The sequence below is a fragment of the Octopus sinensis genome, linkage group LG10 (assembly GCF_006345805.1).
Source record: "Octopus sinensis linkage group LG10, ASM634580v1, whole genome shotgun sequence".
NCBI lineage: Eukaryota > Metazoa > Mollusca > Cephalopoda > Octopoda > Octopodidae > Octopus > Octopus sinensis.
Window position 1 is genome coordinate 72,124,279 of NC_043006.1, and position 72,089 is coordinate 72,196,367.

Sequence of the window (72,089 nt, forward strand, 5' to 3'; positions counted from 1 at the left end):
TTTTCAATTTCTGTCTATAAAATTCAGTCACACGCTTTTGGTCTGCACAGAGCCATAAAAGACACTTGCCCAAGAGCTGCACAGTGAGACTAACCTCAAAATCTTGTGCTTGCAAAACAAACTTCTTAACCATACAACAATGCCTATATATATATATATATATATATATATATGTATATATATTCTTTTACTTGTTTCAGTCATTTGACTGCAGCCATGCTGGAGCACCACCTTTAGTCAAGCAAATGGACATCAGGACTTATTCTTTGTAAGCCTAGTACTTATTCTATCGCTAAGTTATGGGGATGTAAACACACCACCATCGGTTGTAAAGCGATGTTGGGGGGACAAACATAGACACACATATATACATATATATGACGGGCTTTCAGTTTCCGTCTACCAAATCCACTCACAAGGCTTTGGTCAGCCCGAGGCTATAGTAGAAGACACTTGACCAAGGTGTCATGCACCTTGTGGTTGGCAAACAAGCTACTTACCACACAGCCACTCATGCGCATAATTTGACATATTTCACATATATGTATGGGGGTGTTTCAAAGCAATTAGCTAATTGGATACAAGTGAGTAATTTTGTATATTTATGAAATGAGAATATAGACATTTGTATTTGTTGTAACTTATAATAAAGAATGTTATGCATAATAGTTATATTCTACATCTAAAAATGCTTATCTGATAGCAACAGATACAAAATATTTGCCTCTACACAGCAGTACAATTAAATAGTGTGGTCTCCAACAGTTGAAGAAACTCCTCCACTTGCATCAACTTTTGTAAGACCACTACCCATAAAGCAAAAGATACTTTAATGTGTTGTACACCTCAGCCACATCCAGAATTGTGGTTGGTCTTTTTTTGTTTTTTTGTCCCTGTGTCAAGATGATTTCTACCAACTTTGTAGAAATCTCAACAACCAATAAAGAGTACTCCTATGGAAACAGATTCCATATTTGTTGCCTGTTTGCTTCCAACTTCACTCCCATCTCCATGTGCACATCTTTGCCAGATGTTAAAAACATTTCCAGTCACTTTATGTCAACAAGGTCGCTGCCCTTCCAACAATTGTTTTATCACCCTCAAACAGTGGACCCCAGAGTTAATCTTTATCTTTGTCAAACTCTTCAATTCTTATTTCTCTTTAGGGGATCTAGCTTACTCTGAGAAACATGCCAGTGTATCTCATCCTCAAGAAATGCAATCTCTCTGTTCTTGCCGACTACCAAACTATCAGTCTCACCTTTGACATATCAAAGACAATAGAAACAATCATGAGCAATCACCTCCAACATGTTCTGTCTTTCTCTCTTCTCTGTGACCAGTTTGTCTTCAATAGTGGATGTTCCCTCACTTTGAGAATTTCAACAAAAGCAAAGTTGTTGCATTTGGTATCAGTAAAGCGTTTAACTGTATTTGACATGAGAACTTTCCAGCTAAACTTGCCATCTCTGTGCTCTTTCCATCTCTTCTGTCTTCAATTGGAAGCTTCTTATTTCTTTATTGCCCACAAGGGACTAAACATAGAGGGGACAAACAAGGACAGACAAATGGATTAAGTTGATTACATCGACCCCAGTGTGTAACTGGTACTTAATTTATCGACCCCGAAAAGATGAAAGGCGAAGTCGACCTCGGCGGAATTTGAACTCAGAATGTAAAGACAGACGAAATACCGCTAAGCATTTTTCCCGTTGTGCTAACGTTTCTGCCAGTTCGCCAATTGGAAGCTTCTTGTCAGACCATATTTCATTGCAACATGTGCTCATGGTTCTCTTTAACCCACACAGTATCAACTCTGGTATGCTTCATGGTTTGACTCTGTTATCACCTCCAACAATGCACTACTGTACAGATGTTTCCATTCTTATTCATTAAATGTTCCACACACAAACATAATCCATATGCAACAATCTAAAAATATCTGGGATTATGCTGCAACTACCACAAACATATGCATACTAGATCAGATCACTAAAACTATTTGATTGAATGGAGAAGACTCACTATTAAAATATAACCCCTGGTCTACTCCACCTTTTCTACCACTACTGAAATGGGTTCTGCTCCTATGAAATAGCTCACAACCCAGCATGATATCTGTCTCTCCTTCAATCACTATCTATATAGTGTCTTATCTTTAAGGCCCTCTATTAATCACATTACCCAACCCACCCTCCTCAAAGTGTTAACTCTACACCCAACTCTACATGTTCTTCATAAACCAGATTGACCTGACTAATCTTACAAGATCTACAAAGGTCATGGACATAGCTCCACTTCTTCATTAACCAATTAAAGTTGTCTATAATCTTTTCTTTTTTTTTGAAATCTTTATTTGGGAATTGGACGTTTTCGGCATTACAATAACCCTAATCCTAACCCTCTTGACATACTAACCCTAAACACCGGGTGTACGTATTCTTTACTTCCGCCGGGAATTGTGGAAATTGACTTTAATTAAAATAGTTTTGACAACACTCAACAAGTGGAAAGTACTTGGGTCAGTCTCAAGCGACGGATCAATCGGTGCTGTGGCACAATGCTTCGTTCTTTTTGTTTTTTGGACGTTATCGTGTAGTTTAAGGATTTGGCTGCTATTTCCAGCATGTCAAGAGACCATGTAAAGGTTTCGTGTATGCCGATCTCCATGGCAATGGAAATCAGCGAACACGATACGTCAACAATGGAGATTTTCGATTGGCTAAAATGACATAACTTTAAATGCTTGTAATTTCTTTATTATTAATTTCTAGGAAAAAAAACCGGAAAAAATATTAACGCGATTTTTGTCATCAGCACGCCAAACAACATGGGAACAACATTTTCTGAAAATTTGTAAAATTTCAAGTGGTCGGAAGAAATTTAACAAAACTCTCTCTTTCTATATATGTGGATAGATAGATAGATAGATAGATAGAGAGAGAGAGGGGAGAGAGAGAGAGACAGACAGAGAGGAGACAGACGCACACACAGTTTAGCCCAAGGTTGCCGCATGCCGAAAGCAGTGGTACAAACTGCAGTTTGACAAAGTTTATGAGCGGAGATTCTTAGATTCAAGGATCACCAACTGACCCATAGGAAACTTGTAATAAACGTGAGTATTGTTCACCAGTTAAGATATAAATAAAGAAAAAACTAAAGACGAAGCTCAAGAATAAAAGAAAGTTATGAACGGTTCTGCCGTTTTACAGTTTCCTCTTTCGGCAAACTCCTGAACTAATTCTGACAAGGTTAGATAACTCTAGATATTTACATATCAAAACAGTTTGACAGGTTAAATTAGCAGTAAGCATCATGATTCGCTGTTTATTCCATCAACACGTTGCCATTAGTCGTTCCAGTTGGAAACCCCTTTTATTCAGTACCCCACTTTATTCCAGGCTAACTAAGTTGTCTAAAGCTTGTTACGCAGATTTCTCTAACTTTTCATTCGCCACGTATGTATGTTTATTAATCGTTTCTAACACTTATTTCTTTATTTTCCTTAGATACTGCTTGTCCTTTTCACATTCTTAGGCACCTGCATCTTTTCTCTCATCTATACACGTTCATGTTGACCTATTCATATATTATCCGGTGCTTCTCTGAAATCGACACAATCACCTGTATATCTTCAACATACATTTGCTTTTTATAAATGTTTACTCTTTTATATTATAATCGCCACTTCAAAATTCATAGAATCGCAGTGTATAAAAATTAAGGCTGCTTTTGATAAACTTTGTTATTCAATTTGGTCATGGTCACACTAAAGAAAGTTATTTTTATTAATGTAACTAGTCCAGAACTTAAAGTTAAATAGGAACGTTAAATTATACAAACTCCCCGGTAGTTTTTACTCAGTTTCTGCCCCATTCAAAGTGCTGTTGTTTTTTTAGATCAGCTTTAATCTTATACAGTCGTGGACAACCTGCGGCCGGCTGAACCTTTTGAATGACACGCCTAATGAAAAATTATATTATAGTGCAACCCATCAGATGATGAGCCTTATCATGCGGCCCGCTTCTCGAAAAAAGTTGCCCATGCCTAATCTAGTACGTATCAGTGGTCAAAGATGTTCCAACCGTGACCGTTTAGTCTTTCTTTTCGAATATACTGTATCTTGGACTAGCAGTATCTAATGCATCTCTGTTGTTTTAAATTTTATTAGGGTGTAATTTGAAGGGGATTTGGTTGCTATTTCTAGCAGTTCAATTGGCAGCTCTGCAGTTCTCTCGCAGATAAGTGGGTGTTTCTGTTTACATGAATGAGTAGATCTATGAATGCAGGTATTTCTGTCGTGATCATATCTCTTTCTTTTCTTTCTTACTAAAGTAAGGCATTATGTACATTCCGGACTACGTGTCGCCTTTTTTTTTAAAATAGATAACGGGATGTGATTTTAGAGAAATTTGGCTGATCCCATGCGACTACGTGTACGCTCCCTTTTTGACTCACCTTTTGTTTGGGCGGAAGCCTTTCCGTTTTATGTGATACTTCTTGACACCAAACAAAACTTGTATACTAAAGGATTCAGTAAAATCGATTTATTTGGGGTGGACGTCTTAACCTAGATGAAATTCCTCGTGGTGTATCTTCTGGCTCTTTACGTACTGAGTTCAAATTCCGCTGTGGTCAACTTTACTTTTCATCGTTTTAGGGTTGATAAAATAAAGTACTGGTGAAATAATAGTTTTTATTTTAGGCACAATGCTAGCAATTTTTAAGCGAGTTGTGTAGTCGATTACAATTGATTGTTACTTTAACTTAACCCTTCAGCGAGATTTGAACTCAAGACATAAAGAAATATTGCCAAATATTTATTTTAACGCGGTAACTATTCTGCCAGCCTGCCAAGTATAACAATAATTCTTTCTAATTTTGGCACAAGGCCAGCACTTTTAAATGGAAGGGAAAAGTCAGTTACATCGGCTCAGTACTTGACTGGTACCTTATTTCATCGACCCTAAAAGCATGAAAAGCAAAGTTGGTTTCGGCGGGATTTGAACTCAGAACGTAAAGAACTGGAAGAAATATTACGAAGTGTTTTGTTAGACGCACTAACGATTCTGCTAACTCGCTGCTTTACCATTTATAATAACAATCTTTTCTACTATAGGCACAAAGTCTGAAATTTTAGGGAAGGAGTCTAGTCGATTGCATCGACCTCAGTGCTTGATTGGTATTTATATTAAAGACTCCGGAAAGATAAAAGACAGAGTCTGCTTCGGCAGAATCTGAACTCAGAACGTAAAGGTGGAAGAAATGCCACAAAACAGTTTGTCCAGCGTGCTAGCGATTCTGGTAGCTCGCTACCTTTATAATTATAATGCGTTCAATTTTTGGCACATGGCTCGGCATCTTAATAATAATAATAATAGTAATCCTTTCTTCTATAAGCACAAGACTTGAATTTTGTGGGGAGGGGCAAGTTGATTACATCAACTCCAGTACTCAACTGGTACATAATTTATCGACCTCGGCGGAATTTGAACTCAGAACGTAGCGGCAGACGAAATACCTATTCTTTACTTCCCACAAGGGGCTAAACACAGAGGGGACAAACAAGGACAGACAAACGGATTAAGTCGATTACATCGACCCCAGTGCGTAATTGGTACTTAATTTATCGACCCCGAAAGGATGAAAGGCAAAGTCGACCTCGGCGGAATTTGAACTCAGAACGTAACGGCAGACGAAATACCGCTAAGCATTTCGCCCGGCGTACTAACGATTCTCCCTGCTCGTCGCCTTCGTAATAATAATAACTATTTCTTTTATTTGCCACCGGGGCGAAGGAGGAAGGTGACAACACAAAGATAGACATAAAGGGGTTTACTTATAATGAAATCATTAATGATAACGTATATATATATATATATATATATATATGCGAGGCAGAAGTAATCGTATTTATAAGAGTGCTTTAAGTTTTGATTAGTATTGTTTCTTCCATCCTGTATAATTTTTTTTTCGATTAGCTTTTGACATTCCTTGTACTAAAGTTTGCAACTAGACTAGGGTCGCCATTCGTCTGCATTGTCCAGGCCATGTCCTGGATTCAGTTGTCAAAATTTGCGTCCCTGAATAATTAAAAAAAATTTGTAATTTTACAAAATTATGTGTAATTTTTTTATTTACCATGTCCCCCAGAATCTGTAGTTTATAATAAGAAAAAAGCCAAAGGCTCAAAGTGTGTGTTGGGCTGGATCACGGAGGGTCATGGTGATTGTTAGTGGAGATGTCCTGGATTCTGACTGTTGAAGTATGGTAACCCTACCCTAACTTAATTAAAATAATCATAACCTAGTATCAGGAGTGTGGACTTGACAAATCAAAAGCTTACCATGTAATACTTCCTTTGTCAATAATTCATCATCATTGATTAACGTCTGTTTTCCATGCTGGCATGGGTTGGACGGTTTGACAGGAACTGACCAGCCAGAGAGCTGTCCAAGCTTTGTTTATCTGTTTTGGCATGGTTTCTATGGCCGAATGCCTTTCCTAATGCCAACCACTTTACAGAGTGTGCTGGGTGCTTTTGACTCAAGGCAGTAGCCATAGCCTTTTGTAAGCCTTTACAATGTAAAGGAGGGATAAATATTTGATTAAAATTGCCATTGAAGATAGACTGGATGCAGGCGTATTTCTTGTTATAAAATTCACCTTGCAACCATATGGTTTCGTGTTCAATCCCACTGCACAGCACCATGAACAAGTGTCTTCTACCTTCACTTTGGGTTGATACAATACATTGAGTGTGGAAGCCTGTTGTATGTGTATATATGTATTTCTATGTCTTTTGCTGATGTATATCAATGAAGTAAACACCAGCTAGGAAGTCAAAAACTGGTGTTCTTTAAGCAAAGTCTTTTGTGATATTTGTTTTGAAACTAGTTTTAAACATTGTCTTGTGATTCTTGACCTTCTTTCCCTGACTATGTTGTGAGAAAAATAAAGTTTCAATAACTTGCCCTTGTGTAAAGTGTATGTATGTGTGTGTGTAGTGGGATGAGGAAAAGTAGGTGAATTCTATAATGTTGTTGACAATTTTGAGGAAACCGAGACGACAGTGCTTTCATGACTGAAAAATTTAACAAAATTATGTAAAACATCTGTAAACATTACATTCCATGTGTTAGTTGAGAATTACCAAACTAACAATGGGCAGAGTAAAACATATTTGAAAATGTTTGTGCTAAAAATATGAAATATTTTATGTGAGAAACAATTTCAACGTTTTGAAATGATGTCCACTGCTGACTTTTTACTGAAGAAGCTAAAACTATTTTTATCGCACAAAAAGAGGAAGAAGTATTTTTCATCATCATCATCATCCTCGTCCTTTGACATCCATTTTCCATGCTGGCATAAGTTGGATGGTTTGACAAGAGCTGGGAAGCTGCACCAGGTTCCAGTCTGATTTGGTTTGGTTTTTATGGCTGGATGGCCTTCCTAACACAAACCATATTGCATTGTGTACTGGATGTGTTTAACAGAGCACCAGCACAAGTGCTTATCACATGGCATCAGCACAAGTGTTTATTACATGGCACCAACACAAGTGTTTATTATGTGGTACATAGCACCGGCACAAGTGCTTATTACGCGGCACCGGCACAAGTGCTTATTATGCGGCGCCGGCACAAGTGCTTATTATGCGGCGCCGGCACAAGTGCTTATTATGCGGCGCCGGCACAAGTGCTTATTACGCGGCGCCAGCACAAGTGCTTATTATGCAGTGCCGGCACAAGTGCTTATTATGCGGCGCCGGCACAAGTGCTTATTACGCGGAGCCGGCACAAGTGCTTATTACGTGGCGCCGGCACAAGTGCTTATTACGCGGCACCGGCACAAGTGCTTATTACGCAGCGCTGGCACAAGTGCTTATTACGCGGCACCGGCACAAGTGCTTATTACGTGGCACCGGCACAAGTGCTTATTACGCGGTACCGGCACAAGTGCTTATTACGCAGCGCCAGCACAAGTGCTTTTTATGTGGCACTGGCACAGCACCCTTGCAAGCCAACCCTCTTCACCAGGGGATGTGACCTTGTTAAGGTTTAAGAATCAACATCTTTTATCTTTCTAGCATTAAGATAAAAGACTGATAAATTAACCCATTTGTCTTCAACAACTTGAATCAGACCTTTCATATTTGATAGTTGTATGCAATGAGACTGGACTCCTAAAATATGATTATTTCACTATTTTATTTCATCATTTAATGTCCATAATTCATGCTTGTATGGATCAAATGGTTTGACAGGATTTGATGGGCCCAAGGACTGCATTATGTACCAGTGCCTGCTTTGGTATGGTTTCTTTGACTTGATGCTTTTCCTAACATCAACCACTTTATAGCATGGACTTGTGCTTTTTTTTTTGTATCCCTGCATTATTTGAGTTGCTGTGCAATATGCAAGACTATGAACTCTTGGGCAGGTGGTGGGGACAGCTACATACTAGAGGATGGTAGTGGGGGTGGGATTACTATGAGAAGCTGGGGTGCAGAGCAGGTTCTAGAAGAAGGATCTGCATAGCTACTCACATCTAGTAGGTGAAGAGGAGAAAGAGAAAATGATCAGTAGGAGCTGCAAGAGATAGATGATGGTGTGAAGTGCCCTGGTAGCTCCCACAAGGCACAAGGTGGGGAAAAGTGGATGGGTGGGTGAGTGGTTTGCAAGATTGTAGGGGAAGGAGAATATGAGGTTACAATGTGTGGGAGCTAATACTAGTTTTCCATATGTTAAGTAATTGAGACATTTTTATTAATGTCTTAGCCAGCGGAGGAAGGAAAGTGTTTATAACTCTGTTTTAGGCCTTTCAGACTGGTGAGAGGATGTTGTTTTTGGACTAAAAACTGGAAAACTTCAGATAAATATTTAGTTGTTAAAATCTGTGATAATTCCACATCTTTACTCTCATCTTCATCTTTAGCACAGTGCTACTCCATCTCTATGAGGTCCTCATTAGATATTTTTTTGTTGTGTGATTCAAGTATCTCTGCTGGATCATCTGTATTTATTTCATTAAATCTAGTGTTCCAATCCAATAACCTCTTGATTAGTATTTTATATTGCTTCCTCAAAACCAAGGAAGTCTGTAAGGCAGTTTGGATAGGTTTTACTCCAGACAAAATTAATTGTAATTGTTTTTACTTCTCACGCTGACTTGATCAAATTTTCAGTAGCATTCATGATATGGTAACTAACCATGCTGTAATTCTTTACAATCGATGAATTTAGATCTTGTAAGAACTTAATGATGTGCGATAAAAAAGTGGTCTTTGAATTTAGTAATAATTCTCTAGTCCATAGTTTGAGTAATGTTGGTTGTGTTTGGAAGCAAAAGCTATTTGAACATAATCTGTCATGTCAGTAGGTTAAGATAGCAATCTTGGAATAAAAGAAATTGAACAATTAGCATCATTTATTCATTATTTTAAAAAATATTTTACTGAACTGAAAAAATGCCATATACTACAAAAGAAAGCCAAACTAAGATGAAACAAAAATTTTGTATGAGAGCCACTTTTCTGTAGTACTTAGTTTTATTTTCTCATCAATGTTATTCAATTGAGGACAGCTTGAATATGCTGTTAGATTTTATTTATTGACCAGGTTATTGAGGTCTCCTAGACAGTAAAATACTTATCTGCTTTATTAAATCATTCTTATCATTAGTTTCTTTAACAAGTGTTATATACAAGTAGAACGTACTTTATCTCTTAGAGTTTGCAGGTGACAGTGTAACTACAATCTGTTGCCACTCACAGAACTATCTAATGGTCCCCATTTAACTGATATCACATTTCAACAGTTTCTCACCTCTATCAATGTTGACAGCTATGGAAAACAGAATTTTATTCGTCTAGATTACTACCTTTGACCTGTAATAGAGCTTGAGAATAAACCAAAAGCTACAGCATCTCCCCATACTACCACCACCACCACTACTGCTGCTGCTGCTATCCTCCCATCTCTGTTTGTACCATACTATTAAATGATGAGTTTTCTGGCAGTTTGGCAAATTTCATGGCAATTCAGCATATTGTCACATAGTAAAATATTTAAGAAACAAAAGCTATGTAATAATAAAATTAAAATAATTTGCATAAGGTACTTATTGTTTATAAAAATATAAGAAATATAAATATTTATAGTTTATAATATGAACAATAGGCGTAGGAGTGGCTGTGTGGTAAGTAGCTTTATTACCAATCATATGGTTCTGGGTTCAGTCCCACTGTGTGGCACCTTGGGCAAATGTCTTCTACTATAGCCTCGGGCCGACCAAATCTTTGTGAGTGAATTTGGTAGACGGAAGCTGAAAGAAGCCCATCGTGTATGTGTATATATATATATATATATATATATATATATATATGTATGTATGTGTGTTATATATTTGTATGTCTGTGTTTGTCCCCCCAACACTGCTTAGTGGTCCCTGTAACTTAGCGGTTCGGCAAAAGAGACCAATAGAATAAGTACTAGGCTTACAAAGAATAAGTCCTGGGGTCGATTTGCTCGACTAAAGGCAGTGCTCCAGCGTGGCCACAATCACATGACTGAAACCAGTAAAAGAGTGTAAATGAGAATGTAGACATGTATATATTGCTGATAATTATGGTTTCAAATATTAGCACAAGGCCAGCAATTTTGGGTGGAGAGGTAAATCAATTACATCGAACCCCCCCCCCCCCCAGTGCTCAACAGGTACTTATTTTATTGATCCCCAAAGGATGAAAGGAAAAGTCGACCTCAGTGGAATTTGAACTCAGAACATAAAGGTGGATGAAATACTGCTAAGCATTTTGCCTGGTATGCTAACGAGTGTGCCAGCTTGCCACCTTGTGTATTGTTTATAATAATGATTTCAAATTTTGGCACAAGGCCAGCAATTTCGGGGCATTATATTGACCCCAGCGCTCAACTGGTATTTATTTTATCAACCCTGAAAGGACGAAAGGCAAAGTTGGCCCCAGTGGCATTTGAACTCAGAACGTAGAGATATGAAATGCCACCAAGCATTTTACCCAGGGTGCTAATGATTTTTCCAGCACACCACTTTAACTTGAGTTCATATTAAAAACAGATAAAGGAAAACAGTTATCTTGGATATCACATTGATTTATCACATATAGGTTTCCTGGAGCCATTTATTCATGACAGATAAGTCAAATGAGGTAATGAAGAATTCAACCCTTTCTTTACTGTATTTATTTTGAGATGCTCTGTGTTTCTTTCAATTAATTTTAAATATAACAAATAAATTAGTAAAATAATTTAGTTATAATTAAACTAGTGTTAGAAACATAAATTGTGACTAAGGTTTGGTGGAAGATTTTAATTCAAAACTTAGGAAAATAAGACATTTGTACTACAAAGCCAGGGGCGATTGCAGCTGAGTTGGTTTTGAAAGGGTTAATATTCTGTCCATGAAACACTATTGCCATAAGTTACATAGGTCTGGCATATCACCAATCACTTCAATCTTTGATCACAATCTAGTAACCTGAGGTTTGTCTTCACAACTTCTTCCTAAGTTTTTCTCACCCATTCTCTTGATATCAGCAGTATATTACTGTGTTATACCCAATGCAGTAATATTCTGTTAATAATATTATCTACTACTACTACTACTACTACTACTGCTGCTGCTGCTGCTACTGCTACTACTACTACTACTTAGCTGTTCTTCAACAACTCATCCCCTTTCTGCACTGTCATTTATCTTTCCCCACCTTATCACCCCCCCAACTCATGTATCAATAGTCATCCTTCAGCCTAAACCTCAACCCTACCCAATTTTTACTGTTGTCACCTACTCTTCCCACCTCCCTGATTCCCCTTACTTATCACCCCTCAACATTTGTTCTTCATTATATTCACCCACTCATTCATTCCTTATCTTTAACCATCTCTCATTCTCCCACGTCTCATTCTCATCACATGTTTACCATATCAGTACACTCACCACACGTGAACACTTCATTTCATGTCTTTTATCTCCACCATTTCACCTATAATGTCCAGCTTTTCTCAGCTTTCCTGTGATCCACCATTTGTGTGTGTTAATATAAATCCTACCTAACATTATGTACATTTGACGGATAATTGTCCTCATCTTGTTTGTTGTTAACACAATGTTTCGGTTGATATACCCTCCAGCCTTCATCAGGTGTCTTGAGGAAATTTCAAACCTAGGTTCTCATTCCTAAAGTATTTTTCGATGTTGTTATCATTATTATCATTCAGGTCACTGCCTGGAATCGAACTCGGAATCTTGGGGTTAGTAGCCTGTGCTCTTAAACACTATGCCATAAGATTCCGAGTTTGATTCCAGGCAGTGACCTGAATAATGATAATAATAATAACATCGAAAAATACCTTAGGAATGAGAACCCAGGTTCGAAATTTCCCCAAGACACCTGATGAAGGCTGGAGGGTATATCAGCCGAAACGTTGTGTTAACAACAAACAAGATGAGGACAAATATCCGTCGAATGTAAATAATTCCTCATCTGTTAAATATAGAACTGTAGAATCCTGCCTAAGGTAGCAAGCTGGCGGAATCTTTAACACACCGAGCAGAATGCTTAGTGGCATTTTGTCCGTCTTTAGATTCTGTGTTTAAATTCTGCCAGGGTTGACTTTGCCTTTCATTCTTTCAGGAACGATAAAATAAGTAGCAGTTGAACACTGGGGTTAATGTAATCCACTTACCCCTTCCCTTGAAATTGCTGGCTTTGTGCCAAAATTTGAGACCAGTATTCAATATTTGGCATTTCTATAGTTCAACAGACTACATGCATCATTTCTCTTGTTATCCAAACAGATCTTAGTTTCTTTGTTAGAAAGCAACTTCTTCCTTATAGGAAGAATTCCTATATTAAAGATATGTGCATGTATCATCATCATCATCATTTAATGTCCATTTTTCCATGCCGGCATGGCTTAGAAGGTTTGACTAGATATGGTAAGCTGGAGAACTGCACCAGGCTTGGTTTCTATGGCTGGATGCGCTTCCCAACACCAACCACAGCACAGAGTGTACTGGGTTTCTTTTATGTGTCACAAGTATGGGTGCTATTTATGTGTCACTGGCATGGGTGCCTTTTACACAGCACTGGCCATGACCACATTTTCACTTAGCTTGATGTGTCTTCTCAAGCACAGCAATTCACCTGAAGTTATGGTCTATATATATAACATACACACACATACAAGCATATACACATGCACACATACGCACAAATACATATAAGCATACACACCTATATATAAGTATATACGCAAACATGCATACACATATGCCAAGTTCACATTCACCCATTTATTGAACACAATCTCAGACAGAAGAGGAAAGAGACTAGTGTAACTTTTTCTGATACTGTTTATAAATACAGCCACTCATCATCATCATCGTTTAACGTCCGTTTTCCGCGCTAGCACGGGTTGGTATATTATTATATTATGAGCAATACAAGATAGTGAATAGTAGATCTGGTTGATGGTTGACAAATTCCTACCATATTTTGTTATGTCCCTGTACATTCCGAGTTCAAATCATGCAGGGGTCAATGAAATATGTCCTAGTCAAGTGGGTCCCATTTGCAAGGTTATGTGCTTTATTTTGATATGAAGTCACTATGTTGTGCCCATATGGTTGTGATACATGTACCTGGTGTACCCTTATCAGACTGGTAGTCATGACAGGTATATTGAGCTTTGTATATTCGTACCCCTTTGTCACTGTAATGGCATGTGCTACTCTCTCACTCAATAATAATAATAATAATAGTAATAATAATAATAATAATAATAATACTAATAATAATAATACTAATAATAATAATCATCATCATCATCGTTTAACGTCCGCTTTCCATGCTAGCATGGGTTGGATGATTTGACTGAGGACTGGTGAACCAGATGGCTGCACCAGGCTCCAATCTGATCTGGCAGAGTTTCTACAGCTGGATGCCCTTCCTAATGCCAACCACTCTGAGAGTGTAGTGGGTGCTTTTATGTGCCACCGGCACGAAGGCCAGTCAGGCTGTACTGGCAACGGCCATGCTCAAGTGGTGTTTTTTACGTGCCTCCTGCACAGGAGCCAGTCCAGCAGCACTGGCAACGACCTTGCTTGAATGTTTTTTAGATGCCACTGGCACAAGTGCCAGTAAGGCGACGCTGGTAACAATTATGCTCGAATGGTGCTTTTTACGTGCCACCGGCATGGAAGCCAGTTAGCTATTCTGGGCAACGATCATGCTTGGATGGTGCTCTTAGCGCTCCACTAGCACGGATGCCAATCATCGAATTTTATTTCGCTTTCACTTGCCTCAAAAGTTATTTGAAAGCAGAGTTTAGTGTCCAATGAAGGAAAGGTATGTATAAGTGGGCTGGTTACACCCCTGGCATATGCCTATGCCAGGGGTGTAATAATAATAATCATAATAATAATAATAATCATGATATTTCTATTTTTCAGAGTCCCTGCTTCCAGAATGCATTCAGCAGTGTTGGCCAATTTAGACCCAACCCAGGCCAAACTTATGTCAGAGGAGTGCATTCTTGTGGATGAGATGGACCGAGTTCTGGATAAAGCCACAAAACAAGAGTGCCATCTTATGGCAAATATTAACAAAGGTAAATTCTGCAGTTGAAGGGTAGATGGTTCATCATGTTTCTTTGTTATTAAGATCATATAAATAAATAATGTTAACTTTATTGATGATAAATTGGAAACTCAAACAGGTTTGGCTTTCTATGTTCTTGTATGATTATTGTATGTCAGAAAAGCCATTATGAGTGGTGGGGTTGGCAAAAAAGGTTAAGAAGTTTGTTGAAATAGATGTCATGTGTATCACTTGATAAAATAGCCATTATTTTGACTATGAAGAAAAAACGGATAAAATACTACAGCTCTATGTTTACTAATAGTAAACATAGAGCTGTAGTATTTAGCAAATATAAATACCAGTAAATTTGAGTTTAATATGAGTATATAGTCCTTAATATAAGCTGTGTGGAGGTTCATGGCTTGGTTAAGGTGTCAGCATCATGATCATAAGATTGTGGTTTTGATTCCTGGACTGGGCGACACGTTATGTTCTTGAGCAAAACACTTCATTTCACATTGCTCCAGTCCACTCAGCTGGCAAAAATGAGTAACACTGCAATGGACTGGTGTCCCATCCAGCTGGGGAACACATACATCATAGAAACTGGGAAACCGGGCCCATGAGCCTGGCTAGGCTTTAAAAAGGGCGCATTAAAGATTTTTTTTTTTAAATATAAGATGTATCTTTTGCTTGAATCCTTTAGCATTTAAGCCAGCCAAATCTGGCCAAAATATTCTACCTGTTTTATGTTCAAACCAACCAGATTGAGTCTTTCACACTTTCCTTACAATGTCATTCTAAAAATATATAACCACATCATCAAAATTTTGAAGGTATAAGAAAATACCTGATTAATTCAAAACAATGTCAGTAAATAAGAATTATGATATAATTTATATTTGAATGCTAAAGGGTTAATTGTGTTGGCTACCTTCATATAAGATTAATAACTGTAACAAAGATGAGTACATATACAATTAAATTGATATATATTTGGTCTGGTTATGCAATTAGACCCACAAAGGCCTTCTATAAGTTTGGGATGAGGATCAAACCATTCTGTTTTGTTGTTATTTATCAGTTTACTTTTCTTCCCTTGTATTTATTCATAATCTACCCTGTGTTGGAACAGTCAGAATTATAAGATAGATTATAAGAGAAAACTTCTATTATAGTTACTACTATTTACACTATGAAGCATTGTTGGCAAGTAATACAAGTTCCCATGCGAAACCTGTATGAGTTATATGTATGAACAGTATGAGCATTGTATTAGAGAAACTGGATGACTTTTACTCTCTGATACATTCATTTATACTCAAAATACATAGTCAAACACAATTGCAGCAGGGAAGGTGTTTATAAGTCATTTAAAAACACACAAAAACTCTTTAGATTCACTTTGATATTCTAATTTAGTTTGTCAAAATATTTTCGTTGCTTTGAAACCATGACAAAATTCCATGCTGTCAGTGAACAGGTCATGGTTTCAAAGCGATGAAAATATTTTGACAAATTAAATTTAAATGTTGAAGTGAATCTAACGGTTTTTGTGTGTTTTTTAAATGGCTTATAAACACCTTCCACACAGCAATTGTTTTTGTTTCAGCACATGTTCTCAGATCAAGTCACTTGCTATGCAAGTACATCTCCGTAATATATTGTCAAAGAAATTGATAAAATCAAATGGCTCTAAAGTATCACCACAAAGAGTTGCTGTAGATCTTTATTTCTTCATCAGGTGTGAGAATAGTGGGGTTTTATATGTACCTAAAGTTCTTTAATGCCATCCATTATCTGTCAAGGTATACCATATAGTTGTCATATCTCAAATACTTTTGCTCTGTGAACAGAAGTGGAAACCACAAAATTTGATTCTGCTTTTAGATTGCAACAAGTTAGTTATTTCTTCAATGATCCATTAAAATGTTAATGCTTGATTGAAGTTTGATCTGCTAGTATGGAAATCACATATGAAACTGATACAGGTTTTGTAGATGACTTGCCAATTCCTTATATGATACACAAATGCTAATAATCCTTTTTAAGGCAGCAGAAAACTCTATAGAGCTCTACCTAAATTATCAAAAGCAGAATACATAAATTTATACCTAGGTTTATATATGAATAGTTCAGGAAAGGATATCTTCACTAGAAAGGTAGTCGCATGGTCAGCTTATAACAAAGTGGCTAATATTTGGACATCTGACTCAAGATAATCCTTTGAAATTAATGGAAGAGAGAGACAGTAAATTTTATAGAACCACCTAAATTAAACCAGTATAAATGGAGGTTGAATTTATATGGTGACTTTTGTCTTTATCTTTTCTTTTACAGGAATGCTGCATCGAGCCTTCAGTGTATTTTTATTCAACACCAATGGGGAACTTTTGCTCCAACAGAGATCTTCAAAAAAAATTACATATCCAAGTATGTCAGCTGGTTTTTCCCCGACTTATATTAAAATATATAAAATTTAGTTTCTTTTTCTTTTGCAGGCATTGCTTCCATCTTACCTCTAACCAAATTGTCATCCAACCACTTCCATTATGGTCCTTGCCCATTGTTTAAAAAACCCCTTTTATTTATATATTAAATATCCTGTTGTACATCAATCAATTAAGGATTTTTGACATTGTAAAAGTGGTTGTTATCTGATTTAAAGACATTAGGCATTTTTTCATATTTATAATATCTAGCTCACTTCATATTTGATATTACCCTCAAATGCTGAGAGTTTCTCATCTTCAAAGTAGAAATTCATTTACTTTCATTAAATTGAATTCTGATTACATTACCTGTGCTTAGAAATCTAAGAGAATAAGTTGATCAATTGTGATAGATGTTAGATTTATTGTCAGCTACCATGGTATATCTCAGACCTGCTGTGGTTCAACAGTAACTATGCTTAACTTTAATTGAGATCTTAATAAATACACGTAGGGTTTTTTATTAACCCTGTGATTGTTGGAGTGAAATCTAAATATAGATTGTGATAGAAACAGTTGATGTCAATATGTAAGGTCCTACAATTTTAATTTGTGTTATATCCATCAATCTTATAATTGACAAATATAAATGTCTTCATATGGACATTGCATTTAACTAAACCTTTCAACTTAAGCTGGACTGAATGTTGCAGGATAATAGTATTCATCTGCTTGGAAAATTAGCAAAATTCAGAACTCAAATATTGAAGATAATTATTTGAAACAAGTTTTTAAGGATTTCACATATATGCTACTTTAAATTTTTAAATTACAGAAGCATTCTGAATGTTATTAATCCTAAATATATCAAATTATTATAACAGCACCCAATTAGGTTAAAGTCTTTATCATCCATAAATCCTGTACTACGGGTTAAATCCAACCACTTGCCACATATTTGATGGAATTTTATGACACTGAAAGGGTCCTTTTGATCTGAATTCTGAAAGTTTTTAACTGTATAAAAGTAGGTTAACAGTAAATTTGATGACCTTAAAAGTACAATTTTGACTTTGGTAAAAGATTCTCCTTCAAGTAAATCCCAAGTAAACTCAAACATGTTGGAGGAGAGTAGATGTCATTTAGGGCCTCTAATGTTAGATTTGGTGAAAACTTTGACAGGCAGTTATTTATCAAACTAAGTTTTGTTTCCAGTTTGTTACAGTTTTTTCGATTTGTTGGTCCCTGATTGGTACTTGCTGTAATATCTGACCTAAATATTCAATCTTAATCTAACCTATATGGAGTTTCTCCTCATTAAACTTTATAATTTCTCCAGTGTGCTTGAGAATATCTATCATCTTGCTAAAATAGTTTTTATGAGTTTTCCCTAACTTAAATATATCAACAATAACATTATTGAGGCTTATGTAACATTCACAAAATAAGGGAGGTGGAAGCTTTACCTGCTGTAACTCTGGTAGATTAAGTATGCTTTAAGTTTAATAAAGAATGTATCGTTGAGGGGTTTAAACTGGAATGGGAAAGCTGAATTATCACTAGGGTCAAGGTATATTCACTAGTCTTGAGGGTCAACACACATTCATCATGTGTCAGCTTTTCTACTTCAATCATTGAATTGATCTTAGCTAGAATATCCACTCTATGGTCTTCTAACTCAGACTTCATTCTAGTATTGCAAACTTGGATTCTTTATGTGGTGGGCATATATCAGAAATGGCACTGGGATCCACATGAAATAAAATTAGTTCAGTAAATATATCTTCAGATAAAGCAGACTGCCTACATAGTAATTGTAGTAATCCAGTAGACAGAGCAGGGTTCTAGGTTACTCAGTAGACCTGTTTTACAAACTAATTTCTAGGCATAGTAACAATGCAAAGATAGAATTGATAATGTGAAGATAGCAATTTGTGGTTATGAACTAAGAGATCAAAGAGCACATGACTATCACAGAAATCATTATCACTATCATAGAATTGTTTAAACATTTCTACATATGTGCTATATTTTGATGATGTTTGTGTGGATACGTCCTTTTGTTTGTGTAAGTTGTTTGTCTTTTCCATTGCAAACAACTCAGCATAAGCCCTTGCAGAAGCATCTACATCAGTGGTTCACAACTGGGGTCCATATAGCCCTTGGGGATTCTTATAAGATTTTGTTAAAATTTATAGGTAATAATTTAGTTTTACTTTTGTAATATTCTTTTATTTGTTTCGGTCATTTGACTGCAGCCATGTTGGAGCACCGCCTTTAGTCAAGGAAATCTACCCCAGGACTTATTCTTTGTAAGCCTAGTACTTATTCTATCGGTCTCTTTTTGCCGAACCGCTAAGTTACGGAAATGTGAACACACCAACATCGGTTGTCAAGCGATGGTGAGGGGACAACTACAGACACAAACACACACACACACACACACATACGACGGGTTTCTTTCACTTTCTGTCTACCAAATCCACTCACAAGGCTTTGGTCGGCCAGAGGCTATAGTAGGAGACACTTGCCGAAGGTGCCACGCAGTGGGACTGAACCTGGAACCATGTGATTGGTAAGCAAGCTACTTACCACACAGCCACTCCTGTGCCTCATAGAAAAATATTTGAATTTTTTATTATTCAATTCCTAATAATAATAATTATGATAATACAGCAGGATTTTTTTTATATATACATCGAATGGTTATGGAGGTTCAGTTGAGTAAAATAGTAATCAAAGGGACCCCGAAGGCAAAAAATAATTGTGAACCACTGCTGTATGTAGTCACTTGACCTTCTAGAAATAGCAACCAGATCTCTCTTAAAAATTAGCGTATATTAGTTAATGTAGTTCTAGCTACATTTATTTTTGAATAAGACAAGATGGTCACAGGTGGAATACTCAGGCCAGCTTGGAACTAAACCACAACTTAGTTGTGATGTGGAGAATTGTACTTTTTTGTCTGAGATGAACAGAGTTATGTCCCTTGATCTACAGCACGCTAGCTGTAGGCAACCAGTAGAAAGTAACCATGTTATACATTAGTAAAGAATACAAATAGTGGACTGTGTTTTACGATGTGAGAAAGGAGAGGATTCCAAAATTTCAGATGTCTTCTACTATAGTCCCAGGACAACCAAAACTTTGTGAGTGAATTTGGTAGGCAGAAACTGAAAGCAACCCACTGTGTGTGTGTGTCTTCGTATCTGTATTTGTTTTCAACTACTGGTTTACAACCCTGTAACTTAATGGTTTAGCAAAAGAAACCTAAAGAATAAGTACCAAATTCAAAAAATAAAAAAAGTCCTGGGGTCGATTTGTTCGACTTAAACCCTTCAAGATGGTGTCCCAGTACGGCCATAGTCAAATTAGTGAAATAAATAATAGAAAAAATAAAAAATACCCGGTGAAAATTTTTCTTTTCTCTCCGAGGGTCTTGACTGAATTGTCAAATTTCTTTTTCCTCACAGAATAAAAGCATATTCCACTGTTTTAAATAGCTGTAGTAAATTTCAAACTTGTGAGTAGAGCTCAGCTGTGTATTTAAAGCTTTTCCCACTGTCCTCTCATTGCTGAACATCACAGCTCACACCATGTTTGTATTAGAATCTTCAAGTGATGGTTGTTTCTTGTCTTGGTTTTATTTTATTTCCTCAATAGTCATTTTATATCTACAGCACAGTCATAGCCACAGATGTGCCGTATAACCATGCAATCGCAACAATTCAGTTATATATATATATATCATTGCTATTATGCAAAAGTGTAAGTCCAAAACGTTGCTTTTCCAGAAAATGAAAAAAATAGTTTCATCATTCCATTTCTTTTTCCATTAGCAACAGTTTCAGCTTAACAATAATACTTTGTTGGGTGCATAAAATCATAACTCCATGATACTTTCAGTTATAAATATTTTTGCAAAACTGTCATATTTGGGACTTACTACACTTTTGAAAGGTGCTTAACCGTTGTACTACACTTTGACAATTTTCATCTGAAGCAGCTGGAGATACGATAGTTTGACCAAAAGAACCGGCTATTGCAAGCAGAATTAAATATTGAAAAAAAAAAAAACGCATATGGAGACCTGACAGTTTAACATAATAGCAGTGATTTGTTGTAGCAATAAAGTTTTGTCCCCTACCATGTGTGACAACCAGTGTTAGTGTGTTTACATCTCTGTAAGTGGTTCGGCAAAAGAGTCTGATAGAATAATTATTGTGCTTTAAAAAGAAATTAGTACTGGAGTTGATTCATTTGACTAAAATTCTTGAAGGTGGTGCCCCAGCATGGCCGCTGTCATTATGACTGGAATGTGTAAATGTTTTATGATATATATATATCATCATCATCATCGGTTAACGTCCGTTTTCCATGCTAGCATGGGTTGGATGGTTCGATCGGGGTCTGGGAAGCCAAGAGGCTGCACCAGGCTCCAGTCTGATTTGGCAGTGTTTCTACAGCTGGATGCCCTTCCTAACGCCAACAACTCTGTGAGTGTAGTAGGTGCTTTTTACGTGCCACCATCACGGGCCAGGGAAGGCTGGTAACAGCCACGATCGGTTCATGCTTTTTTACGTGCCACTGGCATGGAAGCCAGTCAAGGTGGCACTGGCATCGGCCACATTTGGATGGTGCTTTATATGTGCCACCAGCACAGATATCTTAACTACAATTTCCATTTGATTTTTATTTTGATGTTGGTATTGACGTACTTGATTCAATAGGTCTCCTCAAGCACAGCAGGTCGCCCAATGATCCAAGGTAAGCACGGCAGGTCATCCTGCAATCCAAGGTACTTTGGATGGGCTGGGGCTGCTATGTGAAGCTTGTGCAGGAAACAGCCATGAACTCACGTTGTTTGTCGAGTCTTCGCAGTCACAGCATATCTCCAGAGGATTCGGTCTTTCGTCATTGCCTCTGTGAGGCCCAACGTTTATTGCAGTTTTTGGTGATCTCCCCAGGCACCAAATAGGTATTTGCTTTTTGACCTATAAATATTGGTTCCAAATTTTGGCACAAGGCCAGGATTTTGTAGGGAGAAAGTAAGTGAATTACATTGACACCAGTGCTTGACTTGTACTTATTTTATCAATCCTGAAAGGATGAAAAGCAAAGTCAGTCTTGGTGGAATTTGAACTCAGAACATAAAGATGGATGAAATGCCACCAAAGTCTTGTGAGTGGATCTGGTAGATGGAAACTTAAAGAAGCCCATTGTATATGTGTGTGGTGTGTGTTTGTCCCCACCACTGCTTGACAACTGGTGTTGGTGTGTTGACATTCCCATAACTTATCAGTTTGGCAAAAGAATCCAAAAAAAAATAAGTAATGGTGTTGATTTGTTCAGCTAAAATTCTTCATGGTGGTGGTCCAGCATGGCAGCAGTCTAATGTAAAAGATGAAAGATATAATATATATATGTATTTTGAGGGGCTCTGAAAGGGGTCTCAGAAAGTAGTGTCCCTACCTTCCTGAGCTAGTTTTCCACCACATTTCTTAAAGTTGTGGTAGAGGCTTTGGTCTTGGGACCACTTATGTCTAAGCAAGGGCATGTTTCCCATAGAAAATCCAGCTCCAAAAAAACCTCATGATAGCAGAGGACAATGGGCACCAGCCAGGCCAGTCCAAAGTTTTGGGTGGGCTGCAGGCTGCACCTGCCTACCTCAGTTGCTTTGGCATTGAGGTAGATCAAGCTACTCCCGTTAATGGGTACAAAACCTGGATTTAAAACACTGGGTGATGATGATGATGTATGTATGTATGTATGTGTATATCTCTATCTATATATATATATAGTCTTGACCATACAGTTTCATATGTGTACAGTGACAACAACATAGTGGATATGCAATTAAATGAATTGAGTCATTAAGTAGGGTGTTGATCAGGACAGAGTACAGCAATGATGAAAAATTGTTAGTTACTGGTAGAGCAACATGTAATTAACTTGGTCACCTGTGGCTGTTTCTATTAGTGTGTAATGAACCCTCAAGAATATATTAGACTTGTGCATTGTGAGTTCTGAAGCTGGTCTCAACGTCTGTTTTGATGTAGGTTGAAGTAAATAATGAAGTAACCATTATCAAAGTCACAAAAAGGATTAGCAAACCATGACCAATTTGTTGTTGGTTTCCGCTTCTTATTGGTTGCTATAGCAACCAGTTGTTCTGTGCAGTGGAGCAAGAGACTTTCCTGAAAATCAGCACTGAAGCTGGTCAAACTGCTTCAATGATCAATCGTAACCTTGGATCAATATAAAAGATTGTACATTTATATTACTGTCATTGCTTTATTAGTTATTGCTTGTACTCTTGATTTTGGGGATGACTTCATTCTGTATTATTATTATTATTAATAATATTATTATTTACAGAAAGGTGATGAGCTGGCAGAGTTATCAACATGCCATTCAAAATGCTTTGCAGTATTTCAACTGTCTTTAGGCTGTAAGTTCATATTCCGTTAAGGTCAACCTTGTCTTTCATCCTTTTGGAATCAATGAAATTAGTACCAGTTGACTCGCCTCTTTCCTCCAAATTTCAGGTCTTGTGCCCTTAGTAAAAAGGATTAATATCATTATTGACAGATTTGTTTGGGCACCAAATAAAATGCCTTGTGGTATTTATTTCAGCTCTTTACATTCTGAATTCAAATCCTGCTGCAGTTAATTTTGCCACTAATTTTTTCGGATACATAGAGTTAGATACTAATTAGATAATGGGGTCTACATAGTCATCTACTTGCTCCCTTCAAAATTGCTGGCCTTGTGTTACAATGTGAAACCATTATTATTAATGTTGTTGTTGTTAGTAGTAGTAGCAGCGGCAGCAATAGAGGTGATGATACAGTACTGAAAACTAGGTCTTTATTTTGTTCTGTTCTTATCAAATACAGTTTTAAGTGCCCACCACCACTACTACTACTAGAAGACTTTCCTGTAGAGGGTATTAGGTGTCGCAGAGTAAAATAATGTTTTTCTCTTGAGCTGAATGAAGAAACTTCTATGTGGTTGCTTGATGTGCTAGAAAAACCAGTCAAATCTCTCCTTAGACCACATCATACTGTCATTAAGAAAATAAAGATGTTAGATAATGTAGTTATAGATAGCTTGGGAAAAGAGGGGTTGTTAATATCTGGAGCAATTTTAACCCTTTCATTACCAACCCGGCTGAAACTGGCTCCGGCTCTGTAGTACAAATGTCTTGTTTTCATAAGTTTTTAATTAAAATCTTCTACCAAACCATAGTCACAATTTATGTTCCTAACACTAGCTTAATGATAACTAAGTTATTTTACTAAATTCTTTACTATATTTAAAGTAATTGAAAGAAACTCAGAGCATCTCAAAATAAATACAGTAACGAAAGGGTTAATCATACATCGGCTGGATTGGATTTGACCTTGGGCTAATTATGAACAACAACAGTTTGTCTTTTCTTTCCGAATCTGAAGAAAACATTGCAAGTGAAAGGCATCAACAGTCTCAATGAACTTCCTTACTTTTCTAGAGAGTTGATGTGTGTGTGTGTGTGTGTGTACAAGCTCACATGCACATACATTCTACGATAATCAATTCTCCCCAGCCCTGTTTTAAGTGGGTATATAGTTACTATCTGAAGGACCTCTCATATTTTCCACTTATTTCTTATTCATGTGATTATCAAACCTTACACACACACACATCCATCACTGCTGATATCACTAATGAACAAGTTTACTGATGACCTGTATACTACTCACATCATTTTCATCTGAACAGTTTTACTTAGATTTCATGTTATCAGCTTATCATCATTGACATCATTGTCTTACGTCTGCTTTCTGTGCTTGCATGGGTTGGATAGTTTGTTCCGGCATTCTTAACTTCATCATAAATTTCATTTTAGCTCGACTTTTATGGCTCTACGCCCTTCCCAACATCAACCATTTTACACAGTGGGTTGCATTTTTCATGCAACAATCTGAGAGATTATGTCTTTGACAAGACCAAAAGGGTTCACTGAACCCCACACTGAAGAGTGCTCTGGGTGTATTTCACTATGGCTTTAGCATTAGAGAAGATAGGAGTGAGAGCATGATGGGTAAGCAAGATATGAATGGTGAGGGTGAACGATGGATGTCAGTACCAAATAGCTTGGACAGAAGTATATGTTCTATGTTCAAACTGGCCAGATTCAGCCTCTCACACCTGCCATATAATGTCTTTTTAGAATAGACATTGCCATTAAAACTTCAAAGTTACAAGATAATGCATGATTAATTCAAAATAATGTGCATTAATAAGCATTTGAGTAATAAAAATAAATTATGTCAGTATGTTAAAAGTTACCATTAGCTATATATTATTCAGGCAAAATTACTGTAAGAGAATTTTTTGTACACAAAATATTTTGGTAAAATTTTCTCGAAAAAAAAAAAAAGTTATCTAGAGATTAAAATATAGGAATTAAGGTTTTTATCATTGGGGAGGGGAATCACTTTGAAATACATTGATGTATTGATTATTTTTACTTTTGCTTACATGTATATTCAATTTGAAGTCTTGGAATTGTTGATTCTTTTAATGCTGATTCTTAGGTCACAGACTGTATGTTCTTGCACTGCTCACACCTTTCCAAGGAAGGGTGGCTGACACAGAAAAGTGATTGATACAGATCCACATTCATTCAAACAATACTGCCTCTCTAACAAGATCATCTATTCACAAGATTTTTTTAAAGAATACATCTGGAGAAGTGCAGAAGTAAACCAGAGTGGCACTAGCACCTTTTTAGTTAACTTCTGCAGATGTAATCCAGTTAATACTTTCAGTAGTAAGTATAGGACTAGGAGTGGCTGTGTGGTAAGTAGCTTGTTTACGAACCACATGGTTCCGGGTTCAGTCCCACTGCGTGACACCTTGGGCAAGTGTCTTCTACTATAGCCTTGGGTTGACCAAAACCTTGTGAGTGGATTTGGTAGACAGAAACTGAAAGAAGCCAGTCGTATATATGTATATATATATGTTTGTGTGTCTGTGTTTGTCCCCCCAACACCACTTGACAACCAATGCTGGTGTGTTTACGTCACCGTAACTTAGCAGTTCGGCAAAAGATACCGATAGAATAAGTCCGGGGATTGATTTGCTTGACTAAAGGCGATGCTCTAGCATGGCCACAGTCAAATGACTGAAACAAGTAAAAGAGTATAGAAATAAGCTGCCAATACTAATTTGAGAATAAACTCCCAAATCTGGTAGTGAGCAGAATAAATCAAATACTTCTTCAGGTATGTGTCTTCTCTCATCTGTTATTAATTTTGTTTTTCTAATTTCAGACCATATCACAAATACTTGTTGTAGTCATCCTCTCTTTAAAGAAGCTGAATTAGAAGAAAGTAATGCAATTGGTGTCCGGAGAGCTGCACAAAGGAAACTACAACATGAGTTGGGTATTCCACCAGAGCAGGTGAGATTGGAAATCATAAATTTTTCCATTATTATATTTTATTCATCATCATTTAACATCCATTTTCCATGCTGGCATGGGTTGGAGGCTTGACAGGAGCTAGCGAGGCCAGGGGTCACACTAGGTTCCATCTTCTGTTTTGGCTTGGTTTCTACAGCTGGATGCCCTTCCTAACACCAGCCACTTTACAGAGGATACGGGATGCTTGTTATATGGCACCAGTGCTCTTTACATGGCACCAGAACCAGTGCTTTTCATGTGGAACCAGCACCAGCCCTTTTTTATGTAGCACTAGCACTTTTTATGTGGTATTGTGGTTTTAAGATATTAATTCTGTTGTGGGGGGCAAGTCTTCTTCAGTATAGCAATGTGCCATATATATATTATAAACTTAAAACAGTGTTAAATATAATATAACAGAGAATATTTCTTTCTCTTTGACATCTGTTTCTCCCTGCATGCATATTCACATATGACCAGAGTGGCAATTCTATATTATTAATTAGGCAAGTGTCCAGTAAGGGTGGATCTTGTTATATAAACAGAGTAATTTGAACATTTTCTCAGTAATCCACCACTTTTATCTCATGTTTACTGTACCTCTTATTAATGATTGTTTTTATAGTAGGAATCAAAGAGGTCATCTGGGTAAATGTGAGGAATACTAATCATTATGAAAATCTCATAGAATCTTGTCTATAAGCAGCTGTTGTCCTATGGTCTGGGAGAACTTTCTTAAATATATTTTAATAAATAATGTAATATGTGCAGGCAGAGCTGTGTGTCTAAAAGGTTTGTTTCACAACTACATAGTTGTTCAATTCTACTGTGCAAGCATGTTCTACCATAGCCCCTACCAACCAAAGCCTTGTGAGTGGATTTGGGAAATAGAAACTGAAAGAAGTGTCGAGTGTGTGAGCGTGTGTCCTTGTTTTGACATAGTGCACTAATTGAACTTTACCATCATAGAAGCAATGTTTGCAGTCTTCCATGAAAGCATGTCCAGCTCTTGTGCTGGTAGTCTTTGAAAGACTAGGGTAAATATGATATTACCTTAATTGGAAACAGGTGATGGTTAATGACAGGCAGGATATCTGAACATAGAAAATCTGCCTCAATGAATTTTGTCTGACCCATGCAAGCATGGAAAAGTGGATGTTAAAATGATGATCATAATAATTTTTTAGAAACTGCTATATGATGATGACCTAGTTGGTGACTTGATTAGTGACCTGGTTACTATGGTAGAATTAGATCAGAAGAGTTCCAAAATAGAGTATAGAAAATTCCAGAGGCATCTGATATGTGGCCTTACTCATTGTGCAGAGAAAGGAGTAGGAAGGAATTAGTTCTGTGTACTTCATGCACATTATAGGTACATGAAAGATGCAAAGATTTTTGAAAACTTTTTACCTTTAAATGTAAAACATTAACTTTTGTAATGTATGTATCGACAAGGGTAGGGAATGGATCGGGGATGAAACACTGCAGTGTGCTATGAGAGAAGGGGGTCTGTGATTGAGGAAGACATGGGAAAAAGTACTGAAGCCAGATCACAGGATACTGGACCTCAAAGATAGGATGACAAAACTACTGGGGTAAGAAGCATTATGTTATACAGAAAATCAGCTACATTAGCATGGAAAGTAGACAATAGAATGATGATGATTTGCATAGATGAACTTGTTCAATCAATCCTTATTGAATTGAACAAATTTGCTGGAATGCAGAGAGTCTCTGAGGTTGAATTTCCCTTCTTTGAAGCATGAAAACCATTTCTGCATAGTGCCTTCTCTGTACACAGCACAAATGTCTCAAGAGGCTTTGACATCTTGCTTGAAAGTAGAGAGAAACAGTTATTGAAAATGCTAATTTTTTTCTCCTTGTCACTCCATCTGAAAATAGGCATAAAATTTATTCAAATTTCAAAAATGTTAAAGCAAAGTGGTAGAAAAAGAATAGAGCTACAAAAAAGAAAAAAAACATAACATTTTATGATAAAAATATTTTTCTTGTTCATTTAAATAACATTGAAAAGAAATGAGTGAAATTACCTAACAATTCAATATTTATTAAAACATTAACACTAACTACCTTTTCTCTCACCTTGGTTTCTATAGGTACCACTTGAAGACATTCATTACATCACTAGAATGCACTACAAAGCTGGAAATGTTCCCCTTGATGGTAAATGGGGAGAACATGAAATTGATTATGTTTTATTTATTAAGAAAAATGTTGACTTAAATCTCAATCCCAATGAAGTGAAAAGTACCATGTATTTAAACTGTGATGGAGTGAAAGATTTGATGAGTAAGTTCTAGTTTGGTTTTTTTAACATCTCCACCCTTCTTCTCTCTATATATTATTGAAGATAATGATTATAAACATTATTCTTGTCTTGGTTTTTTTCACTTTGTTCTTTCCTTCTGGGTCAATAGGTCACCTGTGTCCAGACTGCAGCAAATGCTTTCATTGTTAAATATAGCCTATAATATCAACTACAATATAAACTATAATAACACTGTCTACGTATCCGTGCAAGAAATTATTGCTATTGACAGGTTTGGAAGTATGTCAGATGAAATGTTGGGTATTCAGTTGCTCCTGTGTACATTCAGAGTTGACTTTGCCTTTCATGCTTCATGAGCTGATAGAAAAAGTGCTAGGATCACCCCCCCACCTTATCCTCATCATCATCATCACCCCCATCATCCTCCCCCTCCCCCTCCTCCTCCTCCCAACAGATTAGACTGGAAAAGAGAAATTCCTAACCTCAGGCAACAACAAATAACCTTAGATGCCAATAGCCTTCCTAAGTACCCTAGCTGTCCCTAACAATACTGTTTTCTGGAGCTGCACTAAACTAGGTTTTTTTAATATTATTTTGATTGTTATTTTTATTATTATTAAGAGGTGAGTTGGCAGAATTGATAACATGCCAGAAAAAATGCTTAGTAGCATTTCTTTCACTTTCTAGTTTTGAGTTCAAATTCCACCCAGGTCTACTTTGCTCTTCATCCTTTCCTTGGTCAATAAAACAAGTACCAGTCAACTAGCACTTCCCCCAAAATTTCAGGCCTTGTGCCTATAATAGAAAAAATTATTATTATTGAGATGATGATATCAAGAGCATGCAAACATCAACCTGTAATGTTTCAATCTATTCTACATGATACAGGTATCATTATAAAAGATAAATGTTCTGACTTATTATAGTGCCCAGTATCACAGCTAATGTTAGGGTGGTGAGCTTACAGAAACATTAGCATGCCAAGCAAAATGATTAGTAAGATTTTGTCCATCTTTACATTCTGAGTTCAAATTCTACTGAGATCAACTTTTGCCTTTCATCCTTTTGGGATTAATAAAATAAATACCAGTTGAACACTTGAGTCAATGTAATCAACTTACCCCATCTCCAAAATTGCTGGCCTTGTGCCAAAATTTGAAACCAGTATCATAGATATTGTTGTTGGGGGCCTTGTGTCATCAATACATCATAACCTTATCAACAGGATTCAGTCTACTCTGTAAATGTTTTGTTCTTTACCCATGCTGGAATTCAGAAGGAATGACTAAAACTTTAACTATATAACGTTAGCGCTCCGGGTGAAATGCTGAGCGGTATTTCGTCTGTCGTTACGTTCTGAGTTCAAATTCCGCCAAGGTCGACTTCGCCTTTCATCCTTTCGGAGTCGATAAATAAAGTACCAGTTTCGCACTGGAGTTGATGTAATCGACTTAATCCCTTTGTCTGTCCTTGTTTAGCCCCTTGTGGGTAGTAAAGAAATATATATAACCTTCCTTTTTTTTTTCTCTTATTTCTTTCAGAAAATTTCAAGGACCGTGGAATCCTTTTGACTCCATGGTTCCAGTTAATTGTGGATAATTTCTTGTACCAGTGGTGGGACAATTTGCAATGCCTTAACACGCAGTACGACCATAAAACTATTTATCGACTGTCAAAGACATGAAGACTCCTGTAGAACCTTTGTTAATATTACAACAGTTCTGATAACATCAACTCAATTCCCAGATTGCGACGTCCATACTTCCTCAGCAATTCATATTTTATTATCTTTACATTTTATTTTTTTTCTCTGTTATTTTCTATTTTTCTTTTGTTTTCTTTATGAAATGGATAGAATGAAATATTAATTTGATTTTGTTTTGATAATATTTTATCTTGATTATGTGTGTAAATAATTTTAAAGAATCAAGTTAGGTAAAACTGGCAAATCATGTGATAAGAACTTTGAATTGAGGCCCAGTTTTTAGTGACAGATCAGTCAAAAATTTAGCAATATACAAAGTAAGGACAGTAAACAATGATCGAACTTTCAGCCATTCTACTTGGTGGAGTAGAAAGGTTTTTGCCTTTTACAAGACCCTAACCCTCATTATCCACCCACACACCACAGCACGACTATTAAGGCTATCTACTGCTCCAACAACAGTCGATGTTGAGAGAAATATTGATATATAGACATTAATTGTTCATTACTGTATTAATCATTTTGTAAATGTTATTCTTGGGAACAGTGCTTTAATATTGTCGTTAGACCCTCTGTTACTTCTGTCATGATGCTGATTGCTATTGATGATGATGAGGAGGTGGAGGAATGGGGAAAGGAAGATATTGATAATGACTTAGATCATAGACTTAGAGCTGGTGTCTGATTTTTAAAACCTGTCTTTATATTGCCACCATTCTGTCAAAGGATTGATTGAAAATTATATTTTACTATTTCCATGGAGAAAACTGATTATGTGGTTATGAGTTCAAGCCACTCTATAGCTAATTATTGTGTATATCTCTGGGTAACATACTTTTGTATATTTTAGTTTACCAGACTGACTGCAGGTTCTATCCTTAAATCAATGGGTAGGATTACAAGGGCATCTGTCAGTATAAACAATTATCCTGAGAAACAAACCATGAAACTCATGAGATGAAGAAAAACGATTGTAATATAGTTGTGTACATTGTCTTGTATATAAACAATATTTTTCTATATTGAACTTCTTTAAGAATAGACTTGATGTCTCTAACAATAGACACATTTGTATTGGAAGTTGAGAGTTTATTTTGTATTTTTATAAATTCTTGGTAGAATTGGTAAAGATCGGCTCATTGCCTAACATTAAAAAAATTGTTGTTTGATATAAAATATTTCAGCGATTGGAGATAGCAGCATCTCTTTTTGAATGAGACTTGGTTCTGTAACTGATTTAATTTCTTTACTTCTGCTGTACCAATTACTGAAACATTCTCTTACCACTACAAAGCATGAAAAATAAACTCCTTACCTTCTGTTCTCTCATAGATTCTTGTCTCTGTTATGTCTACCATCTTGTAAATGAAATCTTTATCTCTGTTTACTCTCTAAATGGTGAGGTGACACCATTTCAAATGTAATATTAACCAGACATTAAAAACTTATTACAAAGATTTTTCTTTTGTTTGGTAATCCAGAGAGAAAATATTAGTATCTGCTGTACTAAAATTTCTGCTTCAAAAATTCATATGGACTCTAATTATATATTTTTTTATGTTTCATTTCTAAACTTTGAAACCTATTACACTTCTGTTTGATAAAATAATTTATTTTCATTTAATCACAATTTAAATAAATATCTTGATTCTGTTTCTTACTTTTCTTATTGGAATTCTTTTTTTATTTGTGTTTTAATTTAATGTTACCTTGTGGCCTTATCATAATTTTTAATGAAACTCTCAAATAATGTCTTTTAAACTAAAAAAATAAAATCACTTAGAAAAGCAAGTAAGGGTCCATGACAAGACCTGCACCTGGCCATACAAATCCTACCTCAATTTCATTCCATCTAACCTATATTAGCTGGGCTGATGCATAAATGTCTGTTGGGTGTAGCCTACAGGAAGGAGAGTGGTGGCTGGCACTACAGAAATTGTGATATGGCTCGTAGTTACAATGTATTTACACTTACATGTGCATGAGTGAGTGGACAAATGAAAGAAAGTGGCACTCAACACATTTGCTAGGATTTACATGTATTATTTAATAACAGTTTGACTCAGCTCCATGCGACTTACAATTTTGTAAGCTTCTAGAACCAACCCACGAACTTGCATGGAGCAGAGTCAGACTGTTATTAAGCAATATACACACACACACAGATATAGTGAAGGTATGTGGTTTAATAGTTAGGGTATTTGGCTTATGATCATAAGATCGGGAGTTCAATTCCTGGTGGCCTGCTGTGTTTATGAGCAAGACACTTTATTTCATGATGTTTCAGTTCGCTCATCTGGCAAAAATGAGTTGTATTTGTATTTCAAAGGGCCAGCCTTGTCACACTCTCTGTCGTGCTGTGGAATGCTCATCCACCTGCATGTTAATTACATGAGCAGGCTGTTCTATTGATCAGATCATCTGATCAATGTTTTATATCTATGTGTATGTGTGTGTGTAAAAAAAAAATATATATATACATACAGGCACAGGAGTGGCTTTCTGGTAAGTAGCTTGCTTACCAACCACATAGTTCTGGGTTCAGTCCCACTGCATGGCACCTTAGGCAACTGTCTTCTACTATATCCTCAGTCCAACCAAAGCTTTGTGAATTGATTTGGTAGACGGAAACTGAAAGAAGCCTGTCATACACACACACATATATGTGTGTGTATATGTTTGTGTCTGTTTCGTCCCCCACCATCACCTGACAACTGATGTTGGTATGTTTACGTCCCCATAAGTTAATGGTTCAGCAAAAGAGACCGATAGAATAAGTACTAGGCTTACAAAGAATAAGTCCTGGGGTCGATTTGTTCAACTAAAGGCAGTGCCCTAGCATGGCTGTAGTCAAATGACTGAAACAAGTAAAAGAATATGTATATGTATGTGTGTATCATATCAAAATCTCAAAACTACAAGATAATGCATGATTAATTCAAAGTATGAATAAATAAGAATTATATTTTACAGAGTAATCCGAATGCTAAAGGGCTGATATATAAAATGATATAAACTGTAAAAATCAACAGTAAAAAGTTATTTTTATATATTGTCAAACATCAAATTACTAATGTTTTGTAAATTGTAGCAAGTTCTTGCTAATTTTCATTTATAAAAAGCACAAATATTTTGGGTTGAATGAGAAGCAAAATATTTTCTTAATGTTAGTTTTCTGTGTTTTTACACTTTACTTCAGATGAAACATAAACATTATTTTAGTAACAAGGTGAATCACTACTCTCCAAGTGGTTCTCTCCTAGTTCATGTAAATATATTTTGCATTTTTTTAGCTATATGTTATTTTTCCTAATTTAAGATGATAATTTGAGGGAAATTTCTCTTCTATTTCTGCCAGTTTGAGCAACTTCACTGAAGCCTTCCTGTATTGACTTGACTATGCAAGGTATTACTATATCAGATATATCCTTTAAGACAGTAGAGTCTGATTTGAGAGAGATTTTGTTACTAATTCCAGCAGGTTGCATGACCACGTAGAAGCTTCTTTGTTGAACTCCAAGACCAACCAACATTCATTGACCTTACCTTACATGGTGTCAAATATTATTAGGTTGTGATTCAGTAGGGCAAACCAGATTGCCAGAAAATAGCAAACCAAACTTCTGCAGGAAGCAGTTCTCTTCCTCCTTCTATCTATCTAGCTATCTCTCTGTCTGTCCTTCTCCTCCACCCTCTCTCTCATTACTTTAAGGAGATAGTTGGTGCAAGTGGCAGTGTAAGGAATGAGTTGTTTCTCTTTCATTATATTAGAAAGGTGGTTGGTGTTAAACATAGTCTGTGGTAGTAGTTACTTAGAAAGTGTATAGTAGGTGGGGAGAAGAACAGCTAGCAATATTTTGGTTTTACACACACACACTTATATATGGAGTGAAGGCATGTGGCTGCATGGTTAGGGTATTTGGCCCATGTTCATAAGGTCATGAGTTTGATTCTTGGTGGCATGTTCTTGCCGTTGAGCAAGGCACTTTATTTCACATTGCTCCTGTCCACCCAACTGGCAAACATGAGTTGTACCTGTATTTCAAAGGGCCAGCCTCATCACATTCTGTGCCTCACTGAATCTCCCTCAGAACTATATTAAGTATACACATGTCTGTGGAATACTCAGCCACTTGCATTTTAATTTCACGAACAGGTTGTTCTGTTGATTGGATCAACTGGAACCCTTATCATCATAAGTGAAGGAGCACCAGTTTATATATATCCCTAAACTTACATAAGCTCGAAGTATTGTGAGATCATACATCAAAATAAATAATAACCAAGTTCTCACAAGGTTCATTTAACCCACCTACATTTACATGCAACAGCATCACACAATCAATTTAGGAAAACTGACTAGTTTTAAAATGTTCTTCAAATAATGGCTTTGTAGCGGCACAAGCAATCAGTGCCATATTGGATGAGATCTCGTGGCAGCCATTGCCATCTCTGAGACTGGAGCGAGACCTCACCTGCATCCATTTGCCATGTGCGAGATCACAACGAGGCTCGCAATGGCAAACTGTATTTAAGGGCAAAACAGAAACAGACTCATTTTCTCTCTCTCTCTCCGCTTCAACACATCAGCCCTTGCTGTGCACACTTCACTGGCTGGGCCTGTCTGCATGTTGTACCTCCAGAGGCAATGGAGATACAACACCACGCACACAGCTCGAGATGGTTGCTGAGAGCAACACACTTCACCTGTTCTGTGAAACTTGTAAATAAACCAGTCGTAAATTGCATTTGTACTTAACTACTTCTTTCTTCACCTGCCGGAGCCTGAACTACATGAAGAACAAGATATAATGGGAGAAGGTGATATTCTCCCAATATCGTAAACCTTGCCTTCCATTATAGCTCTTTTAAAGAATTGTTAATATTTTGTCACTCTTTAATTGAAGGCCCAAATGAAGTATAGAGGTTGTACTACCATAGCTACATGTATTTAACAGTTGTAGTCTAAGATTCTTTCCAAGATGTGAAAAGTCCACTCTGCACATATTCCAAGCCAGCTTGGAAGAAATTTTGCTTTGTTAACTGTCGTCTCTGATGAACAACAAAGTGCCATCGTGGAGAACCTGCAAAAACTTATAGCTTGCATTATAGGTTATACTAAAATGATGTGTCTATGTGTTTGATGGAGCTGTTAGAACTAGAAGCTAAATATCTTTTGAACCATCCTCTTCCATCTCAACAAAAAAAAAAAGAAAAGAAAAGGAGAAACATACACTGAACATTGTAGTGTCTGACAGAGAAAATGATGCGATGTTCATGGCTAGGAAGCATTTGATCATATGCCTGTTTGATTAAAATTAGACAAGAACAACTTATGAAAGCTTGAAAGACTTATTAGGACTTAGTGAGTAACATTCTTTTTTTGTCCCAGACATTAAATTGCATTAACTGTTTAATACATGATGAACCTTTTCATCTGATGCTCATCTTGGAATCAATTATGTAAAGCAAAAATCAATAGGGTGAAACTAGAGAGATGTGAAGTCAACTAGTCTTGATAACTCTGAAATAAGAGTTTTTATTTTGTAATGTGATGATTAAGGTACTTTTAAAAATCTGTATAGATAATTAAATATTATGACATTCTTGTTTCAAACATTAAACAAATAATAAAAGATTTTTAAGATTATCTCTATAGATTTTCTATAGAATTCAGATCCAGCACTGTAAGTTACAATATGTCTATGTAAACAAATACATCTATGTAAATAATGCAAAGATAGGAAAAATAGGTAAAGGGTATATATGCACATTTCAGGCATTATTCTCCTTTCGTCAGCACCTCATCTAACCCATCAACTACCCACAAATATATTGTTTAAATACCCACTAGATTTATCAGTGTTTAATATGAAAATTGGTCTGTCCAATTGTGTTACACTTCAAAACCACAAAGGCAAGAGCAGTTAGTACATTGCTACTATCTGTGGATAAGAGAGTCAGACATGTCAATAAGATCATAAAGGTCAGCAGAAGTGGAAACCATAGGAAGTTGTGAAGGAAGCAGAAACATACTGGAAGCATCAGGAGATTGTTGGAGAGATCCAAGATCCAAATGTGAGGAGTAAAAGAGAACTCATAATATAAAAGATGTGTGATTCAACTAAGGAAGATAAGATCACCATGTGAAAGTGGTAGGGCTTGCCCACCATAGACAGTAGGATCAGGCACTTGAGTGACCACTGTCCTGAAGGTAACTCTAGAACACTGACCAGAGAAAATTATCCTTCCTCATGTGTGCCATTGTTGACCCTTTACCAACCCCAAATAACCTTCAAATATTGTGCAAAAGGGAGAATCTGTCCTACAAGCAACATGGAACATCTCCTTGCACATTCCAAACCACATTTTAACTAGATGCACAGGGTACTGGGAGAAAGCCAATAGAAATGGAGGTATGAGAAAGTTCTTGTAGAAATTGCCAGACAGAAAGACCTACAGAATGTTAAGGCCCACAAGCAGCAGCCTTCACTACCCAAGGGTATCAGATTCCTTAAGGAAGGTGATACGGTTCCTAAGATGAAAGTAGCTGTGGGAGACCAATTTTCTGTTTTGTATCAGACCTCAGACCAGGAGATACAAGTGAATCTAAAGACTAGACTCATATTTCTGGAAGAGGTGGCAGTAACATTCCCCTGGCAAAGTATGTTCTTGGTGTCAGGAAGTGCAAAAACAATCATTGGGGTTGAACTTTTAAGAAATATTATTCTACATTGCTTCAGATTATTTCATGTCTATATCAAATCTTTTGATTTCAAATAATCAAGGATTTTTAAATCTGAAATTGTTGTTTGTGAGAGAGAAAACATTTTGAAAGACTGAAAATAGCATTAACACAACTCGCAGAACATTCCTGGCAGAAGATGCAACAGTAAAGCTTGTACGAAGATTCCTACTGTTTCTAATGAGAAAGAAACTCAACACATTTCCATGATACAACATGAGCAGAAATTACAGGTGAAATAATTATTTAAATGTTTAATGAATAAAAAAAAAAAATCTTCTTTGTTACAGAAATATTTGATCTAAATTGTGGAAGATGAATGGTTCAAAGCTGTATTACTTTCATTGAGATATTAAGAAAACCTTTTTTTCATATTCTCCATTGCCAAGCTAAGTGTGAGTAAAGGAGTGTTGTAATTGAAAATCTCTGCGGAGCTATCCAGTCAAGGTCTGGATCTTCCATCATAAAATAACAGTCACTTGTGTTTATAATAAACCTACTTTTGATCTACCTAGCACTAAATTGTTTCCAACTCAGCTTGTCTTCATAAATATGATCTAATCACATAGAAAAGTATACAGTAGTTGGAAGACTGATGTTTGACTTTTTCACACCACATATATGCTGTGAATGAAAAAGAGAAAAAGAAAAAAAAGAGAAAAAGTAAAAAAGAGATAAAAGAAAAGAGGGAAACCTCACCAAAATAATCTGTGAATTGTTCTGAAATACAATATGGTTACACAATCCCTACTTGCCAGTTGTTATGGCAACCGGAGGACAATGCTATTTGAGCAATTGTGGTAAAAAGTTGTCTAAAAATTAATCTGAATTTATAGAATTTAAAATAATCTCAGTTGCTGCGAAGAGATATAAAAAGATATGATTTTAAATTACATTATACTGTAATAAATGTTGTTCAATATCGTTCACATTTTAAAATTTTTCGATCCCTCTTCGACGGAATTATTTGCGGAAACTTTTATCCAAATGAATGAATTTAAGAAAGAAAAATTGTTTTTAATTTTTATATTCAACTAATAATACAAAACGTGTGTATTGTGCACGTAAAGTGTTATTTCTAAATATTCTTTGCTTAAAAGTTTTGACGATTCATTTTTACTTTAAAAGGTTGCATTTTTTCAATTGTGTTTTTTAAGTAAAGACCTATTTTTAAAAATACAAAATTTAAATTCAAGGGAAATAAGCTTAAAAATTTCGCTTCTTTCCGGCAATTTCCGTGAGAAATGACGTCATTGAGACATACCGGAAGCTTGTATTGAAAGCTTGTTATGCCGTTGCTGTGATACACGGAGAAGCGGTTGACAACAGTTGATTTCTGCGGTTGGCCAGATTGTCTGACCGATAGGCGAAAGACAGACGAACACTTAACAGAAATATCGTTTGGATCAACAGAGAAGAGAAATCAAGGTAGTGAAATCGATCAGTAATTTAGTGCAATAGATCTACTGACAGTGTTGTTACTGTCATAGCAACACAGGTATGAACTATCGTTGTCATCTTCATCATTTCAAGCTTGCTACTTTCTCTTGTTTTTAGTTTCCGATATTTTCCGCTACGAATGTTAAAACTTTATAGAAATATAACTATTTTTATATGCATTGATATTCGCATTAACCTTAAAATAATATAATGTTTTATATTAGCACTGGTTTGCCTGTGTACCTGGCTAGATATTCTCTCTCCTTCTCTCTCTCTCTCTCTCTCTCTCTCTCTCTCTTTGTGTGTGTATGTACGTTCTTTTTATTGGTTTTAATCGTTGAATTGTGGCCAAGCAGGATTATTGTTTGTAATTCATCCCTACCCACGTTACTCTATTGTTTAAATGCAACATAACAGATACACTTGTACAGATAAATGTAAAGGTACCCTTGTGCCACGCTACATACTAATATATCAGCACTAAAATGTATTTCACTAAGATTGAAGATATATTGGTAGTTAGTTATGATTCTCCCTAATCAGAGTTGATCTGGAGCTAAGCAAGTACATGATCATTTTCTTTGTTAAAGAAAATGGCCAAATTTCCTTCAAATAATTGTTCAAGGTCTTAAAAAATGCGGGGTGCATTGCATAATAGTCCCTGATATCCAGTGCTCAAGACAAGTACAGGATGGCGATGACCAGCGCCGGAATACCTTTGATCATCGGTCCGTACTGGGTAGTATTTGGGCTAAACATCAATAACAGTATGTTGCTGTCATCATCATCTTCATTTAAAGTCCATGTTCCATGCTGGCATGGGCTGGGCAGGTTCTGATGGGTCCAACGATTGCATTGTGTTCTTTTGTCCGCTTTGGCCTGATTTTAAATGACTGGATGCCCTACCTAAAGTTAACCACTTTGCAGCTTTTTTGGGTGGCTACTTGCACAAGTGAGGTTGTCATGCAGCTCGCAAGACTATGAACTCTGAGGGAGGGGATTGGCTTTATGCTAAGGGATGAGGGCTTAAAGTATGTCAGAGATTGGTGGGGGACAGAGCAAGTTCTTGTAGATTACTCACGTTTAGTAGAGGAGAAAGAAAATGATAAGTTGGAACTGCAAGAGATAGATAATGGAGATTAGGTGTCCATTATCTATCTCAAGGCACAAGGTAAGTAGAAGTGAGTAGAACTATTACAAGATTGTATGTGGAGCAGAACAGGGGATGGAGAGGCAGCCTGCAACTATAAAAGAAGTTGATTGTCATGCTACAGTTGACAAGAGGAGGACAAGAAAAAGACATGGCATGGTGGAGGAAAAGCAGGCGTTGTGCATGAGAGGTTGTTTGGTTCATTTGTGTGGGGGGAGAGTTCTAAAATCATTACAGGTATGGATACTATATTGTTCTGTTATTATATACCCCAACACTCACATACATACATAGACACGTTCATATACATTTTCTGTTATATATATATACATACGAGCAAAACGCCCCCCCCCCCACTCCATCAAACATTTAAACCAAATTTTCTCAAAACAACTTGTCCGACTGTCCCATAGGCCTCCCCTTTGAGAAACACTAATTTAACCTAAATTTGAGACACCAGCAAAAGAAGAAATAAAGATAGACTTTTTGTCTCTTCCAAAGATAAACGATTTCCCACGGCTTTAGTATTGCATTCTCACCTGGAATCGATTTTTGTAATTTTTTCAAGACTTATACATGCCCTACATATCAAATTTGAGTGCAATTGGATGGAGGATGCCCGAGATCCTAGAAGCCACAGACAGACAGAAGAGATTTTATATAAGAGATCATCTTCATTATTTTACGTCTGCATTTCCATACTTGGTTTGAATGGGCCTTTTGTAATACTGCATCTTACCATCTGTTGTGATCCTTTGTTGTCTCCTATATGAGGTTATGCCTTTCGAGATCAACTTTCTCCACTTGTTCTCATGTCCTTTTAGGTCCTACATAGTCCTTCCACTTAAATTCCTTATATACCAAATTGCCATCCTCCATATACATCACATGTCTGTACCAGTGCAGTTTTCTCTCTTGTCTCTTCAGCTTTCCTCTTATATCCTGTTATTACTCTCAGTTCTTTTGTGCTTTGTTGCTACTAATCAACAGCACACTTTGTACGCAAGTATCACACAATCTACACGTTACCTGCAGAAAAAAATGCTCTTGTTTCCAGTAGCAGTAGTAGCTCCCTAAATTTTTTTCCAGCTGATTCTTACTGGCATCTTTGCCCTTGGAACACTTGTTCCCAATGTTAATTTGGCTACCTATGAAACAGAGGCTATCAACTAGTTCTAAGGAACCTTCTAAGCATTTGAAAGCACTTATTTCGTGGGTGCTCTGACCACTAATTAGTCCTATGTATCAGTTTTATACAAAGTCTTTCTTCTCTGTCAGCCTGCCTATGAAACCACTGCATCCCTTGTGCACTTATAGAGGAGCCATCAGTGCTCTTCTGTTATGGCTATTTCTCTAAACCATGATAAAGAAGTTTAAGGCTAGCTATCTATGAGAGCTCCTGTAGCAGTTGACCTTGTAGATGATTGGTTGAAGAAACTCCAAATGTGGAAGTATGTCAATCAGAAAAAAAGACAGGATCCTGCAGCCATCAGGGACACAGCAGTACTGGGTATGCAAAAAAGAAGTTGGTAGAAACATCATAGTGTAAACAGTAGATGCACAAGAGGTGTTGTGAGATTACCAATAGGCTAATAGCAAAGTTAACCATCATAAAAGCATTAAACTCCCAAAAAACAGATTCTCTCAAATGCCCAGATGGTTCCCTAGAAGTATTCAATAGCTTCTTTTAACTAAGTGACCTAATTAGCAGGGGTTATGGTTATCTTGAAAGTGTAGTTGCCTGAGTAAGAACAAGTTGGAAAAAATTCTATTAGCAACAAAGGGTCTTGCCCTCAGAGTAAAAGGTAAATTGCATGATGCTTGTATGCAAAGTGTGATGTTACATTGTGGTGGGATGTGGGACTTGAATGCATATGATTTTCAAAGACTAAAAAGAAACGAAGCAAGCATGCTTCACTGGATGTGTAATGTTCTTGTGTCTGTGCAATAGAGTACAAATGAACTGACAGAAAGATGTGTATAAGAGGAGGGAAAACTGCATCAGTACAAGTATGTGACATGTATAGACGATGTGCTTAGTACTCAAAATGGATAGAACCTGTGGAAGAGGAAGAGCTAGCAAGGCATGGGATCAAGATGTTGGATCTTATAATAAAAGAGATTACAAGGGCTCATGTTAATTGGCCACATACAGTACACACACGTAAAAAGCACCAACTGATCGTGGCAGTTTGCAACCACACTCTGGCCCCTGTGCTGGTGGCATGTAAAAAGCACCTACTACACTCACAGAGTAGTTGGCATTAGGAAGGGTATCCTGCTGTAGAAACACTGCCAGATCAGACTGGAGCCTGGTGCAGCCTCCTGGCTTCCCAGACCCCAGTCGAACCATCCAACCCATGCTAGCATGGAAAACAGACGATAAACGATGATGATGACATATATATATATATATATATATATATAATATATATATATATATATATACACACACACACACACACACACACACACATGACAGGCTTCTTTCAGTTTCTGTCTACCAAAATCCACTCACAAGGCTTTTGTCAGCCCAATGCTATAGTAGAGGACACTTGCACAAGGTGCCACGGAACTATGTGGTGGTAAGCAAGCTTCTTACCACACAGCCACGCCTGCACCTAACAATTTAAGAGATGACTCAATGACATATTTTTCTAACAGTTTTTAGCAACCAATGAAATCTCAATAACTAATCATATTTTCATGTTTATGAATATTTTTGTTTAGATATTCTCTTTTGCCAGACAACTTGAATTGTTTGAATAACCACTAGTGTGAAACTCTGAGTAATGATTCAAGAAGCTTCAACTTGTAACAGAATGCAAACATGTAAATGTGTGTGTGTGTGTGTGTGTGTGTGTGTGATCGATCATTTTGATGTCCACTCTCCCACGATGGTATAGTTCAGATAACACTTATAGAGACAGTTTCTCTTTGGTAGTATGCTCTTCCTGTTATCAATCTTCACCTTTTTCCAAGTAGGATACTATTTTTCTTAGCCCTTCAGACAATGAGCCACTTAGTGGCTGGATATGTGAACAAAGTCACTATGACATAGACATTCACAATGTTTTTATGCAGTGCATGGATGTTAAGACAATGGGAGAACATAAACAGACACACACCTGCTAAAATACACACACAGAATGATTTCTACAGTTAATATCTACCAATTCCATGCACAAGGTATTGGTCAGCCACCTGAGACAATAGCAGAAGGACAGCTATCTATCTATCTATCTATCTATCTATCTATCTATCTATCTATCTATCTATCTATCTATCTATCTATCTATCTATCTATCTATCTATATATATATATATATATATATATATATATATATATATATATATATATATATGCATGTGTGTGTATGTGTTTATGTATAGATGTTTATATGTTTGGTTTACTTGTGAAAACATTAAAGTATGCAATGCACACTTGTGTTGTATATTGCTATGCTGTATATGTATATCTTATGTACAAATTACATACATACAATGACACACACACACACATATTTATGCTATATCCTGTTTCAGATTCACACACACACACACACACACACACACATATATATACGTAAGTTGATCAATAAGTATCCGGACTGTTGCCATTGTAACGAAGCTAAAGCATGCAGAGTGAAGCTGCTTAGCATAAATTGACCTTGAACTCTGTTGTGCGTGTGTTCTAAGTTTTATCATTCTAGCCCACTTTCGCCGTTTACAGCAGTGCTTGGAAGTAATGTGTGTATCGTGTGATTGTTGCATTGACCATGACAGAAAAAGTTGAGCAGAGAATCTGCATTAAATTTTGCCAAAAGATTGGCAATACCTGCTCAGAAGCTTATGCAAAGTTTTCAAAAAAGTTTTCATCATTCTTGACTCAATCAAGGAGATCTTGTGCAACTGAAACCTCAGTGTCTTTTTGGTCAGCTGAAAGTAGTCTTGGCACAAGCTTGGCAGACCTGTGTCTCATACCCAAATCTTCAGTAATAATGGACTGAACTGAACTGTAACTAATCTGCACAACTCTCTGATAACTCACAGATGGTGGTTTAACAGCTCACCCTCACAGCTGCACACACATCTGTGATGCTTTTCTTAGTTCTACTGGTTGCAGGTCTCCCAGAACGTTCGTCAATATAGACATTTTTTCTGCCATCTTGGAAACATCTGAACCACTCATACACTTGTGTGCAGCTCATACACTCCTCTCCATACACTTTCTGCAACTTTGCATAGATCTCTGAGCAGGTATCACCATGACAACTTCCCCTGTCATGGTCAATGTGATGATCACATGCTACACATCTTCCTTCCAAGCACTGCTGTAACGAGCGGAGGTGAGGTAGAACATTAAAACTTAGTGTGCATGTACAGCAGAGTTCAAGGTCAATCTTTGCCTAGCAGCTTCACTCTGTGTGCTTTAACTATGGCAATAGTCCGGATACTTATTGGTCAGACCTTATATATAATAACAATAATACTAGGATGGAATTTATAAATATTTAATACATCGCTACATGTTTCCACAGATCAAATCATTTTGACATCAAAGTTGGTGCCCTGAATAACACAGAAATGTATATATAAGTTGGCATATATCATCATCATCATCATCGTTTAATGTCTGCTTTCCTTGCTGGCATGGTTTGGATGATTTGACTGAGGACTGGCGAACCAGATGGCTGCACCAGGCTCCAATCTGATCTAGCAGAGTTTCTACAGCTGGATGCCCTTCCTAATGCCAATCACTCAAAGATTGTAGTGGGTGCTTTTACGTTCCACCGGCATGAGGTCCAGTCAGGCAGTACTGGCAACGGCCACGCTCAAATGGTGTTTTTTACGTGCCACCTGCACAGGAGCCAGTCCAGCAGCACTGGCAACGGCCTCACTCGGATATCTTTTCACGTGCCAGTAAGGTGACACTGGTAATGATCACGCTCGAATGGTGCTTTATATGTACAACCAGCACGGAAGCCAGTCAGCTGCTCTCGCAATGATCATGCTCAGATGGTGCTCTTAGCACTCCACTAGCACGGATGCCAGTCTTTGATTTTGATTTTGATTTCACTTGCCCCAATAGGTCTTCGCAAGTAGATTTTAGTGCCCAATGAAGGAAAGGTATGCATAAGTGGGCTGGTTACACCCCTGGCATAGGCCATGGGTTATGGTCTTACTTGGCTTGCCATGTCTTCTCAAGCACAGCATATTTCCAAAGGTCTTGGTCACTAGTCATTGCCTTGTTGAGGCCTAATGTTCATAGGTCGTGCTTCACCACCTCATCCTAGGTCTTCCTGGGTCTACCTCTTCCACAGGTTCCCTCAACTGCTAGGGTGTGGCACTTTTTGACACAGCTGTCCTCATCCGTTCTTGCCACATGACCATACCAGTGCAGTCACCTCTCTTGCACACCACATCTGATGCTTCTTAGGTCTAACTTTTCTCTCAAGGTACTTACACTCTGTCGAGTATGCATACTGACATTACAAATCCAGCGGAGCATACTGGCTTCATTCCTTGCAAGCTTATTCATGTCCTCAGCAGTCATGGCCCATGTTTCACTGCCATGTAGCATGGCTGTTCATACACATGCATCATACAGTCTACCTTTTACTTTTTACTCTGAGCGAGACACCCTTTGTCACCAGCAGATATATATATATATATATATATATATATATATATATATGTATGTATATATAATCAAAATAAGCAACAGGATATCAAGAAGTGATGCAGTATGACTGTTTCAAGCAGCTCCATTTAATTGAACAATACAATCATTACATCGATTTAAATGCAGCGCTATCATCAGTTGCACAAATAAATAGGATTTTAATCAGTTGGACACATTAATATATTTTTTCTCAAATACTTTAACAGAGCAAGGAGATGCTCTGTTAAAGTATTTGAGAAAAATTATGGAGCCACTTGAAAAATAAATGGAGCCGCTTGAAACAGTCGTACTGCATCACTTCTTGATATCCTGTTGCTTATTTTGATTTTATTTACCTTACTTCGAGGTGAGCGGATAATAGGTCTCCTCAAGCATGGCATGACACCCTACGATCCAAGATACTTTTGAGTGGGCTGGTTATGCGACACTGGTGTAGGTTACAGCTGTGAACTCACTTTATTTGCCGGATCTTCTCAGTCATAGCATATCTCCAGAGGTCTCGGTCTTTTGTCATTGCCTCTGTGAGGCCCAACGTTTGAAGGTCACGCTTGAACTTTCAACCTTGAACTTGTTCGCATAAACTGTCCCGTTTGTTGTATTTTTATTTTCTCTTATATTCTGGTCCCTCAACCCTTTTATCAACCCTATTATCTCCCCTTATTTCGCTCTCGCGTCTCATGTTTGATCTTTGACCTCTGGCCGAAATCAGATCGCCATGTTGATTCGTTAGCTACTGCACGCATTTTTTTTCTCTCCTTCTTTCTGTGTTTTTCTCTCTCTGTGTATCTTTCTGTTGAAGAGCGTAGGCTCGAAACGTTAAAGACTTGTTTTATTTATATTTCCTGAGCACCATACTAATACAATTGTTCGTTGTTTTCCACCTGCCTTCGTCTTTTGTTTATTTTCATAAGCTTCCCGTTATATATTATGCGCTCACGTGGTCTCACTTTCATCCTATATTCTACCAATACCACTATCAACACTTACCTCTACCTTGGATTTTCTTTACCTCTTGGATACTTACCATTGGCTGCACCTCTCTTTCGCGGATCAAAGTGACTTTGCATTGATGTGAAATCCTTAAAAAATATACCACGACGTCTACACATTTCTCACCTTGAACTTTCAACCTTGAACTTGTTCGCATAAACTGTCCCGTTTGTTGTATTTTTATTTTCTCTTATATTCTGGTCCCTCAACCCTTTTATCAACCCTATTATCTCCCCTTATTTCGCTCTCGCGTCTCATGTTTGATCTTTGACCTCTGGCCGAAATCAGATCGCCATGTTGATTCGTTAGCTACTGCACGCATTTTTTTTCTCTCCTTCTTTCTGTGTTTTTCTCTCTCTGTGTATCTTTCTGTTGAAGAGCGTAGGCTCGAAACGTTAAAGATTTGTTTTATTTATATTTCCTGAGCGCCATACTAATACAATTGTTCGTTTGTTTTCCACCTGCCTTCGTCTTTTGTTTATTTTCATAAAGCTTCCCGTTATATATATATATACAAGGGTAGGTCAAGAATTATATGCACTCCTGTTTCTGTAATTTATTAAAACAGTGTTTTTCAATGCACTTCTTCCAGTGGTCTACAAGCTTGCTTATTCCATCAGAGAAAAAAAGTTTTAGCTGGTTGTGCAGCCATTTATGCACCATTTCCTGCACCTCTTCATCCATAGCAGATCAACAGCCTCTTAAAGGACGTTTGAGTGATTTAAAGAGGTGATAGTTGGAAAGGACGAGATTTGTATTGTCATGCAACAATTTTCTTCTTATCCCATCTCAGAATAAAGACTGGTGGTTGGCATGTCTTTTTGTAAAATCACTTTCACATTGTCCAGTATATTTTTTTCTTTACAGTTTTGTTATTTGGTAGAACTGAGGTGGCTGTAACTTCATATATAAATAAAACTGAGGAAACCATGCATGCCTAGTTGAGTGGGCACATATCTGGGTTTCTGCAGTTATATCTTAGGATGGGTACCTGGTGTGATTTACATGTAATAATGTTCTTCATGTTGAGGTAGCAGCTGCAAGAAACTTCTGCAGAATGTCTATTAAAAATATTCTTATACTATGGATATCTGGGAAATGCTTTTCTATCAAGGCTAGGAATTTTCTAACTATGTTTTGTCTTAACATTCAAGGAAAAAAAAAGAGGCTGGGGTTACAGAAGGTGGAGAAGAAACCATATAGTTTTTCTTAGGTCTATTATTAGGCTTCATTCTTTTTATGGTAGGAGTATTAAGCATCTTCTCTTTGAAGCCACTTTTGGGGCTACTGTATTGAATATTTCCTTAGAGGAGGGGCAGAGATTAGATATCTTATCACTAATATTGACTGTAAGATTTTTAAAGACACTAGTGGGTGCAACAAGACTGTTTATGTATATATGTGTGTGGTGTAGTGCGTTGTGTGGTGTGTTGTGGTGTGAGTGTGTGGTGTGGTGTGTTGTGGTGTGTGTGGTGTGGCATGGGTGTGGTGTGGTGGTGTGTGTGTGTGTGTGTGTGTGATTATATATAATATATATATGTGTGTATATATATATATTTATATATATGTATTATGGAGATGTATTGCATACCAAGTGACCTGATCTAAGATCCTGTGCTGGAAAGAAAACAATTGCAGTGTGGAAGATGTTTATAAGCCATTTAAGAAACACACAAAATCCTTTAGATTCACTTCAGCATTTAATTTTAATTTGTCAAAATATTTTCATCGCTTTGAAACCACGAACTGTTCACTGACAAAATTCCATGCTGTCAGTGAACAGGTCGTGGTCTCAAAGTGACGAAAATATTTTGACAAATAAATTTAAATGTTGAAGTGAATCTAAAAGATTTTGTGTGTTTCTTAAATGGCTTATAAACACCTTCCATGCTGCAATTATATATATATATATATATATATTTATAAACATCTTCCACGCTGCAATTATATATATATATATATATATATATATATATATAAGAAAAGAGATGAGAAAGGAGCAAACAATTATCTTATGAACTTCATTAGGTTACAGCTGTTTCCACTATAACATGTGGCAAACACCATAGTTGAGTGCTTGAATAACACATTACAGTTTCATCAGAATCTCTGTAGAAACATTGCCAGATCAGACTGGGCCTGGTGCAGCCTCCTGGCTTCCCAGACCCCAGTCGAACCATTCAACCCATACTAGCATGGAAAGCGGACGTTAAACGATGATGATGATATATATATATATATATTTTGCTTAGGCATTGCAATATATGCTAATAACCTGGTGTAGAACTCAATATACTCAATATATATAATATATATATATATATATATATATATATATATATTATAAATAGATATATAAACAATATAATGTTTGATAAACATATATTTAGTTTTCTGAAGGCAGACACCCATGGTTAAACCACAGGGATTTTAGCAACTTTGAATAAAAATTGAACCGACTTTCATCTTTCCTGCCAGCTTCCACAGTGAGACCAAATACGTATTCATTAAACTTATGGATAAGAGACTCTCTATGCATATTTTTCCATAACTCATGCTGCATTGGTACTGTAGTTATTTATATAAGTATATGGTTATGTATTTATGTCTGTAACTGTAGTTATATGTCTATGCATCTTTATGGGTCTATGTATGTAGTTCTGTGCCGATGCATGTAGATATTTAAGTATACTTGTCTATTACCTGAATGCCATCACCTGTATGTATATGTCTGTACACGAATACAAGTGTGTTTACCTAACCTTATTTGTGTTGCTATGTATGTGTGTGTGTGTATATGTGTGTGTGTGATGTGTGTGTGTGTTGTTAGTGTGAGAAGTTAGTTTCAAACTTGTTCTGTGTGCCTGTTTCTGTTTTTATGAAGAGGTAAATATGAAGGAGAGAGAGAAAGAGAGAGAGAGAGAGATGATGCAACTACATATATATGCATACATACACACACATGCATACATGCACATACATAAATTCACACATACACACACATACATATATATATATATATATATATATATATATATATATATATATTATATATATATATACATATCGACACACACATGCGTCCAACCCATGCCAGCATGGAAAATGTACATTAAACGATGATGATGATGATGAGGATGCAGACACACACACACACATACATACATCATGCATACTTACATACATACATACATACATACAGTTTATTGATGCTGATGTTTGCAGTAAACCTGCCATTGAGGTGTAATCAATACTGCTCCCTCTCTTTCCCTCTCTCTCCCTCTCTCTACCATCATACCATTAACACAATTAACACACCTGTAGTCTGCTGGAATGCATTACTACAACTGAGCAACTCTGGCTATATTTAGGGATCTTCACTGCAACATTACACAGAATGGTGTGAGTGTGAGAAACTCTGCATCTGTGTGCTTGTTTATGTGTGTGTGTGTGTGCACGCGCATGATTCTATGTGTGTATATATATGCTATGTATGTGTAGATAGTACTTAAGTATGAAAGTAGCGATCTGGTCATTCCAGGAAGGAATAAGTATGTTGGAGAGATGTGATATGCTTTGGTAGTATGGCTTGTCTGATGTTGTTGGTATTTTTACTTAGCTGAAGATTAATCCCAGTTGAACAGACCTATGATCAAAAGCATTCCAGCCATACCCATCTTGTAAATTTAGTATGTAGGCCTATAATATTGTATCTATCCTTTTCTTATTTAAGACGGCAAGAGTGTGAATTGAGCAGGATTTTGGTTGCTATGCCTAACAGATCAAAGAACTATATAGAAGTTTTCTATCTGTCATATGACTCACAGTAGTGACAGTTGCCTTTATGATGTAGAGTATTTGTATAGATTATCTTATGATGTATATTAGTAGTAAGGACAGTTTTATGATGTACACTGAGTCATCATATACAAAGGTGTTAAGAATTGTTTTATGTTATACTGATGTAGTAAAGGCTGGTATATAATGTGCAATAGCAGCAGCAGCAGTTGTGGTGGTGGTGGCGGCTGTAGTAGTAGTAGTAGTTATAAGGGTAGTTTTTGAAATATAGGCCTTCACTCTCTACCTTAATGTGTGGCACAAAAGGAAGCCTTAATAGTGTTAGTGTGGTGGTGAGAGAGGGCAACAGCTGTGTACTTTCTAGTCTTCCTATCAGCTGTGTCAGTCTGCTAGTGTGTAGAGGAGGAGAAGGTTATTCATATCTTTTCCTGTTATTAATAAATGACAGGTGCAGGTAATTTATTAAGGCATTTGCATAAGAGAAGGAGAGAGAAAACGTGTGTATGCGTCTGTGTGTTTTCAAATAGAAAGTGTCTGTATAAGCTAGAAAACCTGTTTGTTGATGAACAAGCTTGAAATTTTAGAGATAGCAAACATGCTGCAAGAGTAGAAATTTTTCTATTTTAACCCATGGTGGTTGTGATGGTGAGGATAATTGTAGAAGCAGTGGTAGATGGCAGTTGTAGGGAAAGTGATGGCAGTGACAGCTATAATATATATAAGTATGCTCTCAAATGGCTATGTAAAATGATCCTTGACACTGCAAAGTTTTTCTTCCTGATTGTGCATAGTGGTTCTAAAATGAGAGTCAGTCCTTTATGGCCATACCTGAGAGGCTCTTGCTTTGTGGACTCACTAGTGCTGGGGGATCATGTAAAAAGCACCCATGCTGGTGCCACATAAAAATCACCTATGCTGGTGTCAGACAGAAAAGCGCCTGTGCCACCTGGCTGGTGCCATGTAAAAAAACACCTTGTACACTCTGTAAAATGTTTGGTGTTAGGAATGGCATCCAACTGTAGAAACCTTGTCAAAACAGACAATTAGAGCCTGATGCAGCTCTCCAACTGACCAGCTCCTGTGAAACTGTCCAACTCACACCAGCATGGAAACCAGAGATGATGATGATGATGACGATGAGTCTGTGCAATCTCAGCCCACTCTTTAGACTTGGAGGTCTGTCTCAGTGGGCTAACATGGCTGTGATGATCAGTTTTACATTGGAATGGGCTTCACTTTAGTGAATTGGCATACAGAGTCGGGGATCTCCATCTACCCTGGAGTTGCTTGAAAGGTGTTAAAGAGGACAGTGAACCACCAGAGAGATCCCACTCTTTGATTTGCTGTTGAGGTTGACTCCCTTAGCTTTTTCCTTTCCCAAGGGCAGTGAGGGTTTGTGCTTGGAGTTTCTTCCATAACATACTAATTAAAACCATAGCTGGGACCATATGCGACTATGGCCAATTACATTACATATACATCAATATATATATATATATATGTGTGTGTGACCCTTCTGTCCGGCATTCACCATGATAGATCACTAGCCACTACACATTCTTTATTTTCTCTCCTTATTTCTTTCTGTGGAAGAGCGTAGACTTGAAACGTTAAAGACTTTTTCACTTCCCGAGCGTTATACTAATACATCTGTTTGTTGTCTACACCACCTTTCTTCGTCTTTTGTTTTTTTGTGAATTCCGCCCCCCACTATATATATATATATATATATATATATACACACACACACACTCATAGAAAGGCAGATTGTACAATGCTTGAGCTTCATCAGTAGCAAGGGTCCACTGGCATTGTATGCTAAGCAAAAATCGGTTGCTGGCTAATATAGTTAATCAGTGATTGAAATGTCACTGATGTTGCATTTAGCTGACAGGCTGAATAAAATTCTTTTAGCAGCATCTATAAGAGATGCTTTCTCAAAATGAATTACACAATTTGGAAGGCTTTCAACAGTATATATATTTTAAGTGTGATATTTAGATTGCTAGTGTGGTATCTTTTCAGTTGCTGTCGCAGTAGTTAGTTTTCTAAATCTTGTTTCAATTGTTTTCAGATTTGGTGTACTGATGTAGTTTTGTGTGCTAATTATGGAAATGGAATTCATTTTTGCCATAAATTGATAAATAAAAAGTTAATAGCTTTTAAAGTTTGAAAATTCTGGGTAATTTTAGCCAATCGAAATCCATGGACATATTAGTGCCTGTTTCCATAACAAGCCAGTGTATAGTTTGCTTAAGCTACAGACATAAATACAACCTGAACAATAGGTATTTGAAAGAGTGTGTCGCAAGACCAGACATGATTTTCTTTATGCAGTGCCATGTCAGAATCACAACATGCTAGAGGAATGCAGACACCAGTCAATTCTTCATGGAACCTTAATTTTAAGTGACTTGTGGAGGGCCTACTTTCACAATCTTGAAATTGATGATTATGATTTTCAGCATATAACAGTGAACTATTGAAATTTAAAATTTCAGTAACTGACAGCAACAGAAAAGATCCCTAATTTGAAGTAATACTGCTTCCATTGCTAATAACAAATATTAATTAAATTTAAAATTTCATCAAATTTTTTTTATAACCAACTAATTTATTTTTTAGTGTCATTAAATTAAATTACTCACTAATTTATGTTTTACTATTACTATATTTTACTATACTATTTCTTTAATATACAACTGTACCACCTTTATATGGTGGTATCACTGTGTAGTACTATACTATTCCTGTTCTATACTATTACAGTATAATACTGTACTGTCACTATATAGTACTGTGCTATCACTGTATAGTACTGTACTATTATTGTATATTACTGTAGTATCACTATACGGTACTGTACTGTATAGTACTGTACTACCACTATATAGTACTGCACTGTCATCATATAGTACTGTACTATCACTATATAGTACTGCATTATCATGGTACAGAATGAATGGTGGATGTCAATTATTTTAATATTCTTAACACAGTATATTGCATTTTGTTGCTCGACTGGCATTTGTTATTTTCATTCATTATTTTAATGAAATCACCAAGTAAATGGTATCATCACCTGATGGTATCACAAGGTAATGATATTACCAATTAAATGGTATCACCAGATAAACAGTATCACCATCTGATAGTATCCCCACATATCTTTTACTTCATCACTTGTGATGTTTCCATGTTTCACAGCAGTTACTTATTTAGAGGTAAACTAACATATACCTACATTCACTTAGATATTGACATTGATGATGATGATGACAGCAGTGACAATATTAGTATGTATGTGTGTCACTATCTTGTTAAATGTTTATTCCACCTCCCTACACATTAGATATATGAAGGAATTTAGAGTGACTTATCTTGTCAGTTGGTTTATCTTTACCCTAAAATAGCTTCTGGAACTGGATGGATGTGATAAAATCTTTTAAATTCTTAAATATGAGTCATGTATACAGATATATATCTTACTTTTTTCAGACAGTATTGTGTGATATGCAGGAAATTTGGCTGCTATTTCTAGCCTGTCAAGCAGCAACATAAGGGTTTTCTTCATTAGCCAGCAAAATCAGAGGTGAATCTGTGATATAATTTATCAGTTCCATAATAGTTCAAAGACTGAAATAGGTACTGGAGTCAATATGATGACCTAAATCATTGAAGCTGTGCCCCAGCATGGCCATAGCCCAGTGATACAAACCTGTAAAAGAATAGACACATAAAAGAATATATAAATAGTAGATGGAGGAGGAGAACCAGGCAATGGCTTTGGAGAAGGGATGTATTAAGTAGGGTAAAATGGAAGAGACTGTCAAAGGGGGTCTGCAAGGCTTAGCAGAAAACATGGTCTTTAAGCATTTGGTGTTGTTATTGTTGTTGTTAAATATTGTATCTTATCCAATTTCATTTTATTTCTTTTATTACAGATTGTTTCACTGGAGAAAGTAGCAGACCTTACATCACAGAACACAGAAAGAGCTGATGTCATTCGATAATCACAACAGTAGTAACAGCTGATGTTACAACACAGTCACAGTTGATGTTACAACACAGTGAATGTTCATATTACACCACAATTACAACTGATGTTACACATTTGTCACAACTGATGTTATACCACAGTAACAATTGATATTATATCATGGTAACAGCTGACGTTACAACACAGTAACTGTCAATGTTACATTCCATGACAGCTGATTTTATGACGAGAGCTATGAACAATAAGAAATAAGATATAGAAGCAGAAATATGAAAGTGAATAAGTTAGTGGAAGGTAAGGTTGGTGGTGACAGCAGTGATAATGTTAAGGTAGCTGTTCGTTGTCGGCCACTCAATGAAAAAGAAATTTCTTCAGAATGTAAGAAGACAGTTTTTGTCGATTCTGTAAGAGGAACAGTCTCAGTAGAAAACCCTACCCCTGGCCATGGTGAACCTATGAAAGTTTATACATTTGATACTGTATTTGGACATGATTGCAAACAGGTTGATGTTTATAATGAGGTTGCTCGCCCTATTATTGATTCAGTTCTTGCTGGTTACAATGGAACAATTTTTGCATACGGCCAGACTGGAACAGGCAAAACATTCACAATGGAGGGCCTCAGGGTAGTGGCAGAAAAGCGGGGTATTATTCCTAATTCATTTGCTCATATATTTGGTGCCATTGCTAAAGCTGAGGGTGAAACTCAGTTCTTGGTAAGAGTATCTTATCTAGAGATTTATAATGAAGAAGTACGTGATTTGCTTGGTAAGGACCAAATGCAACGGCTTGAGGTTAAAGAGAGGCCTGACATTGGTGTTTACGTGAAGGACCTTTCTGCTTTTGTTGTAAATAATGCCGATGATATGGATCGAATCATGACGCTAGGGAACAAAAATCGGGTTGTGGGTGCTACTAATATGAATGCTCACAGTTCACGATCACATGCTATCTTCTCCTTGACCATTGAATGTAGTGAGAAAGGTATTGATGGAAAACAACATGTCCGAATGGGGAAACTTCATCTTGTTGACTTAGCAGGCTCTGAACGTCAAGCAAAAACAGGTGCCACCGGTCAACGACTTAAAGAAGCTACAAAAATTAATTTATCTCTTTCTACCCTTGGCAATGTGATCTCTGCCTTAGTTGATGGGAAAAGTAGCCATATTCCTTACAGAAATTCCAAACTGACACGTTTGTTGCAAGATTCCCTTGGAGGTAACTCAAAAACAGTAATGATTGCCAATATTGGTCCAGCAGATTATAACTATGATGAGACCATTAGCACTCTGAGGTATGCCAACAGAGCAAAATGTATAAAGAACAAAGCTAAGGTTAATGAAGATCCAAAAGATGCTTTACTTCGGCAATTTCAGGAAGAAATTAAAGAACTAAAACGGCAACTTGAAGAAGGTGAGTTTAATAATGATAATGATGGGTCTGATGGAAATGAAGAAATTATTGAGAAAGATGGGAAAAGCAGCAATAAAAAAGTGAAAAAAACACATAAAATTTCTAAAGAAAAAATGGCAGAAATTCAGTCTAAGATTGAAGATGATCGCAAAATACTGGAAGAAAAGAAAGATTTAGCTGAAGAGGAGAGAAAGAAAATAAAATATAATCTTGATGAGAAAGAGTCTGAGATGAAGAAGTATTTAGAAGAACAACACCAATTGGCACAAAAGTTAGCTGTGATAGAGAAGAAAATTATTGTTGGTGGTGAGAATCTTTTAGAAAAGGCTGAAGAACAAGAAAGACTATTGGAAGAAAGTGCCTGTGAGTTAGAAGAGAGGAAGAAGAGAGAAGAAGAACTACGGAAAGCTTTAGAAGAAAAAGAACAAGAAAGACTGGATATAGAAGAAAAATATTCAACTTTGCAGGAAGAAGTTATTGGTAAAACCAAAAAACTCAAGAAATGCTGGTCTATGTACACACAAGCTAAGATTGAAATTGCTGATGTACAAAAAGACCACCAGAGAGAAATGGAAGGTCTGCTTGAAAATGTTCGCCAGCTCAGCCGAGAATTGAAGCTTCAAATGCTGATTATTGACAATTTCATTCCTATGGAATTCCAGAAAATGTTGGAGCACTATGTTCACTGGAATGACGATATTGGGGAATGGCAGCTAAAATGTGTTGCATACACAGGGAACAATATGCGCAAACACTCACCGCATACTGAAAGTCTATCAGCTAGCTTTAATGAATCTGACATCTCTGGAGTCTATCTTGCCTACACAAAAGAAGGAGCTACTCAGAGTATGAGAGTAAACTCTGCTAAAGGTAATAAATTAGGACGACCAAAAACTGCTTCAAGATTAAAGTCAGCAAGGAAAAAGAAGAAAGAATTGGATGTTGAGACAATATTGCAGTGACTATTCATTGCAGCTGTAGCTCTGTTTACTTTTAAGTTGTTCATATATATGGACTATGTCATGGATTTCCTTTTTCCTGATATATATTGTGAAAATTATTAATCAATTTTATTTTCAATTTTTTTTTTTTTACTCTTTCTCAGTAATTACTTTTGTTAGCTTTAAAAAACAAACACAAACATTGTCTTTAATAACTTCAATTAAAAACAATTAAGTGTCATCAAATTATTTTTGATTTTAGAGTCCTGGCTTATGCTTTTGATGCAGCTTTGGCATTTGGTCAGTTGTTGCAAAAAGGTTTTGTCTGACAATAATTTTGTAGGATTCTCTGAAAATTAGAAAGTAAGGATAATAATTTCATTGATAGGCCACCAACATTTCATGAGCAGTGTTAGATAAGGTATAGGCTTTTTACAAATGGTTCAAAGTCTTACAACTTCTACCTCACAGAGGAACTCCTTACCATCCATCATTCTACCCTAGTCTTAAACAGAAAGAACTAATTCCCATTTGCCGACATATGTCCAAATTTCAAAGAGGATACCCTTGATGTATGGCAGACATCAGTTGATGATGTACACTGCTTAGTATCATCCCATTGTAGAATCGTCTTGTTAATTTCCAACCCACTGGCATGTATGAACATTATGAAACTGCTGTTTCGGAGTATATAATCTCTGGCTCACTCTCTCTCTCTCTCTCTCTCACACACACACACTCACACACATACATGCACAAAATACTATTTATTGTAGGCACATTTACCTGCAGGCACACACACACACACACACACACACACACAGATGTACGTGTTGCATAAAAAAAGTATACAACTACCCTTCTACTCATGTCCTCGTAGCCTGTTCCTTGATGATGTGAGTCTGGTTAATATATCAGCTAGACCCGTGAAACAGATGATCCTTCTGTAGGAACTCTGATATATATGTATGCATATATGTGTATATATGTGTATGTGTATACACACCCACACACACACACACATGCACAACAGGACCCCTCCAGCTTCCATCTATCAAATCCACTCACAAGGTTTTGGGCAACCCAGGGCTACAGTAGAAAACACTAAAGGTACCACATAGTAAGACTGAACCTGGAAGCAGGTGATTGGAAAACAAGCTTATCAACCACACAGTCACAAATACATACATGTATGTGTGTGTGTGTGTGTGTGTGTGTGAGTGTGTTTATACACAAAAGCATACACAGAATTTCACTGAGACGCAGACATAAAGCTTAGGCTGTTAGTTGTTTACTTCTATTATATATGTCAGTTTCTATGTCTCTAGTTAATAATCTGAATTGAACCTATCACTGATTTCTGTTATCATTGCCATTAATCCCTGCATGAATACAAATAATTATAGACACAGTATAGTTTTTTTTTTCTCTTCAGCACTGTCTAACTGCTTCACAAATTAATTAACTGTTGTTTTTCATTTGCATATATTTAATCCTATTAAATCTGTATGAAAGTTGGACTTGGAATGGTACCAAGCGTTTTGCTTAAATACCAACAGCAGAAAGTCAATTATTGATGCCATTGAACAAAAACAAAGCCTGGCTCTAATTAATTAAAAACTTTTCTGTTAAGATATTATTTCTTGAATAATGATCAACTTGAACAGTAATGAGATACAGCTGCTGTTATGACTTTCATAAATGTACCTCTAATATATATTTTTCATTGTTGTTCTTGGTGTTGACCCTTTCCCTGCCCCTCTCCTTCCTCCCAACCAGCCAGCCGGCTCAGTTCAGCTCTCCTTTGAAAGAAGATTGAATGAATATTCTAGTCATGGCCATTCTGTTTGTATCATGAAATTATGAAATTAATATTTAATCCCTTAGCATTCAGACTACCCTGCCAAATGTAATGCTTATTAATACGCATTGTTTTGAAGTAATCATACATTTACCTCATAGCTTCAAGATTTCAATCACATGATTGTTCCTTTTTAGAATGACATTGAATGGTAGCTGTGAGAGGCTGGCTCTCGTTAGTTTGAACATAAAACAGGTAGAATATTTGGGCCATTTATGGCTGGTTTAAATGCTTACGGTTTCAAAGAAATATGAATGAGTGTTCAAGCTGCAGTTATTCTGTATTTTTTTTTTGATGGAATTATTGAATTAACATTTAAGAATGTGCAGTACCCATTTTTTTTTTTGGTATGTTTGTTGGGAATAATAGGCAGAGCTGGTGAGATCAGTGTCTGTTGTAAGTGAGAATTGTAGCGTGGTTACTATCACTTGTTAAAGTAATACAGGAGTTAAGGTGGGAAGGTGTCTTAGGGGTCAATGTCACAATTTTGTGTGTGTATGTGTGTAGGAGAGTTTTCTGAAATAAGAATTTATTTTGTACTCAGAACAAAGGAAGAAACTTTAAGAACAAACTTTCCTATCACCTTCCCATTTATATGTCATCTATTTTATTCTCTGCTATCAGGACAACAACGACTACTACCCCCACTACAACCACCACCACCACCACCACCACCACCGTTATCTTTCACCATTACCACAACTACCATAGTGATTCTCCTTTTCTCCTCTACCATCACCACCACCACCACCTTCGTCGCCGCCACTATCACTACTTGCTGTTGTTTGTAATGTTATCAGTTTCACAATGTTATATTATAATTGTATGCAAATATTCTTTGATGTATCACATACTTCACCATTATGTATGAATTATGTATAATGTATATATACTTATGTATGATGTGTATATATATGTGTGTGTGTGTGTGTGTTTGTATTTGTGTTTGTGCATTTCTGTGTGTCTGTGGGTATTTGTGTATATGTATATATATGTTTATATGCATGTGCGGGTGTGTATGTGTGTATCAAAAAAAGACACTGTGAAGTATGACATATAACTAAAGATCAGGCGGAATAGTGGATTCCACACACCACTCCAGTATTCAATGCTTTATAGAACATTCACATGTTTCATCAAAATGTCTCAATAATTACGTAACAGGTATAGAAACATTATGCAATCTTGCACTTCAATTAGGTATAGTGCAAGACTACATTATGTAATTATTATGGGATTTTGCTGAAACATGTGTATGTTCTGTAAAGCATTGAATACCATACCTGTTTTCTGTAAGTTATTATTTCTCTTTGTCATCATCATCATCATCATTGTTTAACGTCTGTTTTCCATGCTGGCATGGGTTGGATGGTTTGACTGAGGACTGGCAAGCCAGGAGGCCACACCAGGCTCCAATCTGATATATATATTAATAAAAGCCACAGCCAGAATATTAAATTTATGTCACCACTTCTCAAACTGTTAATGGCAACATGATGGGTTAGCAAATCTGTATGAAGTAAGTGAGGTTTAAGTGAGAACATGTAGTTTGTAAAACACAAGAGATTATCAAAGGGAGATAATTTACTGAACAGTAAATAGAGCTAGGCTCTTACAAGAAGTGAAAATTTTGTAAATTAACTGCACAAAGGGCAAACAAACAGTAGGAAGGTTATTGCATTGATAGAAGAAGTTGAGATGTAGGGGTTATCAGTGTTGAGATGCCTGTGCATCCAGCCTGTTTGGTGGTTTATTTTTACTTCTCACTCAACATATTTTCTAAAGTGTGGACATGATGAGAAAATTTCACTCTTCATGTTTATACAGTCCCTGGTGGTTTGAGGTTTGTGTGTATGCCCAGGTGAAAGCTTAAATTCTTTGATTCACAGGATGTATATGGTGAGTGTTAACAATTCCCAGTTAACAAATAGCTCTGTGCTTTCAAAGACACATGGAATTTTAAAAAATCCCTTACTTGATAAAAATAGGTAAATGTTGGCTACAGGAGTAGCATCTAGATGTAAAGTGATACCTCAATAATGTATTTGTCTAACCCATGCTGGCACGGAAAAAACAGATGTAAAATGAATGAGCAAATACCCACACACAAACAAACTCTCTCTCTCTCTTTCACACACACACACACACACACATACTCACACACACAACTCTCCTCCCTATATTTAAATCAACTCATTGAAACCAAAGACTGTTAAACTGATTGATTCTGTATGTGAATATGTTTACTGTATTTTTTTATGTATCTTGTTGACATTAAATATAATTCTTTGTTGTTAGTTTTGGTTCTAGGTGGTAGACCTTGTTTTTCATTTTTATATATATATGTTTGTGTTTGTATGTCTGTATAAGTGTTTATATATATATATATATATATATATATATACATATATAAAATATGGAGGTGGAAATAACACAGAAGTATGTCTGACATTTCAATTTAAGAAGGAATTTAATAAAAATGATTTTAAAAATTATATGAAGAAAATATTACTGGTTTCAATGAATCTCATCTTATCAAATATCAGTAAAAAATTTATAAAAACTTGAAGTAAAAAGTTTATCTTCTGTTGCATTCATCTGACTCACACATATTTTGTAACTCGTCTCTGTAGTGTCCTCCCTCCAATTGTCTTCATGCCAGTAATAAAGAAATCATTATTTATTATTATTATGTCAAAGTGCACAAATGTTATTTGCTCTTCAAGGGCAGTGAGTTAAGAAACAAAGAGAGGAGTAACCGAATGCCTTATTATATCCTTCTGCATTCTGGAGTCAACGTTGTGTTGTCTGAATCCTTTGGAATTCATACACAATACAAGCAATATATACTGGAGGTTGATTAAATCCATTGTATCCTGGCCTTATTTGTATCCAAGCTTCAGTATGGGTTTGTGGGGAGAACAGCAATCTCTTTTTATTCTTTGAAGGTGGTTATCCCCTCCCTTTTCTGGGGATTCTATTTCTGTTACAGTTTCCTCTATTTATCAATTTCTTTATATAATCATCACACCCTCCTTAGTAATGTTTTTGCTTCATGTAAGCTCTTGTAGCAAATGAAGAGCTGTTATTAGTTTCATTGTCATTAGACATATTTCATTAATGAAAAAGAAGTATTTTATTTTGCTGTGATATCGTTTCAAGATATTTCAAAGTGACACAAGAAACTGATGCTGTCTTCCCATGCTCCTATACTTATTTGGTTCCCTTCATGCTGACTGAGCTAGTCATAACCTATTCTCTATTACTTTTTCCTTTGTGTGTGTCTTTTGCATCCAAAGTGTCTCCTAACAAGATATCAGACCAAAAATATGGGGGAACACTTGTTACCCCTAAGTAAATATTTTTTTTTTTACATACCAGTCTTAAGAATTTGTTTATTTTTAACGTTTTTTTTTGATCTGTGATTATCATTACTATTATCATCAAGGCAGCGAGTTGGCAGAATCGTTAGCACACCATGCAAAATGCTTAGTGGCATTTCATCCGTGTTTATGTTTTGAGTTCAAATTATGCCGAGGTCAACTTTGCCTTTCATCCTTTCAGGGTTGATCAAATAAGTACCAGTTAAACATTAGGGTCGATGTGATCGACTAGTCCTATCGTCCCAAATTTCAGGCCTTGTGCCTATAATAAAAAGGATCATTACTACTACTACTACTACCACCACCACTACTACTACTAGTACTTTTGTTGCTGCTTTATTTTATATAATCTGTTTCAAGGCTCACCCAGTGACCTCAAGTAACAGCAAGTTGGATGTTTTACTATGCGTGTTATTTATGATTAGCAATGACACATTCCTTGTTGGCCAGACCCTCATCAACTTCTTCAAGTTTCAGTTGAAAAGAAAAGTGAGAGCATAGAGGGAAGTGTTACCAGTTGGTAGAAACACTAACTATATAATGCTATCACAATGACTGGGGTGTGTCTTTGGCAAAGATGATTCCCAATAATTCAATCCACCTAGATATAAATAGGTACAATAAGGATGTGTAATTCTTTGCAATAAGCAATAGGGACATTATTATTGAGGAGTATTTTGTATGTTTGCATTGCTATATTTAATCCTTCCATGGGTCTCGAAAAAGCAATAACAAAACAGCCTAGTGAATCCTTCATTGAAGATAAAAATCTCCCATGGTTGTACTAAGATTCAACATGCTGCTGCTATTATTATTATTATTATTAAATATTTTGTTTTTTGTGACTATTTTGTTTGAAGCGTTTTATTTATTTTCCATTATTTATTTTTTGAAATCATATTGTAACTTGTTTGTCAAATTTGGTGATTTTGTTAAAAACAGAAATAAAATATAAAATAAAATAAAAACAATATAATGTCATTCTGTTTTTCATTCCCTACATGCATCAATGTGTACAGTAAACATGGTTATATGGATATGTGCAGTATTCATGTGATGGATATAAGCTGGTAACCATCAGGTTTCTCTCTTATCGTACTTTCATTTTCAATAGAGATTTCAAAAAATTTAGACTTTACATGTCTGTTGTAAAGTCAGCATTTTTGTAAAACTGAAACCCAGAATGTGAGGAAACTGATGAGGGCATGTGTTGGTAACTATAGGAATTTGTAGGTAGCTGTAAGTTTGGTTATCACAAGGAATTGGAAAACCGTGATGTAGATTTGTAATCCATGGCAATTTATTGATAGTGAGATAAGTTTTATGTTTTAAACTTGATGTACTCTTACTATGAAGCTTTAAAGTGGCAGTAACATATTTCTCATGCAGACAGATTTGTTTAAAACTTAATGATTCTTATATTTATCTTATGATGATCTACTTTTCATACATACATATATATATATATATATTATATATATATATATAATTATATTAAATTAGAGATAAAACCACTATTAGGCAAATCAAACAATGAAAAACTTAAGCCAATACATAAAATTAATTAATTTATATTATTTTAAATATATATCAAAAATATATATTGCTAAACCTCGCTAAGATAAATATTTCAATTACCTGAAGATTGGCTGTAACCATAACTCGAATTATTACGAATTGGACAGCCATGAAACGATCATAGTGTTTTACTCATTATCTTTTATTAAACTTTTAATACTTTTGATATATATTTAAAATAATATAAATTAATTAATTTTATGTATTGGCTTAAGTTTTTCATTGTTTGATTTGCCTAATAGTGGTTTTATCTCTAATTTAATATAATATAATATTTTACTATAAAATTGGATTCAATCCTAAATCTGATTTTTCCCTGTAAGTTTCGATTTATTCCCTAATATTTTATTATATATATATATATATATATATATATACATATATATATATATATATATAAGTTCAGCAAAATTTAGATTCAAATGGGGTGATTATAATCAAAATAAGCAACAAGAATATCTTCGGTAATTTGGTACGATTGTTTCACGCTACATCATTTTATTAAACATTGTAAGTAAAACAACAGTTTTAAAATGTTGAGCAATCACCAGCCATTTATAGAGGTTTCCCATCAATACAGTTCCACTTTAATTTCTTTAGGAATAACTTCTGACATTTATTTCACCCCTACCTACTTCTATAAATAGAAAATCTCTTTTGTCTCCATTCAACTGAATATCCCTCCCCACTTTCTAGCAGTTTAATATAACTTAAAGAATATTCTTCAGTCAGAAGATAAATTCTAATACCTTAATATTCTTAACCTTCAAATCAACATCTCTGTCTATATATCTACCCTCTTTATAATGTTATCAATTAACATGAAAATAAGTATATGTATTGATGGGAAACCTCTATAAATGGCTGATGATTGCTCAACATTTTAAAACTGTTGTAATACTTACAATGTTTAATAAAATGATGTAGCGTGAAATGATCGTACCAAATTACTGAAGATATTCTTGTTGCTTATTTTGATTATATATATATATATAGTTCAAACATGAAAACACAAAGAGAAAATGCAACACGAGGACATGGAACAAGTATAGTGTTATTGGATGCTCAGGAAAGGAAACAAAGAAGGAGGATTTAACGTTTCGAGCAGAGCTCTTCGTCAGAAAGATAGGAAAAGGAAGAATCCAAGGAAGGGAAGATGGAGGAAAAAAAGAATCACCAATGATACACATGCGGTCACATATCGAATGTGTATATATATATATATATACACATATACACACACACACACACATGCATACATACATATATATATATATATATATATATATATAATATATATATATATATACATACACACACATACACACACACACATATACATGTCCAACCCATGCTAGCATGGAAAACGGACATTAAACGATGATGATATATATTTATATATATATATATATATATATATATATCATCATCATCATCATCATCATCATTTAGCGTCCGTTCTCCATGCTAGCATGGGTTGGACGGTTCAACTGGGGTCTGTGAAGCTGGAAGGCTTCATCAGGCCCAGTCAGATCTGGCAGTGTTTCTACGGCTGGATGCCCTTCCTAACGCCAACCACTCCGTGAGTGTAGTGGGTGCTTTTACGTGCCACCTGCACAGGTGCCAGACAGAGCTGGCAAACGGCCACGAACGGATGGTGCTTTTACATGTCACCGGCACGGGGCCAGGCGAGGCTGGCAACGGACACGAACGGATGGTGCTTTTACATGCTACCAACATGGGGGCCAGACAGAGCTGGCAAACGGCCACGAAACGGATGGTGCTTTTACGTGTCACCGGCACGGGGGCCAGGCGAGGCTGGCAACGGGCACGAACGGATGGTGCTTTTACATGCCACCGACACGGGGGCCAGACAGGGCTGGCAAACGGCCACGAACGGATGGTGCTTTTACGTGTCACCGGCACGGGAGCCAGGCGAGGCTGGCAACGGACACAAACGGATGGTGCTTTTACATGTCACCGAATGGGGGCCAGACAGGCTGGCAAACGGACACGAACGGATGGTGCTTTTACATGTCACCGACATGGGGGCCAGACAGGGCTGGCAAACGGCCACGAACGGATGGTGCTTTTACGTGTCACCGACATGGGGGCCAGACAGAGCTGGCAAACGGCCACAAACGGATGGTGCTTTTACGTGTCACCGGCACGGGGGCCAGACAGAGCTGGCAAACGGCCACAAACGGATGGTGCTGTTACGTGTCACCGGCACGGGGCCCAGGCCAGGCTGGCAACGAACACGAACGGATGGTGCTTTTACGTGCCACCGACACGGGGGCCAGACAGGGCTGGCAAACGGCTACGAACGGATGGTACTTTTACGTGTCACCTGCACGGGGGCCCTGATGTTGATCGACCTCAATTTGGTTTGATCTTGATTTTGACTGTTCTCACTGGTCTTGCCGGGTTTTCTCACGCACAGCATACCTCCAAAGGTCTCAGTCACTGGTCATTTCCTTGGTGAGACCTAAAGTTCGAAGGTCGTGCTTCACCGCCTCGACCCAGGTTTTCCTGGGTCTACCTCTTCCACAGGTCCCCTCAACTGCCAGGGTGTGGCACTTTCGCACACAACTATCTTCAGCCATTCTCATCACATGACCATACCAGCGCATACGTCTCTCTTGCACACAACAACTGATGCTTCTTAGGTTCAACTTTTCTCTCAAGGTACTTACACTCTGTCGATTATGAACACTGACGTTACACATCCATCGGAGCATACTAGCTTCATTTCTTGCGAGCTTACGCAAATCCTCAGCAGTCACAGCCCAAGTTTCACTACCATGTAGCATGGCTGTACATACACATGCATCATACAGTCTGCCTTTTACTTTGAGCGAGAGGCCTTTTGTCACCAGCAGGGGTAAGAGCTCTCTAAACTTTGCCCAGGCTATTCTTACTCTAGCAGTTATACTTTCAGCGCACCCGCCCCCGCTACTGACTTGGTCACCTAGGTAACGGAAACTATCAACTACTTCTAGCTTTTCTCCCTGGAAAGTGATGGAAGTTGGTCTCAGAGCATTTTCAGTGTTAATTGTTCCTGAGCATCTGCCACATACAAAAACCATCTTCCTAGTTAGCCTTCCTTTGACATTGCTGCACCTCTTATGTGTCCATAGCTTACACTTGGTGCATCTTATAGAGTTTCTACCTACACCTTTTCTACAGATCGAGCAGGGCCATCTACCTGAAGGCGTTTGTGATTGGTCTACCTTCCTACTTATTAGGACTTTGGTTTTGGCTAGGTTGATTCTAAGGCCCTTCAATTCTAAACCTTGTTTCCATACCTGAAACTTCTCTAGTTCTGATAGAGACTCAGCAATTAGAGCAAGGTCATCAGCATAGAGGAGCTCCCAGGGGCATCCTGTCTTGAATTCCTCCGTTATTGCCTGGAGGACTATGATAAATAGGAGGGGACTGAGGACTGAACCTTGGTGGACCCCATATATATATATATATATATATATATATATATACATACATACATATAAGTGATAATATATTGGCTTGGTCAAAAAGTTCATTTGGTTTTTGTTGAGACTAAACTTCAAACAGCACTCTAATATGTAGCTAACGTCTGTCTGTTCCTTGTGCATGCACACTTGTTAGATACTTGACACTTCAACATATTTTAATATGAATTTGTGATGAGACAGGAAGTATTTTGTGTGCTTGGGATTACACTGAAAATGGAGAACCAAACAAACATTTACAACATGTCATGCTTTTTTATTTTATTTTATAAAGAGCAAGAAAGCAACAGAAACTTGCTAGAAGATATGTGCTGTGTTTGGAGAGGATGCTGTTATAGAATGTGTGTGCCAAAATTGGTTTTCAAGATTTCGATCAGGAAATATTCTGGTTCAAGATGCACCTTGCTCTGGTTGGCCAACTGAGATTGACAATGACAAAATAAAGGAGTTAGTCAGTACCAACGCCCATTATATGTATGATTGTAGTTACTGAAAACTGCCTGAATTAACTTTGATGCCTTAGCAGGCTCAACGTTTGGGTCCAACATCAATAGAATAAGACTTACTTTTTCCAAATGATTATCATCTGCAGTTTGTTACAGAAACGTGAAGAAAACGATCTTGTTTTGAAGTGAAAGGTGATAGGGGATGAAAAATTGATTGTCTGTTACAACATGAAGGGCAAAAGATCGTAGGGAAGTGCAACAAACCACCACAAACAACCTCCAAAGCAGGACTTCACCCTGAAGAAAGTTATGCTTTCAGTTTGGTGGGATTGGAAGGGTATTGATTTTAATGAGCTTCGCCTGACAGAGAGGACCATCAGTTCAGATACATACTGTTCAGTTGAACAAATTAAATACAGCGACCCACCAGAAGCATCTAGGATTGAGGTTCATGAGGGACTGGACTAAGTTTCATTAACAGCTGAAGTAATTACTGTTAAAAAGAGAACTAAGATCCATTAAGGACTGGAATACAGTTTACTAAGGGTTTGACTATAAAATTAGAGTAGAGCCAGGGTTCATAAAGGACTGAAATAAGATTCATTTAAGGCAGTGCTAAGGCTCATAAACATTGGGCTATGGTTCATTAAGTACTGGACTAAAATCACTAAACATTGGTCTAAAGTTAATTAAAGACTCAATTAAGGCTAAGTATGACTATACTAAGCTCATCAAGGATTGAACTGCAGCTCATTAAGGACTTGGCATACTTGTTAAGGGACAGGGGGACTGAAATAAAGCTTAGTAAACATTGAACTGGGCTAAGAATTATTAAGGCTCTGTGCTAAGGTTTAGGATTGGTCTAAATTTCATTTCAGAATGATCTAAGGCTCATTAGAGATATATACGATTTTTTAAGGGCAGGACTGTGGCTAGTTAAGTACTAGAAAAAGTTAATTTTGACTGTCTAAGGGAATGTCTGATAGAAGGGTTTCATAAATTCATTTAACTTGAAGAATTTTAAATGGGTTCAGCTGTTGAAGAACTTAGTAAGGAAAATAATCTATTTAGTGTTAAGACAATAAGCTAATTAATTGATAATAGCTATGCAGTGAACAGGAAAAAAAAAAAGAAAAGCTTAATGACTAATATTGGTTTTGAAATGTTGGCACTAGGACAGCACTTTTAGGGAAGGGACTAAGTTGATTAAATTGACATCAGGGCTCAACTGGTACTTATTTTATTGCTCCAGAAAGGATGAAAGATAAAATCAATGCTGGTGGCATTTGAACTCAAAACGTAAAGATCGACGAAACACGGCATGGCATTTTGCCCGTCATGTTAACGATCCTGCCAGTTCGCCCGCCGCCTTACAGTTTAATAACTAATATTGAATTTGGATAAATCTGCTAGCTTTGTTTCGTGAAACCTTCAGAGTTATTGCCCTTAGACTGCATTGTATTTCTCCAACCTCAAAATCTGTCAGTCGTGTAGGAATGTAAATCTTTTGTTTTGTTTCAGTCATTAGACTTCGGCCATACTGAGATACAGCCTTGATGGGTTTCGTGGGACAAATCAAATGCAGTTCTTTTTATTTCCCTTTTTAAGATTCCTACTTATTCTCTTGTCTCTTTTTGCAGGATCGTTAGGTTATGGGGAATTAAACAAACCAACGCCGGTTGTCAGGTGGTGGTGGTGGGGGGACAAATATTAATAAACACACACACACTCATACACACACACACGCACACACATACACACATACACACAGATATATACATTATATGCAACTGGCTTCTTTAAGTTACCGTCTACTAAGTGCATTCGCAAGGCTTTGGTCGGCTCAGGGTTATAGTAGAAGACACTTGCTCAAACTATCACACAGTGGGATTGAACTTGGAATCATTTGGTTGGCAAGTAAACTTCTTACCACACAGCTACACCTGCATAAATGAATACTTTTAAAATGAAACATAGCTTCCTTTTCTATACGCGTATACAAGATTTGTATTTTGTCCAGAATAAATTAAAGTTAAGTTAATGAGTATACTACCGCTGGAAAAATTGTTATAGCACATTAACAAGTGAATCTCTACACATTAGTCTCTCTTTACTCTTTTACTCTTTTACTTGTTTCAGTCATTTGACTGCGGCCATGCTGGAGCACCACCTTTAGTTGAGCAAATCGACTACAGGACTTATTCTTTGGAAGCCTAGTACTTATTCTATCGGTCTCTTTTGCCGAACCGCTAAGTTATGGGGGACATAAACACACCACCATCAGTTGTCAAGCGATGTTGGGATGGACAAACACAGACATACAAACATATACATACACATACATATATATACATATTTACGACGGGTTTCTTTCAGTTTCCGTCAACCAAATCCACTCACAAGTCTTTGGTTGGCCCGAGGCTATAGTAGAAGACACTTGCCCAAGGTGCTACGCAGTGGGAATGAACCCAGGATCATGTGGTTGGTAAGCAAGCTACTTACCACACAGCCACTCCAGCGCCTATAGTCTGTTTGCTATAGCAGCTAAATGTCTCTCTTATCACATTCCTTAGTCTTAAAAAGAGAAGAATAAAATTTTCCTCATATTGCCTGTAAGTATAAAAACTTATCAACAATGTGAGAACAATTTTGACTTACACTTTAGTAGTTTGTCAAATCCTCATATTATTTTAATGAAAAATAATTATCATTAGGTTGTTGATGAAGTGACCAATTCCTACTCAAGGTCGACCCTCACTTTCCTTTTCTGGAATTCTCACAACCTTATTCATCCTTCACAATTTGGATCTATCCTTAATTCCAGCTGCTGTGGCCAACTCAGTGAGTTTCTTGAAGATGTCACCTGAATCATTGAAGGTGGCTATCTTAAATTTGTGAAAGCCTTCAATTTTGAGCCACACGAATGACTTATGGCAAAACTCTCTGTAAGGAGTGTGAAAGACGATCTTTAAAACTGGTTGAGTTCCTTCATTTTCAGTCAAAAAGAAGTAGTCACAGCTTTTAGGACAGCATTCTTCACCCTATAAGATGGAATCTGGTGTACTATAGGGATCTGTTCTTGGACTCCTGTTGTTTGTGGCATATATTTCTGATATAGATGCCAGCTTGAAGAACATTACAGTGTTGAAATATGCAGATGACATCAAGCTGTACCCTGAGATATAAAGAACATATCCTATAAACTATAGATCTTTCCTGCAATCAGACTTGGACACACCGTAGCAATGGATGATTAACTGGTAATTCCAGCTGACAGTGGACAACTGCACCACCATGCATTTTGGGAAGAAGACCTAGCTTTTATATAATCCCTCTACAGCACCAATCTTAAGAAATCTGCTAGTGAACAAGACCTGGGCATTATTGTCAACAGCAATTTGCATTGGACAAGCCACATCTCTAAAATTGTCAAGAAGGTCGAGGGTTTCTTGGCATCACTTAGCAAAGCTTTTGTTCCTTTGTTAGCCACTCTCCAGCTATCTACTTAAAGCTGTATATATGACTATGGTATGTCTACACTTAGAGTTTGTCTCACCAATCTGGAATCCCTATCTTGCTTGGCATATCAATTTCCTGTTAACCTGATGGATACCCACCATCAAGCATCTACCATACTCTGAACAGCTTGCTTCCCTTGATATGGACATATGAAAGCTCTGACAATTGGTAACTGGCTCGGTAGGCACCCACAAGATTATCCACCATCTTTCCAACAACAACGTTGGGAGCCTTTTTGAATTCCATACGTCTAACACCCTTGATCATGCTTACAACATCAAAAAACAGGACATCACATATGACTTTCAGAAATACTTTTTTCATGCTCAGAATTGCTAAAGCATGGAATAAATTACCTGCATTAGTTAGCTCTCGAGACCCTACATCCTTCAGAACTTCCATGTTTCCCAAAATCCACTGATGAGGCAAAGCATTACTAAATGCAAAGTCAGAAATCCGAGATCTAGAATTATCCAATAATTTTTTACTAGTTTCATCTTGTCTCTTTGTTTTCTCTCCGTGTTGATATATGGACAATTAAGGTGGTTTTAGAGTCAGATCATGGCTGCTATTTTCAGCATGGTGGTATCTCGTAGTTACCCTAATTTATCTCTCTCTATATAAACGACAGTTTGTCTGTCTGTGTGTCGTGTGTCTGTCAGGTTGTACCCTCACCCTGACCACGGCTTTCAACCGATTCTGATGAAACTTGACACACACATAGCCCAATGTCATAATTCAAAACTAACACACTGAAAATTTTGAAAAGTACCCCCAGTTCTGAAAAAAATCGATAAATTCGACATAGGGTCGAGAATCTAAGCTTATCATATGCAACACATTTTCTGTTGTAGTTTTCGCAACTTGCAATCGATTTTCACCAAACTCATGGTGAAGCTTAATGTTACCCTAAGAAACTTAATTCTGACGTTAGTTTTCCATGCAATACCTTACCATCAAAAATCTCTCTATATATAAACGGCAGTTTGTCTGTCTGTGTGTCTGTCAGGTTGTACCCTCACCCTGACCACGGCTTTCAACCGATTCTGATGAAACTTGACACACACATAGCCCAATGTCATAATTCAAAACGATCGCAGCGAAAATCTTGAAAAGTTCCCCCAGTTCTGAAAAA

The 72,089-nt window shown here is 36.8% G+C and overlaps 2 protein-coding genes across 5 annotated transcripts; both read left to right on the forward strand.

The window, feature by feature from the left end:
- Positions 1–2,956: 2,956 nt before the first annotated feature.
- LOC115216753 (isopentenyl-diphosphate Delta-isomerase 1) lies at positions 2,957–31,841 on the forward strand. 3 transcript variants are annotated; one of them, XM_029786311.2, is made up of 6 exons: positions 2,957–3,115; positions 14,500–14,657; positions 16,970–17,062; positions 26,382–26,512; positions 28,633–28,825; positions 30,347–31,841. In XM_029786311.2, exons 2-6 carry the CDS (start codon positions 14,516–14,518, stop codon positions 30,487–30,489), a joined length of 702 nt encoding a protein of 233 aa, XP_029642171.1. In that variant the 5' UTR covers positions 2,957–3,115; positions 14,500–14,515; the 3' UTR covers positions 30,490–31,841. The 3 variants fall into 3 exon arrangements, with proteins under 3 accessions (XP_029642171.1, XP_036362687.1, XP_029642170.1); XM_036506794.1 differs by having other exon boundaries at positions 3,115–3,251; XM_029786310.2 differs by lacking the exon at positions 2,957–3,115 and adding an exon at positions 3,269–3,458.
- A 6,669-nt stretch (positions 31,842–38,510) lies between these two features.
- Positions 38,511–57,751, forward strand: LOC115216441 (kinesin-like protein KIF3A). Of its 2 annotated transcripts, none has more exons than XM_036506795.1 (2): positions 38,511–38,753; positions 54,264–57,751. In XM_036506795.1, exon 2 carries the CDS (start codon positions 54,589–54,591, stop codon positions 56,692–56,694), a length of 2,106 nt encoding a protein of 701 aa, XP_036362688.1. In that variant the 5' UTR covers positions 38,511–38,753; positions 54,264–54,588; the 3' UTR covers positions 56,695–57,751. The 2 variants fall into 2 exon arrangements, with proteins under 2 accessions (XP_036362688.1, XP_036362689.1); XM_036506796.1 differs by having other exon boundaries at positions 38,511–38,683.
- Positions 57,752–72,089: the final 14,338 nt, after the last annotated feature.

Excerpts from the sequence above, each read along its gene's own strand:
- LOC115216441 (XM_036506795.1), top strand. The coding sequence starts at position 54,589 with ATGAAAGTGAATAAGTTAGTGGAAGGTAAGGTTGGTGGTGACAGCAGT.
- LOC115216753 (XM_029786310.2), top strand. The coding sequence starts at position 3,316 with ATGATTCGCTGTTTATTCCATCAACACGTTGCCATTAGTCGTTCCAGT. Across the intron at positions 3,459-14,499 it reads TCTAACTTTTCATTCGCCAC|AGTCCCTGCTTCCAGAATGC; the intron begins GTATGTATGTTT and ends TCTATTTTTCAG. Across the intron at positions 17,063-26,381 it reads AAAAAAAATTACATATCCAA|ACCATATCACAAATACTTGT; the intron begins GTATGTCAGCTG and ends TTCTAATTTCAG.